The 72089-nt window shown below is 35.9% G+C and overlaps 3 protein-coding genes across 3 annotated transcripts in view; 1 reads left to right on the top strand and 2 right to left on the bottom strand.

Moving 5' to 3' along the window:
* LOC129272751 (sideroflexin-5-like) overlaps positions 1-5596 on the bottom strand; it is a 21963-nt gene extending 16367 nt beyond the window's left edge. The window contains exons 1-3 of the mRNA XM_064107482.1: positions 5442-5596; positions 2092-2160; positions 455-559 (exon numbers count right to left, since the gene is read on the bottom strand). Coding sequence (XP_063963552.1) covers positions 455-559; positions 2092-2160; positions 5442-5516 — 249 coding nt within the window. The 5' untranslated portion in view covers positions 5517-5596. The remainder of the gene's footprint in view (positions 1-454; positions 560-2091; positions 2161-5441) is intronic.
* Positions 5597-21233: 15637 nt separating this feature from the next.
* Positions 21234-54240, bottom strand: LOC129272807 (uncharacterized). The gene is made up of 11 exons (XM_054909910.2): positions 54084-54240; positions 44747-44837; positions 42818-42974; positions 41055-41174; positions 37895-37948; positions 36361-36514; positions 35319-35377; positions 33708-33767; positions 31399-31453; positions 29353-30564; positions 21234-23059 (listed from the first exon to the last, which is right to left on the bottom strand). The coding sequence occupies exons 1-10, from the start codon at positions 54124-54126 to the stop codon at positions 30479-30481; spliced, it is 879 nt and encodes a 292-aa protein (XP_054765885.2). The 5' UTR covers positions 54127-54240; the 3' UTR covers positions 21234-23059; positions 29353-30478.
* A 16387-nt stretch (positions 54241-70627) lies between these two features.
* The window catches only part of LOC129272806 (isocitrate dehydrogenase [NAD] subunit beta, mitochondrial-like), a 23283-nt gene continuing 21821 nt past the window's right edge, over positions 70628-72089 (top strand). Inside the window, exon 1 of the mRNA XM_054909909.2 lies at positions 70628-70724. Coding sequence (XP_054765884.2) covers positions 70680-70724 — 45 coding nt within the window. The 5' untranslated portion in view covers positions 70628-70679. The remainder of the gene's footprint in view (positions 70725-72089) is intronic.

The following is a 72089-nucleotide window of genomic DNA, read 5'->3' as shown; positions in this document are numbered from 1 at the left end:
ACATAACATGTACAACTTTTAGTGATTATGTGTACAATTGCAAATGAGTTTGTTTATTCATAAATTGTGTTTGATGGAAGTTTGTATATCATTATACATCTATAGTCATTTTTCTCTCCCCTCCAGCTAAGTTTTTCCCTCTTTCATATTCTGAACAAGCCTTAAAATTTTGTGAGTTATCATTTTGTAACACATGTTCTTTAATGAAGACCAGATTTTGGTTGATGACTAAAGTTAATATTTTTGCTGTGGTACAAACAATTCATTTCAAACACAAACTTATAAATACATGTAAGTAAACAGCAAGTGTACTAAAAGGCTTGGAATTTTGAATGTTATAAAGCAGCCTATGGGACAAGGTTCTCCCCCATGTTGTCTACAATAATAAATCATAAAAAGAAAGAAAGGAAGATCTATTAAAATCTAAAAGCCTTTCAGAAAATAAGACTTTTACCTGTTTAATTTTCTGTGCCTCCCAGAGCTGTTTATTGGTAACCCCATCAGGCAGACTTCCTTTCTTATATGCGGCAAGGAGCTCAATGGAATCATTCAGCTTTTTCTACAAAAAGATTTCAATTCATTTTATTATTCTCAGCAACAATGATACTGTACAAACATGATACATATCAATACAAACACATTAAATATATGCATGTATACTGAAAGGGCATCAGCCATACAAAGGAAATATACCTTTTTTACGGCCAATCCAAATGAATTCATCACGTTAATATCCATTTATGAAACAAAAAATTGAAATAGAATTATGAAAATATATAATATATATAATACATATGTATAGGATGACAAAAGCAATTTTTTCATTTTATACTTAAAGCTAGTTGTTGATAGAGATTTTTGTTTATGTGATCTGGAATTTAGTTCCATATTTTGGGGCCAGTATAATGAATGTTGTGTTGGAAGATTATTTTTTGGTTTGGGAATGAATATTTGATTATTTGAGTGGGTATCAAAATGGTGTATGTTGGAAACATGCGTAAATGAATCACAAAATTTTTGTGGAATTTTAGAATTTAAACACCTGTAGAGAAAATTACATTGTTGAAGTTTGTTGATGTCATCTAATTTCAATAATTTCAGGGAATGAAAGCTAATTTTAGTATTTGCTAGTGGTATCTTGTCGTCTGGAGAAATAGAGAGATGAGTTTGGTATGTGTTAGCCCAGAACAGATTACAGTAATAACAATATGGCAAGATTAAAGAACAATATAATGTATGCAATACAGTTTTAGGCAAGTAAAAACTTTGGCGATATATTATTCCAATATTTGTTACAACTTTGTTCTCAATTTCATTTATGTGATGTATCCATGTAAACTTACTATCAATGATAACGCCAAGAAACCTAGTATTTTCAACTCTGGGAATAATTTGGTTGTTAAGCTTCACCACTACATGATTATAAGCCTTGTGGAGTTACGGAATATAATGTAATTGTATTTTTCATAGTTAACAGTAAGCTTGTTTGCACAAAACCATTTATACAAACATTAGTTCAGTATTTACAGTTTCACACAAGTGATAAAGATTTTTATTAGAATAAACAATATTTGTAACGTCTGCCTACATGATAAAGGAAAGGAGATTTGACGAACGATAAATGTCATTAATAAAAAATCAAATAAACAAAAGTGGGCCAATATATATCAGTGGAAAATACATGTATCTTTGACACAGCAATGTTTAGTTCACAATAGGGTAGAAGCATCTTGAAAAAAAATAATGAAAATGTGTGTACAAAATATACTGAGAGTTATACTGTATGTCTGTCATTTTGATTAACCAACATTGCCATTTTACATGTAGATCCCATAAAAAATTTAACTGAGTCTTTTTAACTATAATTTTCTTTTAAATCATTGCCTTGTAATTAACCTTTTCCATGAAAATTGTTCTTTCTTGTCTCTCTTTTCATAATATCTTGCCACTTCTTCCTTGTTGTTTATTACTCCTACAATTTTTTTGTTGTAAAGTACTGTATTTGGATATGATTGGAAGAAAATAAACTGTTATTTTGAATAGAATTGAATTACTTTTCTATAGCCCACCATTACTTTACATCAAATTCACCTTGGAAACAAATAGAGTCCTTGGGTCAATAATATCCAAGAAGTGACGATATCGTCCAAGAAATGTGCTCTGTCAAAGAAAATAACAAAAACATACATTGGTATTATAAATCCAGTATTTTACAAGGCAAGGTGGATTTCTGATACACAATAAAGGGTTTTGATACTACTTGTATGACAATGCCCTTGTCAAATGTATGGTAAGGTGCCCCAAATCTGCACACGCGTATCTGCGCGATTCTAATACATGTAAAAGAAGATATGCAACGACAACAGACTTTACATCTCAAATACAGGGGATGGAGGGGCTTCAGCCCCCCCCCCCCCCACTTTTTTCCAAAACCGTATACAAAATCGTAAAAATTACCATATCATTGTGATTTTTTGCATGGTAAACCCCCCCCCCCCCCCCCCCCCCACTTTGAAAACCATTTGCGGCCCCTGAAATACATAGACAGATATTCATTAAAAAATCTGACTCAAAATGGTGAAAAAATATAATGAATTTCGGGAAATTGATGCGACGGCCTCAAAATGCAGCCTTTTCTCTCTCTAAATTCATATAAAAAAGTTGCTTCCGCGCTTTGCAAGGGAAATAATATTGTTTTTCTCCTTTGTTTCCCTTATCCTTTCTATACTATCTCATTTTCCCACCTCGATTTATGTGTTTCGTGGCAGCAAGTTAAAAAAATACATATTCGGGAACGAAATTAGTAAAAAGATTAGGCCAAAGTATATGAAGACATATTTTTTTAAATAATTGATTACACAACGTTCCCGATACTTAGCTCATGCAGGGTGGGGAAACTCTGCCGTCACTTCCCTCATAGGCTACATATTCCGCTTCTCAACTGGTCAATCATGATTTATTTAGGGGCCCCGGCCCGCCGATTCCTCAATTAAAAAGACGTAGTCATGAAATTCGTGCCAAGGTTATGCACAAGAAGATATATTTTCCCCCGTTATAACTGTTTTATCCTCTGTTTTGCGATTGGAACGTTTAATGTGACTAAATTGTTTGAAATCAAATTTGATCTTACCAAGGGAGGCATTTAATTATGACTCAAAGAATGCCATTTTCTTTTCACTATGATAAAAACTGTTCAGCTTCCGTGCGGATTACTTTTTAGCGTTCATATTAGGTCTACTTTCGAAAACAATTAAGGTTCAAAATCACAATAAAGTCAATTGGATTGGAACTGATGAAATTACTGGAGACGATTTAAATGTGAATCAAAGTGTTGACTTTTATGCAGATTTATATTCTTATCTATCTCTTCTTATACTAGGACCGTAGATTGAGAATGGCCAGCCCCTCCTCACCGAGTGGTATCCCTGTCCTAGGCTCAAGGGAGAGTTCATCTCCCAAACCTAGACCAGACTTGAATAGCAGGTCCAAGAAAGTCGATGCTCCAGTTATCAAGGCTGTAAGTTTTGATATAGATGTTACACATTCACTGAATTATTCTTACTTTTTATACTATGATCTTTTTGCAACATCCCTAGTCTATTGCCATGACAGCTAAAAATCATAGAACTAAGACTGTTTCTGAAAAAATACATGTATTTGTCAGTGTAGCATATTACCACTTAAACTTGTCAAATTTGTATGTACAGTGCGTCCCACAAAAAACGAAACCGAGATTTATCGATGATTTATCATAACTTAATCGCAAATACAATAGACAAATGACCTACCATTTTAAAGCTTAGAATCTCCTCTTTCATCTGAAATTACTTAGATTATTTCTCATTGACGCATGAGTGAGCAAAAACAATTTGAAAAGGGGATACCAAAAAGTCACTTGGCGGGCCGTATCTGGGTTTTAAAAAGAAAACCACATTTTCAAAAAGTTCGATATCTGCTCTTTAATTTGATACCTCAATTACAGAAAATGGTCAAGAAATAACAAAGTTCTGGTTATTTGAAATAAGGCTTGAATTTCAATAATTTCATGAAATGAAGAGGTTTTACAGGCTAGCGTTCAAACTCACTCCACACTCCGTTTTGTTGGCGATCAGCCATGCATTAAGTCTTTTGTTACCGTGCGATAGCTTCAGTGGGAAACCGGTGAAAACACGTTTATTTAATGAAATTATGGAAATACAAGCATTGTTTCGAGGGATCATGACTTTTTTACTTCTTATCCATTTTCTGTGATTTAGGTATCAAAGAAAAGAGAAGATATTGAACTTTTAAGACATGTGATTTTCTTTTTGAAATTCAGATACCCCCCGCCAAATGAGTTTTTGGTATCCTTTCTTCGAATTGTTTTTGCTCAATCATGCGTGAATGAGGTATAATCTAAGTAATACCAGATGAAAGAGGAGATTCTAAGCTTTACATTGGTAGGTCATTTGTCTATTTTATTTATGATTAAGTTATGATAAATCATCGCTAAATCTCGGTTTCGTTTTTTCTGGGACGCACTGTACATTGCAGATTTTAAGATAGAGATACACGTAAATGGTCGAATAGTCAGCAATATATATTTTCCATATGAATTCTGAAATTGTTATAAGTCATTATTTTAAGCAGATTGTATTGACCTGTCTTCTGGTCCAGTGTCTTTGCAAAAGACTATTAAGAAATGGAATTCATATGAATGGATAGTAAATCTTTTTAAGGGCATTTCTTTCTTAAAATGAGGACTATGAATCATTTTAGATTATAATTAATGAACTTTTGGTATCTACAATTTATATTGGTTAACCAATTCATTGGATCTTAATACAGAAAAGTCCTGTATCAAGAATCTCCACTGTCATCAAATCAAAATGGAAGAAGGAATCACCAAGTCATCAAATCTTTACGTGCGACACCATACAATGCAATGAGACTGTGAGAAACATAAAAAGATGAATATTTAATCCTGATTTTTTTAATGAAAAGTACTAGTTTACAAAATAAAGCAATAGAGATTGAAAAGAAGTAGATGCAATTCTGAGCCAATAAAGTGGAGACTGAAGAGACACGTGACATAAAACTGCGAGGTTGGTAGACAGGTAGGACATGTTTTACGTTGTGAAAATTGTCCGTGGATCTGAGTCACTGGGGACTTGGGATAACGAAAATGCCAATTTTTTCCCACCTTTGCCACTTGGAGTATCAGACTCAAACTCCCTACGCCATGCCCATGGGCCATGGCATGACAGTCCACCACAACACAAGCAGCCCCGCCCCGCCCCGCGCCCACCGCCTGACCTGCATGCGCGTATGCGGCAACCACTCGGCGGCAAACATGCATACGGTACGGTACCCAATACATTACAGGCACGGTATGGTATCACTCGCAATATTTTTGCGGTTAACGCAACATTTCCCATCATTCTCTCAACGCATAAAGCTACCTGATCGAATCTTGGCTTGCTCAAATGGAATGCAGGATAGCCATCTTGGTCCATTTTTGCCTCGACTTGGTCCATGCTCTTGACAGATACAGAATCTGGAGCAGAATCATATGAATCATGCAGCCCAGTCGTACAGCTGCGATATGACCCTGCTAGTAGTCGGGGGCCGATTGCACGATAGGGTCTTTCCAAGGACCGTCTTTCGTGTCGCCCATCTCTTATGATGCGCTATAAGCGGGGTGTTTCTGAAATTTATGATAAACAAATAAAATTCGTAAGCTTGCTTTTAAATCAAATTTTATACAATTTCATAAGATATCACATCATTCTATAATCACATCATTTTATAAACAAATATTTTGTTTATTTTAACGGACAAATAAAATATATTTGCAGATAATTTATTTGAAATGCGTTTCACATGGCGTATCATAAAAGATGGGCGACACGAAAGACGGTCCTTGGAAAGACCACTGAACTAGAAATACGTGGAAGTCGTGTTCACCCAAGCAAAACATCGCCGGCGAACTCGATAAGTCACGTGACCGCCGCCATTTTGCTAGGTCAATTGTTCGAGAACGCGCAATTGAAAGTATGTGCAAGATGCAATATGTTTTCTCTATAAATATAAAATTAATACTGATGTACTTAGTGTGGCAAAGTGTATTTTAATGTCAGTAAGCCAATCATGTACAAACATATTTCTATATGCACAATGTACTGGGACCTGGTAATTCATGTAGTTTAAAAAAAGGGCTTAAAGGGGAATCCAACCCAAATAAAAACTTGTTTCTATAAGAAAGAGAAAAATCAGACAAGTTGATAGGTGAAAGTTTGAACAATATTGGACAAACAACAAGAAAGTTGTGAATTTTTAAAAGTTGTAAATATTGGTAATCACTATACCCATGGAGACTTCAAATTGGCCGCATATGGGATGTCATAGTGATGTAAGGCAAGGACTACTCTTCTATGTACTCCAATACATATTATGGCTAAAATTTCATTTTTCCCTAAAGTTTTTTTTCAAATTATATTTTTCTTTCATGAGGACATAAAACAATATACTACCTGGGTTATATTTAGATTACTGCCCCAGGGGAATGGGTACTTAAGAGAAAACCACATATCCCTAATAATAAAGTACATGGCCTATGGGAAAGTTGTCCTTGCCCCTTGTCATAATTTACTTACCCAGTTGCCAATTTGAAATCTACATACTATTAGTGATCTCAATTTTAAAGCAGCTATAACTTTCTTATTGCTTGTCCGATTTCTTTCAAACTTTCACCATTCTGTTTAATTTATTTTTCTCCTTCCCAACACAACATTTTATGGCCAAGGCTGGATTCCCCTTTAAATCAGGGTGACCAGATTTCAAAAAATGAAATACTGGACAATCGATAAAAAGATCATCAAAGAAGGCTACACAGTATTATACTTGTGAAAAAAATATAAAGAATTGGAAGGGAGGGTGAACAAAAGAATGAAGGAGAGAAAGAAAAGAAATGAAATAAGAAAGAAGAAAGAAAAAAACGAAGGGGAAAATGAAGGGGGAAATGAAAGAAAGTAAGATTAATTTAAAAGACGATGAAAGAAAGAATAAAAGAGAAAAAAAGGTTTCCGTCATTCTTTGAATTCATCGAATATAGAAAGAAAGAAAAAGAAAGAAAGGGAAGATGTGTGACAGACAAAATAAAGGTGAGAAAGAAAAAGTAAGAAAAAGAAGGGAAACAAAGAATGAAGGAAAGAAAAATGTTTTCATTCTCTGAAAGAAAGAAACGAAGAAAGAAGAAAACAGGAAGGGTGAAGGAAGGAAGGGAGGGAGGGAAAGAAAGAATTAGAAGGAAAAATAGAATAAAGAATGAAAGAAAGAATGAAAGAGAGGGAGGAAAGATTTGAGGGAGGAGAGAATGAGAAAAAAATAATGGAAGGAGAGAAAAAACAAACAGAAATTAAAGGTGAGGAAGGGAGAAGGAAGTAAATAAAAAGGGCAGATAAGAGAAAGAAGGAAAGAAAGAAAATTAACACACAGACTGGATCAGGAAAGAAAGGTAGGAAATATTAAAAGATAGATGGAACAAAAAAAGCAAGCAGGAAGGATAGAAGGATGAAGAATAAAAATGAAAGAGGAAAAAGTTCAAACTTCAAACAAAAGCAATCCAATCATCTAACAGAAATGATAATGATATATTTGGTGTTTTTTAGATATATATCTTTAAAATTTTGAAAAACTAAGTGGTTTAGAAATGAATAAAATTTCAAAGTGAAACATTGTCAACTTACAAATTAGAGGAAACAGCGCCGGCATCCTACACAACAAGACTCAAAACGAAAGCTTAAATAACTACATGTAGATCCAGTTATGAAAACTAAAAAAACTTGTTCCTCCTATTAAATCAGTAATCTGAGAATCTATAATATATGATCATAAAAACTTCCCGCCAAAAATAATCTGCTCCGATCGATCCTACATGCATAGAGCCTGCCACACACAGGCAGGAAGCCAGCTCGTTTGCAATGTAGGCCTATTGGGTTAGGATAAAAATCACCCGCAAAACTTTGCAAAAGTTTAGTTATCGATTTATTGTTGTCTCTGCTTCGTCATCTGTTATTTGATGAAAATTCGTCATTTTTAAATGTATCAACTACATTTTGTTCAATATTCTAAAAATACGGGACAGATAGGTGTCCCGGGAAGGGTTTGTCGGGACGCCGGGACAAAGGAGCAAAATACGGGACGATCCCGGGAAATACGGGACGTCTGGTCACCCTGGCAAATATTTGACAAGAGGTAGTGGTCTTTTTGTGCAATTTTTGACATGTGGAATATTTCATATATACTGACCAGGATATGCATATAATTATCTGGTATGTGAAAGTAAGCGAAATTTAGTGCCACAACTTTTTAAATGGAATTACCATTGCTATGCTTTTCTGATCTGTGCTCTAATTAGTAAACTTGTTAGAGTTGAATTTGTTTATCCATCACCCCTTCCTTTATGTAAAGGTGTATTGATGTATAAGCACATGTCGTGCAACATCCATGCTCTTCCAAATTAAATTTCATAAGAATTCAAATTATATTGTGCCCATTTTTATATACACTGTACTTAGTAGATATTTCATGGCTCAGCACACGAAGGTCCAACTTTGAAGGCTCATTAAAAGTAACAACCTTCTTGTCCTCAAACTTCTATCCAATTTTTCACCCTGAATGTGTGATTGAACAGTATGAGAGGGAGTGAAGGGAATATTTACTAAAAATTTATATAGAGAAAGTTGAAATGAGAAAGGCAAAATGGTAAAGATGCAGCCGGAGAGAAAACAAGAAACAGACGATCAACGAGAAGAGATGGAAAGAAGAGGAAGATCAAAGAGAGAGAGAGAGAGAAAGAGAAAGGGGGAAATGACGAGGAATGAGAAAAAGGTGAGGAGAGAAAGGCGAGACGAGAGGGAGATAAGAGGGCTTGATATAAGGGAGATGGGGAAATAAAAGAGAGATATAAGGGGATATATAGAAAGGGAAGGTAAGAGAGAGAGAGATGAGAAAGAAGAGGAAAATCAGAGAGAAAGAAGCCAAAGAGAAAGGAAAAATAATAAAGAGGGAGATCGAGATGATATAAAGGGGAGAAATAAGAGAGAGAGGGGCATGAAAGTAGAAATGGAAGAAATAGAAGGGGATGGAGAAAAGGGAGGATAAGAGAGATGGACAGAAGAGGAAAATCAGAGAAAATGAGATGAGATGAATAGTTGAATGAGAAGGGAGGTTTTTAAAAAAAGCTAGAGAAAAGGGACATGATTTCTAATCGTTAAAAGATTTTTTTTAAATGCAACCAGCTTGTAGGCCTTTATTGTTCAGACAAATTGTAGGCCTACTCAGAAAGCAAATTTGTTGTTGGGCCTTTCTTTGTCATATAGTGTGCGCGTGAAAAAATGAAGGTCGAGTTTTTATGATTTCATGTCTGTATGTTTATTCCCCTTTAATACAAAAATGTGACTTAATCAACATTTTCAGTTATGAAAGTATTCAATAACATATAGTTCATGATGTAACAAAGCAAACTAAAACTTTAAACAGCACAAGGAACACTTTCTTTGCGTTCCTTTCTCCCATCTGCCTTCACGCAGCATTTGTCGACTAGCCAGTATTGACCTAGCAAAATGGCGGCGCGCTCAGTCGAGCGTGAAGTCCGATGCTCTTCGTTGCCGCACTGCTTTGTGTACGTTGGGAATAGGGACACGTATTCCACGTATCTCTAGTTCAGTGGGAAAGACCCTCTCGTGCAATCGGCCCCCGAACGCCAGACGCTAGTCTCCGAGCTTCACGTCACACGTACCCGGTATAGCTCTATGCTTCACAGTACCTAGGATTTTCCACAGGGGGTCAAAATCGTCCGCCCAAAAATTTGTCAAGCAAAAAAAAAAAAAAAAAAAAAAAAAAGGTCTTTAACCACAAATAAAGGGTTTTGTACAAAAAAAAATTGACAAGTAAAAAAAAAAAAAAAAAAAGAAGGTCTTCAACTTCATCAGGGGGGGGGGGTCAGGGGTACGTCCCTTGCATGGGTTGTGACTTGTCATGCAGGGGGGGCAGTCTGCCCCCCCCCCCCCATAGGTACGCTAGTGGAGCTTCAGCTGCAATATTTCCTGCAATATATATATTTTTACTAAATAATCTTTCTTACTACCTCCACTCCATGCACGTATGCTTAACCTTCAACCCAGGGGCCGCGGAACGGTTTTCAAAGTGGGGGGGGGGGGCTGAGCCAAATGTGGGGGGCTGACAATGCAAAAAAATCACAATCGTATGGTCATTTTACGTTTTTGTACATGATTTTGGAAAAAAGTGCCCCCCCCCCGCTTTCACGGCCCCTGCAACCCATGAATTAAAAATTGATTTTGGTTCATAACTTAAGTAACTTTTAGCTTTGTAACTTTTGAAACAAGCTGTATCAGTTGCAAATTCAGCTGGGATATATCATAGACATTGGAGCTGCCATAAATCATGATGCAAACAAATGGTACGTACATGTATATAACTCTCTTATCCCATATGTTTGATTGTATTGCAACTACATATAACAAAAGAAAAAAGAGAAAGTATATATAGTTGGTCATATATGAAATCATCAGAGATTTAAATAGAGATAATTATACATCATCAAAACCAGCTAGCCACTTGAATCTAATTTACACTTTTTATGGATGGATGGAGCTTTTCTTTAAACTAATATATTATGCACAGGTCAACATGAGGGAATGGCCGGGGTCCATACTCTATCTTCTCAAAGTGTGGTAGGTTCATAAACTTTTGGTGTAGTAGGCCTATATGGTGTGGCGACATTAATGAGGGGCGTGACCAATGGAATTTCAATAGATGGCTAGAAGTTCAGTATTGCTGTTTCAGTCAAAAGTACCATATATGGATAACATGACAAATTCCGCCCCATAGTCTTCTTCCCTGAATTCCTTACTTTGTCAGTCTTCTTAAAGGGGTACGTACTCCGGCCAGGCTGAAAGTATTTATATCTGAATAAATAAGACTAAAATTAAAGGAGCAAATTACTGAAAATTTCATCAAAATCTGATTACAAATAACAAAGCTATTAAATTTTAAAGTTTAGCAATATTCCGGGGCAATATTTTGTGAAAACAGTTTAATTGTGCACGTTGATATATTTGTTAGGTGGGCTGATAATGTCACTATTGTTTAATTTTTTTCATTCATGTGTGAATGTTGTCTCCCTCATAATAAAATAAGTTACAGCAGTGAATATCTTTTGCTATTCCTTGTCCAATATTGATCAAATTTTCATTGTTTTGTTTGTCTGATTTTTCATTATCTGTTCAAATCAAATTATTTTAAGCCTAGAGTGCCACTTTAATTTTCTTGATCATCTGAAAAGTCATGGAGGGGGGTAATAATCCCCAAGCAGTGCCCCTGGAGTCAGTAATAACAATGTTAAGTTGAGTGATGAGTAGAACTGCTGAGATCCCTTTTATACTAAAACAAGTGGAACGCCTCTAGTCTCGCCTGCATTACGCAATTCGATATAGCAGCAGTGCTGACATTGAAAACAGCTATTAAATAATTATTCACAAAAGAAAACACTCATATGATTATAAAATACTATGTCCATTGACCCAGCATGAACTTTGACCATGATCATGTGACCTAAGACATGTGCAAAACAATCAATCATACTTCAAGTTGATTTCCCTTATGTCTATGTTTCATGAACTACATGTGTAGATCCATAAACTTTCTAAGTTATGATGCCAATTCAACAAATACCCCCGACACGGCCAAAGTTCATTGACCCTAAATGACCTAGGTCATGTGACCTGAAACTTGCACAGGATTTTCAGGGATACTTAATTACCCTTATGTCCAAGTTTCATGAATGAGGTCCATATACTTTCTAAGTTATGATGACATTTCAAAAAACCTAACCTTGGCTAAGATTTCAATGTTGACGATGCCGCCGCCGCCATAGTCGGAAAAGCAGCGCCTAAAAATTACCCGAGGTAAGTGTTGGCTTAAGTGCAAGTACCTTAGGGTGTATGATTCAAGTGTAGTGACAAAAGGCCATATCATTTTCTTTCTTCTCTATTACCTTACTTTTTCTTATAATCTTTTTTCATCATTGTTTAAAACAAATCATAGGGGGACAATTCCCCTGTAGCTTTGCCACTGGAGTCGATGATAATGGAGGTAAGTTGGATGATGCAGCAGGACTGATGAGATTCCTTTCACTTTCTTTAAAAGTCATACTAAAAACCCTCTTATCATCACTAAGTAATCAATCATTGAAGATGAGTGCTCTTGAAAGGACAAGTTTCCATTTTCCCATTACATCACAATAGTGAATTATTACTCTTTTCTTTTGTTGTTCTTTACATGAAATAAATGATCATGCACAATCAATTTGTCTTCATTACTTATATATTTACTTTTGTTACTATATTTGTCTTGATAACAAAAGTGACACCTTAATGTTGCATTGTGGTAGCACAGGTTAGTTTGTTAGAGGGCTGAAATTCATTGACGAATTTGTGCTATATCATTTTATGAAATCCCTGACAGACTAACACTAGGGCTGGAGAAATAATATCTTTATATATCATCATGGCTGAAGAAGTTATAAGTAATTGCAGTCGATACAGCAGTGCACTAGTCCTTTGCTTTACTTCAAGCATTGGTTTCTGCCTTGCCTTTTTGCCAATCATGCCAAGAAACATTGCCTTCCAGTCATCTTTCATCTCATCAGATGATTTTGTGCTTGGTATTTTGATCGTAGCCATGATTTTCTGCTCATTGATCTCACTGTGGTTTCTCTTTCGCAGACGGGTGTACCACCGAAATCAAGTTTTATTCTGGCCAAAACAATGTCGTCACTGTGCCAGGGCATTTGGAATTTTAAATTCTACCCCGGATGCACCCATTTCAGACACAGTACCTTTAGAGAGATCTCCAACGCAAGATGACCCTAGACCCACTGCAGACACAGTATCTTTAGAGAGATCTTCAACGCAAGATGACCCGAGACCCACTCCAGACACAGTATCTTTAGAGAGATCTTCAACGCAAGATGACCTGGGACCCACTTCAGACACAGTATCTTTAGAGAGATCTTCAACGCAAGATGACCTGGGACCCACTTCAGACACAGTACCTTTAGAGAGATCTCCAACGCAAGATGACCCTAGACCCACTGCAGACACAGTATCTTTAGAGAGATCTTCAACGCAAGATGACCCGAGACCCACTCCAGACACAGTATCTTTAGAGAGATCTTCAACGCAAGATGACCTGGGACCCACTTCAGACACAGTATCTTTAGAGAGATCTTCAACGCAAGATGACCTGGGACCCACTTCAGACACAGTATCTTTAGAGAGATCTTCAACGCAAGATGACCTGGGACCCACTTCAGACACAGTATCTTTAGAGAGATCTTCAACGCAAGATGACCTGGGACCCACTTCAGACACAGTATCTTTAGAGAGATCTTCAATGCAAGATGACCTGGGACCCACTTCAGACACAGTATATTTAGAGAGATCTTCAACGCAAGATGACCTGGGACAGATGTCTGATCATAGTAACATCCACACATCACAGTTTCCACAAGGCAGAATCCAAACTTATCCCCTACGAGGTGAAAGTTTTCAGGGACTTACTCTTGTGCACATGTCGTTGGGAGTGTCCAGTACCTCATCCAGGGTTACAAAGAGTGACCCATTGAGAACAGATGAAACGATCTTTGGAGAAGAAAATAATTGTGAGCATGTATCTGTTTGTTCACCATTAGGTTTGCAGAGAACTTCAACGCAGGATGACCAAAGTAACAGCCTTCAAGGACATTCTTCTCAAGGTAAGGTCCAAAAGGGCCATTCACTCAGTGAAAGTTTTCAAGGATTTAATTCTGTACATGGGTCTTCAGGAGTGACCTCATTCAAGTTCACAAAGACAGTCCTATCAAAACCAGGTGAAAAGTTCTGTAAAGAAGAGAATCATTGTGAGCTTGTATCTGTTTGTCCACCAGTGGGTTTATCATATCATGAGCCACTGGGAGATTGGGTTGTATCTGAAGAGATGTCCTTACATTCAGAAAGTGATGAGACACAAAGCGATGAACAGGAATCAAGGATCCAAGGGAACACTCGTGCAACTCCATCTAGTGGAACGTCTGTGGAAAGTGAAGTAAGCAATCTGCAATCAAGTCACTACAGAAATCTCTGGCATAAAAGAAGTACTGACGACACCCAAGGATCAATGTATGCAACTCCACATAAATCCATGATTAACATATTCCAACTATTTTCTGCTTTAATCATGCTCTGTTTGTTCGTGGATACTATTCTGTTTTTACGATGTCTTTTGAAAGACGACCAAAACACAGGCTCAACTACAAACCACATATTTGGAAATGTCATGTTTGCGATTGGAAGCCTCATAGCGATCATTTATTTTAGAACTTTCTATGGTGCAGTGTTTGTTGATGAGACATTTTTTTCTTATGCCTTAGCGTTTCTATTTGGGATCTTTTTCTCTGTGACTATCAAGGAAATCACTCAACCCATGAATGAGCTTTCGCATTCCATGAACAACCAAACAGCAAATGCCACCTGTATGGATAGTGGCAGCATTTTCTGGGGCACTTTGGTAGAGCCATTTTATGAGGAATGTGCCATCACTGGTGCTGCAATAGTGTTATACATGTGGACTTCTATCCTCCCGCAGTCAACCATCAATATTAGGGACCAGACAGCAGATTATGAAGAAGTCAAAGTGACAATTTCATCAGGGTCATATCGTGACAATCCTGGAATGACCCTTCTTAAACGCTCCACCTTTATACTATCATTTGCAGTTTCACTTGCCTACCTCACAGGCTGTAGACTCCTTATCTATGGGAACCAGGATGGTTTCTTGAAGTACAAACATGCCTATTTGAATGGCGTCTTCAGGATTTCTTTCTTTGCACCGTCGCTGATCATGTGTTTCGGATACCTCTGTATCACTCACAGCTACCCAAGCTTCAGGACGACCAATATACCGAATGTTCGCACACTCATCGGTGCGCACGATGTCATGCTTTTGCTTGGTGGAAGTGGAGTTTACACACTCCATATCTTCAGGATCATTTCTGCAGCCATAGCGTTGTCTCTGGAGCCTCCTGCAGATCATCAAAAGCACTTCTCTGACAAAGAAATCCTTCTCTGGATGACCTTCTTCACCTCCTGCTATGACATCCTCAGGGTGGTCCTGACAACCCTTGTTCTTCTTGTAGCACAACGTCAGCAACTAAGGGGAACCAGAGAAAGGAAGTGGTCAGCTGTATGCCTGATCTTTATGGTTACTACCAACATCATGCAATGGCTAGAGGAAAGTACCAAGCCACATTCATGGCTTGTACTCTCATCAGGGTTCGGATCTTTCAAAGGGAAGATTATTGGACTCTTGCTCAACCCTTTTATGACAATATACAGTTTGCATTCTGGAACGATGGCATATGAGATCTTGAAGTCAGTTTAAACTACAACATATTGCCACTTCTCATAATGAAAACTCTCATTGGAAAAATCCGTGTTGGTTTCTGTGATTTTTAGTGTAATAACTCCAAGGAACTTTGTATTTTTGATCAGTCCATATTCGTAAAACCTAAGCTGTTTGTCAATTAATTGCAATGGCCTCAGTACACAGGCTATAATTAGGTTTCCGATGTAAAATTCATCTTTACTTTGAAACATTGGAAACGGTATCATGTGAAAATATGTTTGGTACATTCCTATGATGGCCAGTAACTTGTCACTTAACCTACACTCACTTTGTCTACTTGCCATATAGTCTCGTTTCACATAGTCTAACATTAGTTCATCTACTAATTATTTGGTTTAATTGCCAATTGGCTTATTTACAGTTTTGAGCCAAATTTTCATTTGACAAAGTGCTAAAAGGTGAGTAGACGTAGAGGAAATGATTCCATCTGGGCATTAGAATAAATGACAGTTAGCCCAATAGACCAAGTGGGTAGGTCTACTTAGACTGAATTGACAGTGGACCAAGAAGGTTCAGCCACGATGGTGTTAGACAATCTGATTAGACCATCTTGGCCCTGTTGCATAAATGGTAACTACCATGGTAACGATGATCACCAACCTATCAAAATCAAGGATTTCAGACAAGTTACCACTGGATGGCAAGGTTACCATAATGGTAACTTTTATGCAATGGGGCCCTGGTAGCAGACAAAGCGAATATATAAACATAGCCACAATGATACAGGTTAAATCAAAAATTTTAGTTTGCATTTTCACACTGACATTCCAAGGGTGTACTTCTCATTCGTTTAAGATTGTTGTAAAATTTTTAGTTGCATTGAATAATCAATTCTCCACATATAACTTATTAGGGTGCTGCCACTTCACTCACATATCATTCAATGATTTCAATATGCTAAATTTCAAATCGACTCAAAGAATAAGCTAAATATCTTCCTGAATTTCATGCAAAAGATATCTTTATTAAGAAAAGAATTAATGTCAGTCATGGTTATTTCATTATTCTTTTTTTTTTTACAAAAATTACACAAGGTGTATTGAATTACATGAACACTACCTGTATGAATTAACCCACAAACAACTGATTTTTGTGATTCCCAATGGCCTTGTACTGGGAATACCTGGTTCCAGTTCTATTAGGGTTAACAAAGAAACAAACAGATCAAAGAACAATAATATTTGTACAGCACCAAATCGTATCGAAAATGTTTGCAGAAAATAGGATATTCTTAGTTTCCAAGAAAAGATAAAGGTAATCATTAATTCTTGCTTTTCAAATTTCATCAGAGTTGTAAAATTTTCTATCAATAACATTACTGAACACAAATTTTGTAACACATCCCTCATGTTACCTGGTGAATGCAAATTAACTGCACTCCTTTGAGATGTAAACATGTGCACTTGCAGTATTGCTCTGAATTCTAGGCTTATTCAAATTATCAGCAATCACCGTTATCCTTGACTGATCCTTCTCTATAATATTCAAATTTATTTTTTTGTCGGGGTGTACTTGAGATAATAACAATATAGCACTTGCCCAATAGGCATTTTACTTTGATAATAAACAGTGCGTCCCACAAAAAAAGAAAACCAGTTTTTCGAGATAGATTTCACAATTATTAAATTTGTTTTTACTATAAATTTGATACTCATGGCAAGAGTGGAATCTCATCTCTAATTTCAAACCAACAGCTTAGCAAATCGTTCAGCATGGCAGATTACAAATAATAAATACTGAGGTATATCAGAAACTATTTTCGCATAAACTCACATGTGATTTTGAATCCTTTCTCATTTGAGGGATCAGTGAGAGAATCTTTGCAAAGAATACAAAAGAAATGCTAATGAACTAATCGTCGAAAAAGCATGTTCATCGTATCACGAACCAATCTTGTCCAATTTTTCTGCGGAACCTGGTTTTGACATTTAAATTTCAAACTCGTTTTGCTCATTAATACATGAAGTGTTCATCTCATATTAGGTATCAAGATAAAGAGGAATAACTGAATTTTATATATATATCTGTATATATATATATATATATAATGAGATGAGGCCAACTCAAAAGATGATGCAGGACACCATTCTTACCATTAGCTTTCGTCTTTATTAATACTTCGTTAGAAGGGTCTGTAATTACAGCCTATTGTGGTAGGCATCCTACTTTACTACCACAATAGTCTGTAATTACAGACGCTTCTGACAAAGTCTTAATAAAGACTAGCCTTTTGTCAAGGCCCTCGAGACTTGGCTCTATCCTAGTCAGGTAGTGGCTAAAACGAGACTAGCGGCCTACGAAGATAACTGGCGATACCCGAGTGAACGCGCGAGCCGAACGACTTGTCGTGAGTTCGGCTCGTGCGTTCACTCGGGTATCGCCAGTAGGCCACTAGTCTCGTTTCAGCCACTACCTGACTAGGATAGAGCCAAGTCGCGAGGGCCTTGACAAAGGCTAAATATAGACGAAAGCTAAAGCTAAGAATGGTGTCCTGCATCATATTTCATTCTCACACCTCAAGAGCGTTTGGTACAAGTAAACTTGTCATCACATTATATATATTTACATGTGGGACGCACTGTATACCGGTAATGCACTGCACATTTTCATATAATCAGCCGGTCTAATGAAATATCAGTTGATAGTAAAAATGGAACACAGGTTGAGTTCATGAAGTTAAATAAATATACATTGCTTATCAGGGATATACACACCGGTACCTACAAGGGCACTGCAGAAAACTTTCTACTTTTGACTTTGAACATGTGATTCGGGCCCAGACTGAGGCCAAGGTCAGCAAAATCTGGCCTTGAGGCCAGCCACAACATACAGTTTAAATGTTAATCCAAACAGTTCAAGACTACATATATATATACAGAAAACAAGACAAAACAATCTTTATATATAAAATCCTGAGATTGTGATAATTAGAAATTTGCATTGATTTGTTCGTCTTAGTTCAGACTATACATTAAAATACAAAATGGGACACTGAGAGTTTTACCAAGATTACTAATCTCTCTTAAAATCTGCTTTCATTACATAGAACAATACATAATTGAATTCACAAAAGTTTAAACATTAACATTCTTTACGTTTCTTTTCTGCGAAATGCATGCCGTTACAGTATGTTGTAGACGACGTTTCCTATTACCATTTTTAATAAAAATTATTAGCCAGGCCATGCATTCAAATCAAAATGTTTAATATTTCAGCTGTCATGTAAAAAAATAACTGTATGGCACACAAAAATAAAAGGAATAATGACCCCCCCCCCCTCCCTGCCCTCTTCCCATCCCTGCATGCCACTTTCTCAGACATAATTACTTCTTATAAAACTCTTTGCTAAACATAATCTCTTGGTCATTTTATCAGCTTTGATGCTTCTCTCCCCCCCCCCAAAAAAAAAATAATAATTTACACTTCTAAGATAATTACTTTTTATTCTTAGCTTCCTGAATTGTCAGAAAGTATTGGCCATACAGACCATAAACATATATGTAGATATCTTCAGTGTAGAAAGTAGTATTTAACATTAACAATGCAATCACTTGTAAGTTAATATCAATCAGAGGTCATTGGCAAACAAATATGATACTGAGCACTTTGTAACAGTCAACTTAAAATTTGTAAATTGTATGAAATTTTACATTATTTACATTCACAAGCATTCATAAAAATAAACAATACTAAAAATACTGGCAAATACAAAGGAATGCATTATGATATTTGTATTAAAAGTGGATGGATTTTCATATCAACTTCCTCTGATTTGAAGGCCCAGGGCCCTGTTGCATAAAGTTACTATTATGGTAGCATCCAATGTTAACTACCATGGTAACCAGACTTAACAACCAATCAAACTCAATAATTCTATGGAACTTAAATACTAATGAATGTCAAAGTTAAAATAATACTTACTTTTGAGCAACAGGGCCCGTTACATACATTTTTACGAGGAGTGGGAATGTTTGTATTTTAGACTCTTATGTACATGTACATGCATAGGCACTTTCATACGCCATAAAAACAATAACAAAACTTGGCAAATGACAGTATAAATTGGTTTCCTTGTCCATTATCCCTTATTTCAACATAGTCATATATTATAATGTACATGTAAGAGGTCTCTACATTATCTATTGTACAACGCCTACTTAGCTTGTTGTACGCGAGCAAATGGGAGGCTGAATGTCAAACATTCGTACCGTTGCACAAAAGACGTACCATCCAAAAGGTACCGTCCAAAATGTACCGTTGCACGGCTTTAGGAGGTGACGTCAACAATACGCGTATAAGCCAGCTGGCTAAATGCGCAAGGCTGCCCAAGGTCATATGCGCTTGTGGGATTTTGCTTTCTGCTTTCGGTATTTTTGCTCCCTTTTCATAGATTACTATAGGGATAAACTCTTTGTTTTTTCATATTTTCGCTAAATTCCGAGGCGTTGTACAACACAAATAGCGAATATTCTTATTCGTGCAATGGTGCGAGATTTCGCATTCGGTGAAAGAAAGAAACGCTCTATTCAACTCGGCTCACGCCTCGTTGAATAGAGCATCTTTCTTTCACCTCATGCGAAATCTCGCACCATCGCACTCATGCCTATTCGCTATTTGTATACCATTTCTTTCTTTACCATTTGTGATTTCACTTTTTATCATGATCCAATAAGAACAAAATATATCATTAGTATCATTCTGGGTTGCCTTTTTGACGTGTATTCTGTACTTTGGATTCTTTAAACTCTGGTCTAAAATTACAGTTAGGTCTCCATATTTCCTAAGTTACATATATGATGACATTTCAAAAACTTAACCACGGTTAAGATTTCAATGTTGACGGCCCTGACGCCGCCTCGGAAAAGTAGCGCTTATAGTCTCATTCTACTACGCAGTCAATGCAGACAAGAAAAAAAAGGTTAATATTCTAGCTCAATCAACATTAAAATCATTCACAACTGTCTGTGAATAGTAACTAGAAACAGAAAAGAGCACAGTAAAGATCAATTGTAAACAAAACGTTTGCTTCCCATAATTTGATCAGAGTTAGACCATGGCAAAGTTAAACATGACTTCAGAATACAGACCTTCCCGTAAACAATTTCAAACACAACCAACCTCTTCTACGATCAATCAATTCTTGCAAATGGGAGGAATCAAATCAATATATATTTTCTTTCTAACTACTGATTCTGAATGATATTTACAGCATAACTTCCTAAAAATGTACAAAAATAGTTCACATATCGTTACATACCTTAGACTAGACATGTTTGAGGGCTCCATGCCAGCAGAGGATGATTCTTTGAATACATGCAATATAATCAATTATTTACATATCATCTCCAAAATTATCATAGCCTTCTTTTTAATTATATTATTTTCTTTTTAGTTCTATATATTAATAAAATTTAATGGTAAATCATTTCTGTTACTTCTTTCGGTAATTCAAACGTGCAATGTAACTCCAAACACTGGTTAAGTTTTGGAGATTTTATATTTAAGCATTCTTTCATACATGTTCCCCAGGGAGTGGAGATGTTCAAATAGAAATTGCACTCATTAATTGTGCAATACAAATTTAACTGTTTTTTTTTCTTCATCCTCACATCTTTTTCAATGTATTATAATTATTATTATCGTTTTTTTTAATTATTATTATTATTTTTATAATTATAATTATTTTCATTATTATTATTTATTTATTTATTTCTATCATTATCATCATCATAATCATTATCATAATCATTACCATTATATGTCTAATTACATTAGTCACCTTAAACATTTCTTTCTTTTTTCATGACTTAACAATTCTCTTTATTTAACAAACTTCTACACTTTAAAAAATCTTACATTAACATAATGAAACAAAACCATTTGCAGCTTTCATCTGTTTTTCATGGCAAGAAAATAGCAATTGGAAGGGATACTTCATTATTCATAAAAGGAAGGGATATTTCATTATTCATAAAAGGAAGGTTGCGAGTGTGATCCCAGTTGAGTCATACCAAAGAAATTTGTTAATGGGACCTTCTGGTTTAAGAATAATAATCATTTTAGTCTTTTGATTTACAGAAATCACTCAAGATACTCCTAAATATAAAAGTGTTAGAGAAAATCATTTATTTTAGAGGAATTGCTCTCTTTGCAGCATTTAAATGAGGAACATGTAATTAAAACTAGTATCCATGGAATGGGCTTACATGCTTCTCATAAAAGAAGGATATAATGTAGAGTATCTCTTTACAGAAAGCAAACATATTTGGTGTCATTTAAGTTTGTGTAATGCTTATAAACATGCCAATCAAGAATTTGTTTCTGAATTGGAAAAATATAATAATCTCATTGCTTATCAATTACGCTAATTTATGTGTAAAATCATTGCTTATCAATTACGCTAATTTATGTGTAAAATCAATTTTGCTCAAATTAACTAAATAATGCCCCTAAATTGCAAATTTTTGGTTTACAGACTCTTTATAGGAATCTTATCAAATGTACTTTGAAAATTTCAACATCACATTTATTTTCTTATGTATTTTATTGTTTTCTATATTTCTTATGTATTTCTCTGTTTTTCAACTTTTGTTAAAATTGTTTTTTCAATGGAAATTATTGGGGACTTGACCATAAACAAGATCAAATCAATTGATTTTAATCAGTACAAGGAATAAAAATGATGCATTTATGAATTTTGGCTAAAAACACCATTTGCATTGAATTTGTACACAAATTCATGTTTTTGAGCAAGTTTGGGTCTGCATGCACTTACAAAATGTTGCGTAAATTCTTAGCCACGTACCAGGGGATCGCAATTTTGGTCTCAAAAGTGAGCGACGCAGTAAAAAAAATTTGCGCAGTGAATTTATCGCCAAAAATGTTGAGGGGGGCTGAATCAGCTCCCCCCTCCCAGTCTTATTAGGGTTAAAAGCAAGAATCTGTATTTTTCTTGCAAACAAAAAGTTAGATGGGGGTCCATGTTCACCAGTGCCATTTTTTAAATGCACTGGTGTCTGGCGTGTGGCTGTCCTTTAAAATGCACCACACGCCCTCTTTATCTAATAAAATCAAAATAAAATCATGGGTGCGTCGTGGTCTAGTGGTTCTGACTCTCGCCTTTGAAACAGAGGGTCGTGGGTTCAAATCGTAGCCATAGCATATTTTCCTTCAGCAAGAAATTTATCCACACTGTGCTGCACTCGACCCAGGTGAGGTGAATGGGTACCCGGTAGGAGTAATTCCTTGCATGCATTGAGCGCCGGTGATGGTAGCTCGAGCTAACGCCGGGGTAATAATAGCAGCGCTTTGTATCCTCTGGCAAAAAGCGCTTTATAAATCCAGTTAGTATTATTAAAAAGATTGTATCCATCCTATTTTAAGAAATAAATGTAACAAAAATAAAGAAAAGGCAATTATAAATTTTTAATCATCATCCATCCATGTTACATGTATGTGTGTTCAAAATTTTGTCCTACTCCTCAATTGCGCAGAGTCAGACCCAAATACGCTAGCTGTACCCGACAGCTAGTCACCAATATTACATTCAAATGTTTATCATACATGTAAGTGGTTGAAAACTAGCTACCATCATTTTGAGTCTACATTTTCCTTGTTGACAGTATTGAATGAAGAAGATTTTACTTTGTTTTTAAATAATGCCATATAATGTCATCCGTAGATTAAAATTGAATCCTCTACTTTCTGCTTTTATTTTTTCAATGTTCTATAATAATCACTTCATTGGCCGTTGATGACAATTAAAAACTTGAAAAATAGTGATGATTCCTGAAATTATTTTGTTTAGAACTTTATACTAGAAAAGTACAGGAAGGCTACCAAACCAATAAAGGGATGCTCCGAGCTGAAGATATTTACATCTCAATAAATAGAGAAAAATTCACAGAGCAAAATGCTGAAAATTTGATCAAAATTGGATAACAAAGTTATTGAACTTTAAAGATTTGCATTATTCTGGTGAAACAGTTATAGGCATGTCTTCATGAATATTCACTAGATGGGCTGATGATGTCATATCCCCACTTGTTCTTTTGTATTTTATTATATTAAATTAGGTTTATGAAAGTTGTTCTACCAAGAACTATTTAACAATTGGATTGACAATTGATTAAGTGCATTAGTTATATTATCTTGCTGCAACTTATTTCATCATAATGGAGACACATCATTCACACATTTATGAAAAAATGAAACAATTATGATTTCATGTAATAACATAAGAAAAGGGAAAGTGAAGATGTGATACATCAGCCCACCTAATGAATATCCATGTCACTGCAGCAGTGTGCAGTGAAATTAATGTAAGTTTTTTGCTGTGTATATGTTCAAAGACACTGATGCATGCATGCAAACATTTTAGCAGAGCTGCCAACCTGAAAAGGAACATTTCAGTATTTTTAAAGCTGCAAATCAGTATTTCGGTGAAGAACTCAGTATTTTCAAAAAAATACCATAGGACCACACATACAACTGAAACTTTAGAGATCAGTATTTTACATGAAACTATCAGTATTCTTCTCATTTTTTCAGTACTAAATACTGAAAATAAATCACTACTACTTGGCAGCTCTGTTTTAGATCAGTCAGTTTTCTGGCCCTTCATAGTTGTAATAGATTTGATCAATCATAATTGTTTGTATAACATGAAACTCGTCTTAAAAAGATAGTTATTCTACTAATAAAAGGTTCAACTATGACAGATTCATTTACATCTTGTGAGTTTTTTTTATAAATAATAATTGAGATATATTTATTTCATTCTTTGTGCGTTACACCAGGTTCAAGGAAGGAAGGGTATTGTACCATTAGAGATCTCAAAGGGAGAGGTAAGAAAAAAGGTAAGCATATCTTTCTAAATATATTACCTGTGAGAAAGCAGATATAGAGAAGACAGGTTTATGACTGAACACAATAACTTGCATTGTACAAAGTGTAATGAATTATATTCAAAACTCTGTCCTGTAATTTCACCTTGAGACATAGAATTGTGTTGTATTCTTTTTTGTTCATATGGATTTTAAAAAATATGGAGACTTTGTTCAACGAGTGATCACTGAGGCACTCGGGATTGAAAATGTGAATGTTCAAAGAGCCATAAGACTTGGATATAAACAGCAGGACAAAACTAAACCTCGAGGGCTGCTTGTGGAATTAGATGTTCAAAGGTCAGTAATACTATCTAAGACAAGGAAACTTAGAAGACATGCAGACTATAAGACAGTATATGTTGACCCAGATCGTACCCCTGCAGAGAGAGAGAGGCTCATCAAAATTTGCGTAAGGAGTTGAAACACAGAAAGGATATGGGGGAAGACTGTGTTATCAGAAAAGGGAAAATAACTAAATGTTCCTACAGTATGCATATGATAAGAAAGAGAGGTCACAGCAACAACAAATGATACCCCCTTTACAATGCACCTGCTGGAAATTCAAAAAGAGAGGAAGAGAAACCAAGTCTCCCAAGAGAGTCTGATAGTTCAATGATGTCGACTGAAAAAGTAGAAATTACAGGATAGATAAACCAGTATGACAAACTTCAAGATCTGAGGCAAAACATTGAACATTTGCAGAAGGCAGAAGTACAGCAAACTGCAGAAAACAATGACAAAGTCCATGTATATGTCCAGTGCAGGAAAGACTCAAGGTGATGGAATGACAAATTATGATGATGGAACAAATCAAAGTGGACAGTGAACAGATCAAGGTTCCTTCTTTTGTTTTTGTACACATGTCATTAAGAGGTTGCGAAATTCCAGCATTTGTATTACATAGTGCTCTAACCAAGTGATATACAGACAAACCTTTGTTGGTGGCCACCTGTCTATAGCAGCCACCTGCCTTTAGTACTTCCTACCACTTTGGATCCCAAGTATTATACTTCATTCATTACAGGGGAAATTCACACTGACATAAAGATTATTGTAGAAATAGCAGAAAATAATTAAAATGATACTGGTGGGGATTTGAGGGAATCCATCGAAGATTTAAAAAGCTGTTAGAATTTTACATTTTAACGATGACGTCATTTGCGAGCAGTTTTTCCCGCATATGGTGTAATAAAAAAAAAATGAAAATGGCTTTTATTGTAACATACGAAACATTTCACATCCGCACCTGAAAGATTTTTTTTACATGTAGCAATCATGAACCACTGATTCAAATATTGAAAAGTATACATTTTGGTGCATTAAATACGGGGCAGCTGCTAGTATATGACGTCAAAGATCTTAAAAACTCAAACTTCTAATAACTATCTTAATCTTTGATGGGCTTTCCGCAAACTTTCACCAATATATTTTTCTGCTAATTTTACAGTAAACCATTTGTCAGGGTGAATTTTCCCTTCAAAACAGGTCGATAGAATATAACTTCTGAAGGTTTCCATGGCGAAGAAGAATAGTGTAGTAGGTTTCACGGTACACCATGTATCTTTCTTGGGCATATGTTGGTCCTGAAACGGACCACCTTGATTGGGTGGTCCTTTTCAGGACCAACATATGCCCAAGAAAGATACATGGTGTACCGTGAAACCTACTACACTAGGTCGATAGAATGGTACATAAGAAACACCTAAAACTTCAAATCCCTGATTCGCTACACATTTCAAAATTAATGCTGTAACCGTTACCATAGAAACTAGGTTAGGAAACTGACATTCACTTGGACTAGGTGCAATGAGGTATTGCTCTGAAAAACTGAACACTAGTTGCTATTATTATATCATTTACATTAAACTATATAGTATTATATCAATATCTATTTGGATCCATTATGATGTTGAAATATAAAAAATTGCATTTATTACAGATCGTTTTGTTATTTTTCTGTTATCCAAGTTATGCCAGTGGTTCAAAGAAATCCCGAACTTGTCTATTTCAGTGTGTTAATGGTAGCGCACATTGGTCTTTACATTAAAATTTGTTGGTTATGTATGGGATGAAGTGCTGTTCTACTATACGAACTGGCCAAGATAAATACTTTCATCAATCACTAATTGAAATTATTTTGGCATCAAATAGTTTGAGTTTGATCATATCAACGATAAAGTATAGACCTAAAATTATGACAGAAAAATCTAATCAGTTCATAATACTCCTTTCGTCGAGAGGAGTCCATTCAAGTTCAATATCTATGACTGATATTAACCGAAAAGGTTCTGTTTTTTTCCTTGTTGATGTAGCATATCATGATCTTTACCTCTGCCATTTTTACCTCTGCCATTTTTACCTCAGCCATTTTTACCTCTGCCATTTTTACCTCTACCATTTTTACCTCTGCCATTTCTACCTCTGCCATTTTTACCTCTGCCATTTCTACCTCTGCCATTTTTACCTCTGCCATTTTTACCTCTGCCATTTTTACCTCTGCCATTATTACCTCTGCCATTATTACCTCTGCCATTTTTACCTCTGCCATTTTTACCCGGCACCCTTCCGCCGCCTATGACTAAAATCAATTCCCATGGAGGCACATGAGTTTATCAAAACCTGTCAATCGCAGTCAAAGTCTTCAAAGTCCACACTTTGTGTAGGATAGTCTCTATAGACAAGTGTCACTATACATTTAAATGTGAATCAGAATGTTTACTTTTATGTAGTTTTATATTCTTATCTATCTCTTCTTATACTAGGACCGTAGATTGAGAATGGCCAGCCCCTCCTCACCGAGTGGTATCCCTGTCCTAGGCTCAAGGGAGAGTTCATCTTTCAAACCTAGACCAGACTTAAATAGCAGGTCCAAGAAAGTCGATGCTCCAGTTATCAAGGCTGTAAATTTTGATATAGATGTTACACATTCACTGAATTATTCTTACTTTTATAATAATAATAATATAGGATTTGTATAGCGCACGTATCCACCTTGCTAGGTGCTCAAGGCGCTTTTATATTACCCCGGCTAAGCTAGTCTTCCGATTCTGGTGGGCACAGCTTTTTGAGGAATTACTTCCTGCCGGTACCCATTTACCTCACCTGGGTCGAGTGCAGCACAGTGTGGGTAAATCTCTTGCTGAAGGAAAACACGCCATGGCTAGGAATCGAACCCACGACCCTCTGAAAGGTGAGAGTCAGAACGACTAGACCACGACACACCCACATGCATCGTGGGTATGATCTTTTTACAACATCCCTAGTCTATTGCCATGACAGCTAAAAATCATACAACTAAGACTGTTTCTGAAAAAATACATGTATTTGTCAGTGTAGCATATTACCACTTAAACTTGTCAAATTTGTATGTACATTGCAGATTTTAAGAGATTTACATGTAAATGGTCGAATAGTCAGCAATATATCTTTTCCATATGAATTCTGAAATTGTTTAAAGTCATTATTTTAAGCAGATTATATTGATCTGTCTTCTGGTTCAGTGTCTTTGCAAAAGACTATTAAGAAATGGAATTCATATGAATGGATAGTAAATATTTTTAAGGGCATTTCTTTCTTAAAATGAGGACTATGAATCATTTGAGATTATGATTTATGAACTTTTGGTATCTACAATTTATATTGGCTAGTCACCAATATTACATTGAAATGTATATCATAATTGGTTTTCAATGCAACAAACCAAGGGGTTAGCTATTCACCAAGTTTGTAAAACTAATAACAAATGATCAATTTTTTTATTGATATTGGAACAAATTTTTATGACCTTTATGTCAAACAAGAAAATTTGAAGTCAGTGATATCTGATTATCTGACATCTGACTAACAAAAGACAATATTTTTAAATTTGCATAAATTGGAAAACCTCCCAAATCAAAGTAATTATATTGTTAGTAGCAGACTAATAGTTAGATGACACAACATTTGCTCCTGCGACAATTACTCTGGGCTTTATTTTGTCTAAGATGTAGGGTTAGGAATAGGGTTTATGTCACTTGATTAGTGTGTAGAATTTATAACGGAGACATGTTGCCGGAGCAAATGTCATGGAATCGTTATTAAAGGACAAGTCCACACCAACAAAAAGTTGATTTGAAAAAAGGAGAAAAAAATCCAACAAGCAAAACACTGAAAATTTCATCAAAATCGGATGTGAAATAACAAAGTTATGACATTTTAAAGTTTTGCTTAAATTCACAAAACAGTTATATGCACATCCTGATCGGTATGCAAATTGGCAGACTGATGACGTCACCCACTCACTATTTCTTTTGCATTTTATTATATGAAAAATGAAATATGCTGCTTTTCTCCTCCTTGTCAAGTGAAACAAAGTTTTATATCTCCCTGAACATGTGGAATTACTATTATTTCAACAGTTTATGGTTAAGTTAAGTTGGTCCTTATTGTAAAATTTGTAAAAATTGAAATATTGTATTATTCAAACAATAAAAAACAAAAGAAATAGTGAGTGATGGACATCATCGACTCTCTCATTTGCATATCGCTGAGTTGTGCATTTAACTGTTTTGTGAAATATAAGTGAAACTTAAAAATGTCATAACTTTCTTATTTTACATCCGATTCAATGAAATTTGCAGCGTTGTGTTCGTTTGACTTTTCTCTATCGATTCAAATCAACAATTTTCTGGGGTGGACTTGACCTTTAAATCTATGTGCATGGTCCCAAGGGATCTGACTGATGAAAAGTGACATGAAAATCAAAACATAATTCTAAAGAGGACTGACTAATACTGAATCATGATATAATAAAACGTGATATGTTAGCTTACACTTCTTAATAATAAATACTTGTTAATTCCATTCTCCCCCCCCCCCCTCTCTCTCTCTCTCTCTCACTCCTTCTTCCAGATTCACATTCTTTGGTCCTTATTTACAATTTACAAGCCCTCTTTGGCAATGGAGCCCTGAAAATTATCTTAAAGTCCCAAAATATATACAGAATTTCCTATGTAAAAGGATATACTGATTCTGGTGATAGATCTATTTGGTCAGTGATATATCTATATGAAGTCGAGGTTGTTTCTACTGTGGTAGACCTGGGGCCCGTTGCAGAAAGAGTTGCGTTTAAACGCAAGCCAAAAAATCAATCGCAAGTCCAAAATGCGCGCTGTTGATTGGTTGAAAATCAAGTTGCGCATGATTTTTAGAGTTGCGATTGATTGCAACTCTTTCTGCAACGGGCCCCTGGTCATATCCAGACACAGGGTTGGGAGTTATGAAAACAATCACAGAACAAGAATTATGAGTATCAGAATTCAGGTGATTTAAACGCCAAACCCCCTCTCTGGTACGGGACCGAAATGTTGAATCAAACTACTATCCGTGTGTATTTTACTAGTACTAGCCACCCCTTCAAGACAATCATCAACTGACACCTCATATACCGATCCACAATTATCGTAGAATTCCCCCCACATTGTGTCAAAGAAGTGAAGGACACTTTAAGGCAATTGTTAGATCAAGGGATAATAGAGCCAAGCAATAGTCCTTATGCAAACCCTGTAGTTCTTGTTAAGAAAGCACAATTCCATCAAATAAACAACCCTTTAGTACCGACCGATTCCCAACTCTCAGGTCAGATCGCGAAGCCCGGCGTACCATTGTTGATTCGTTCTCGGATGCGTCCGATTTGTAGTGTGTAGTGTAGTGTACATTTGACCCCTATTTTCTCCCTTTTTACTTCATTTTTATCAACAGTTCAAGCTACATTTGATAACATTACAACCTTTCATATGAACTAGAAAATAGACACAGATCATTTCAGGGAGACACCACAAAAAGAAAGATGTGAACATAAAGGTCCCATTTTGCCTGAAAAAAAAATCTTAACTATTCAAAGTGTGCCACAGAAAGACAATATATTTAAAAGTAAAATGAAACGTGGCATCATCACAGTGATTTTTTAAATGAAAAATTGGACTGTTCACCACTAACACATATACTTTTCGGCATTTCTCAGGAGTTGAGATTTACCGCAAACCATTTAGCTCCATCATCAGTTCTGACATATCCCTTTAAAGGTAGAAAGGCAAGATGAAAAGCTATACAGGTATGGTAAGATTCCTTGGGTCTTTGATGTGTCCTTTCAGGTATTTCATCATACTGAACGTCCGAATTCTTCTCCGACCTGAATGTAAAAATAAAAGGAAAAAAAGGGAAAACAAAGGTAAAATTTTGTATGAATCATACAGTAATTTTTATTTTTTTCTTCAATGTGTAAAGAAATATTTTTCTCTCGCCATTTCTGCAGTTTCATACTTTGGCATACATGTATTTTTATACATTTCAACTCATGATTATGGTAAATGTGCAGCAAAGGTGAAACATGATATACAGGGGAGTGTTTCATCAACATTTTCATCCGACAAGTTGTCAGATCTGACATCTTTCCCTGCATGTTGATTGGCTGAAAGGCACTGTTCCTATGGTAACTGTCGGATAAAATGGGACTTGTCGGATAAAACGTCCGACAAGTCCTTTCATGAAACGCTCCCCTGGTGTAGAATTTGATGATATTGGACACAAGAACACAGTTTCGCTTGCATTACACAATTCAATTCAGTAGCTGACATTGAAAACAACTAATTATCATGAGATTTTCCAAATTTAACATTGGTTAAGATTTCAATTTGACACCACAACATGGTCAAATTTCACTGACACTCTGACTTTTGACCTTGACTCATTTAAGATGAGAAGTTATACTTGATTACCATGATGTCCAAGTTTAAAGAAACGGATCCATAGATATTACAAGTTATGATGACATTTCAAAAACTTAACCTTGGTTAAGATTTCACTGTTAAGACGAACCCATGGCAGTCTGGAAAAAAAAAACGCCTGTAGTCTTGCTTTGCCAAGCAGGCATCACAAAAAATTGCTCCCCTACAATACAATTATCTGGATTATAAATTCAACATTAATGTGGAAGGGTTACGTGTAGGGTAAAAATTTCACTCACGGAATACTTTGAATAGTTCATCATCACATATGTGAAACTGCTTATTCTTTGGATCCTGCATAAAAAGAGGAAGAGGATAATGATAATAACTACCTGCTTGTCGGATTTGTCTTTTTTCCTCTAAACAATTTACTACTGAGTAATTTTAGATTCCCTTCTATTTTTCATACATGTACATAGGACATGAAAGTAAAATTCTGATGTTTATATGCTGATTATAATTAATTACTTCATAAGCTCTTTGTACCCCCCAAAAAAGCTCACAGTTTCGGTAGTCCAAGATATATTTTGGTATAATGTGTTTATCAACCAAATTCAACATAGAATAGAGAGCCCTTCACACAAATGTAAACTGATAAAAATCAAGTAGTTATGCATCATAAAGAGTTCAAAATATAAGAATAAATCAAACTGCTTTATGATCTAAAAATGAAACTGTGAAACATAATCAAGGATGAAACATGACAGGATTATGATTAATCAACTCATTATGATATAGACTTGTGTTAGATAGATCCCATTTCTTAACAATATCAGCTTTAATAATAATAGGCATTTATATAGCGCCATCTTTCTAGAAATATTCTATTCTGAGGTGTGATGTTTTTAAATGAAAAGTAGGATAGGGGGACATGTGATAGTTTTATTGGCAAAGCGAGAGAAAATTAAAGATGGATAAATTTTAAAAAGAAATCTGCTCATGTTCCCAAGATGAATTGATCCTGATATTGTATTCTAACTGGTAAGAAGCCAACAGAATATGTAAAGAAAAACAAGAGGAGTGCCTCTGGCAGTCTCATCTGCATCGCGCGATTCAATATAGCAGCAGTGCTGACTTTGAAAACTACTATAACTACGTTCATTGACAATAAATGACATTTGACCTTGATCATGCGACCTAAGACTTGTCATTGATACTTGATTACCCCTATATCCACATCTTATAAACTATATCTATAAACTTTGAAAGTTACGTATGAAAGCAATCTAATAATTACCTCCAAAATGGTCAAAGTTCAATGAACTTAAATGACCTTTGACTTTGGTCATGTGACCTGAAACTCGCATAAGATGTTCAGTGATACGTGATTACTCTTATGTCCAAGTTTAATGAACTAGATCCATACACTTTCAGAGTTATGATGGTTATTCAACAAGTATCCACAGCATGGCCAAAGTTCATTGACCTTTGACCTTGGTCATGTGACCTGAAATTTGCACAGGATGTTCAGTGATACATGATTACTCGTATGTCCAAGTTTCATGAATCAGATCCACAAACTTTCAAAGTTATGATGGTAATACAACAAATACCCCCAACTTGGCAAAAGTTTGTTGACCTTTGACCTTGATCATGTGACCTGAAATTCGCACAGGATGTTTAGTGATACTTGATTACTCTTATATCAAAGTTTTATGAACTAGACCAATAAACTTTCAGTTATGATAGTAATTCAACAAATTTAAACCCCCAACTTGGCCAAAGTTCAATGACCTTAAATGACCTTGACCTTACCTGAAACTCGCACAGGATGTTCAGTGATACTTGATTACTCTTATGTCGAAGTTTCATGAATCAGATCCATAAGCTTTCAAAGTTATGATGGTAATTCAACAGATACCCCCAACTTGGCCAAAGTTCATTGACCCTAAATGACCTTTGACCTTGGTCATGTGACTTGAAACTCAGGCAGGATGTTCAGTAATACTTCATTAACCTTATGTCAAAGTTTCATGAACTAGGTCCATATATTTTTTAAGTTATGATAACATTTCAAAAACTTAACCTTAAGTTAAGATTTTGATGTTGATTCCCCCAACATGGTCTAAGTTAATTGACCCTAAATGACCTTTGACCTTGGTCATGTGACCTGAAACTCAGGCAGGATGTTCAAGAATACTTGATTAACCTTATCGGCAAGTTTCATGAACTAGATCCACATGCTTTCTAAGTTATGCTGTCATTTCAAAAACTTAACCTTTGGTTAAGATTTGGTGTTGACGCCGCCGCAGTAGGAAAAGCGGCGCCTATAGTCTCACTCTGCTTCGCAGGTGAGACAAAAATCATGATGAAGTTCTACTGGCTACATACATGTATGAAACATCCATTGAGGAATCTCCTAGCTGAATTTACAGCAACAAGAATCTTCATGGCACAATATTATGTCCTATGAACTTCCTACCCATGCATCATTCAATGAAATTTCTTAACACATTCTGAAGTCACTATTAGTATTATTCCAACAGTAAGTTTTACTATCAAGTCTTTTACTATTAATAATATTTCTAAGTATACAAAAAAGACATACCACAAGATCTCTTTCTTTGACAATTGCCCACATCTTTTTTACAACTTCATGTCTTGACAGCTGCAGAAAAAAAAACATCCAAATTGAAATGTAGTAAAAGAATAATTCCAGGGAGATGTTTCGCAAAGAGTTTGAATTAAAATCGCACTTGAATTGGAGTGCAGTACATAAGATATCACTGCATTGGTCAGATCATGTTCAGGTGCCATGCACTAAATAATTTATAGTGAGATGAATATGTGTTAGATACAGCATGGGCATTTAAAGGGAATTACGGGCTGAAAATAATTATATCTTAATAAATAGAGTAAAATTCAACAAACATCATCAAAACCTGATAATCAATAATGAAGTCATTAAAGTTTAAAGTTAAGCAAGACTTTGTGAAAACAGCTATATGTATGCCATTATGATGGCTGGGCTGACGATGTCACATCCCCACTTTCCTTTTTCTTACGTTATTACCTGAAATCATCATTATTTCATATTTTTTAAGCATGTGTGTACGATACGTCTCTTATGATTAATAAAATAAACTACAACAATGCTCTACATCAGTTGTCAATCCAATTTTTGATGGACAAAATTTTAATAAACATAATTTCACATAAAAATTACCAAAGAACAAGTGGGGATATGACATCATCAGTTTCCTCACTGAATAATGAGTAAATACACAGAACTCTTTCATCAAAATAATGTAAAACTTTAATCCTAATTCAACTAGGCTATGGCAGGCCAGGATATGTAGGGGGGGGGGTCAAATTGAACCGAACCCCCTTCAGATCTCTGCTGCTGATTGTACGATTGCCGCAAAATTTGCATGCACATAGATCCAAATGTAAACTACAATTTTTGCATTGTAAGAGCATGCACATAGAGCCGAATGTAAACTCCAATTCTGTATTGTAAAATTTGCCTGCACATAGAGCCGAATGTAAACTCCAATTCTGTATTGTAAAATTTGCCTGCACATAGAACCAAATGTAAACTACAATTCTGTATTGTAAAGATTTTCAAAACTTTATTAATTATGCATATTAGTGTATGAAATATTGTTTTTGCCATTACCTCACATAAATACCTAGCAGAATGCTAATTTTTGGTGAAAATATCAATTTTGACATTTCTGACAAAAATCTACTAAAGAAAATTGCCAAAACATTAATTTCTAATGTATTTTACTGTTTTGTGGATTTCTTATGTATTTCTTTGTTTTCTACCATTTGTTTTCCATTGACTTTTCCTATGAACTTTGTCAGGGACTCTTTCGCAATCAAAATAGGTCCATAAACTTTCTAAGTAATGCTGTCATTTCAAAAACTTAACCTTCGGTTAAGATTTGATGTTGACATCGCCGCCGTCGGAAAAGCGGCGCCTATAGTCTCACTCTGCTATGCAGGCTATGCAGGCGGGTGTTTCATAAAGCTGTTCGTAAGTTAAGAGCAACTTTAAGAACGACTGGTGATCCTTTCTTTTGGTAAATGGTATAATAAATGGGCGATGGTTTAGTGCATAAGAAAGGATCACCAGTCGTTCTTAAAGTCGCTCTTAACTTTCGAACAGCTTTATGAAACGGCCCCCAGGTGAGACAAAAATATAGCAACTTACCCTGTCTGTTCCAATGATTTTGGCAAGTTCTGGAGATAATATCATATCTGCACTGTATCCTGAGAGAGAGAGAGAGAGAGAGCGCAAAATGCCTATATTTTAAGATTGTCCCTCGGGTAAATACCTGGACTCCTGGATAGTTCTAAAACAACTTGAAAGGAGCAATATATTATCATGCAGAAAAAATTAAATACTTCATATCTCCTAATAAAATACTTGAGTACAAAACTAAAATAATGTGTGGTTGACATCACTGGTTCCTCATTTGCATATTGCCAGTATTGTACAACTGTTAAAGCAAACTCATTATTACTTTTGAATAATAGTAAGCATTAAGCACTATTTAAATATTGCATGCATGTATTATTATTACTAATTTGACAATCCCATTTTGTCAAAATTTTGAGTATTATACCTATTTAATTTTTCAAATTATCATTGGGATGGACTTTGGGATGGATTTTGACTTTAAACAGGCTTTTTTTTACCCAATGCCCAATTCACCACCCCCCCCCCCCCCTCAACTCTGAGACTACCTACCTTTCATAGTAATTGATTCCGGTTTGAAAAATTATTCAAAAGAAATCAAAATTCAAATCTTCATGGAACGATTGTCCCTGTGTAAGTTGCATTGGTGGAGATTTGACGATATTGCCCCCCCCCCCCATACTTCCTGTAACCACCTACCTGTTTTACCCTTATCCTTAGAGGCCCCATTCACTTTCATAGTAATTGATTCCGGTTTGAAAAATTATTCAAAAGAAATCAAAATTCAAATCTTCATGGAAAGATTGTCCCTGTGTAAGTTGCATTGGTGGAGATTTGACGATATTGCCCCCCCCCCATACTTCCTGTAACTACCTACCTGTTTTACCCTTATCCTTAGAGGCCCCATTCACTTTCATAGTAATTGATTCCGGTTTAAAAAATTATTCAAAAGAAATCAAAATTCAAATCTTCATGGAAAGATTGTCCCTGTGTAAGTTGCATTGGTGGAGATTTTACGATATTGCCCCCCCCCATACTTCCTGTAACTACCTACCTCTTTTACCCTTATCCTTAGAGGCCCCATTTACTTTCTTGGAAGTTGATTTGGATTTGACTGAAGTTATTCTCCTGGTGGTATGGTTTCTGGTTCTTGATCTTCTACTCTCTTCCTGATGTAGTTTCCATGCCAACTCCTCATCATTTATTGTCTAAAAAGAAATAGTAAAATTCATTTGAAAAGGAAATATGGCACAGTGACAAGGAGCAGCATCTGCTCAAGAGAACATTTCATGAAAGGACTTGTCAGATGTTTTATGTAAAAAAAAGTTTGCTTCAAACAGTTACCATAGTAAAAATAAGGCACTCATGCTTCTCAGCCAATCAAATCAAAGGAAACTTTTGAGATCTGACATTTATTCATTCATTATTTATTTATCTTTTTATTCATTTATTTATTTATCTATCTATTTATTCATTTATTCATTTATTTATATATTTATTCATATATTTATATATTTCTTTATTCATTTTTATTTTTATTTATTTATTTAAATTCTATCAAATAACAAATGTTGATGAAATGCTTTAACTACTCAAGCCATTACAGATTCTTTACCCAGAATGCAATATTTTGATGATGATGATGAAATCTTGTAATGTACAGACGCTAGAATTTACCACTTTCCATAACATCAATTCCACAGGGTTTGTGGTTTGCTTACCCCCACCCCCCCCCCCTTCCCTCCCCCAGATAAAAAAAAATGGTGGTTTACCATGACAGAGGCAAACAATTTCGGTTGGTGGCATTTTTGTCATTTCAGGAACAGCACGCTTTACTCTTAAAGGATCATATTTCTAAACCATGAGATTATAATCCTGAGAAAAAAAAACCTACTGACTATTAAAACATTGATAATAGGGTTTGTTATTAGTCTTCATTTACATTTCCATCTATATATTGAAGGAGAAGATGAGGAAGGAGAACAATGAGACACAGGAAGAGCAGACCTGCCAACCTCTGGGAATGAAAAATTGTATCCTGTGATAAAAAAACTGTATTTTTCCCCCCAAAAAAGTGTATTTTATAATACAACGCGTGGCGCACTCGCTCATCGCGGCGCTCAAGCTGCATGCAAGCTAAAATGTGCACTGATCTTGCAGATGAAAAAAAAAATTAAACATGTGTATATCTCACCCTGGTTTTAACAAAATGATTGAAAAAAAACAAGTTACCTGAAATTACCTGATATAACCATATTTGTGTAAGTTTAATGAAATACAGCCATATAGAGATTATTTTTCTCTATAAATTATGATTTTGTAAAAAAAAAAAAAAAAAAAAAAAAAAAACGTACTGCTGTAATTTAGTTGCAAAAACATACTAAATACGCCAAAAACATACTGGTTGGCAGGTCTGGAAAAGAAGAATGAGGAATAAAAAGAGGAAAAAAAGGAGAAGAAAAAAGGAGAATGACAACAAGAACATGGAGATGAAGGAGGAGAAGGAGAAACTAGAGAATGAGAAGAGGAAAAGAATAAATAAAAGAGGAGGAGGAAAAAGGAAGGAGAATATCAATTAAGCTCCTCACCTGTTCATCATCTGAATCCTCCACATTAGCTTTGCTCTTGGGTGCCTCCCTCTTCTGTTTAAAGGAAAATGAAAGGATAGATTTGTTATTTGGTCATAAGCCGATTACATTTCACCAATCAAAATAAAATTAAAATGAGGCAGAACGGTTTCCTATTTCCCATGATATGCCAAGTCAAAGTTATCAATATTTTGATATTCGAAAGACCCGTGGAGGTCGCCATTTTGCTTATACTCCCCATATCTCCGTGGGGGGTTGTGACGTCAGCGACGGACAACTCGGTGGCCGACCCCGGCACGCGCCTGTGATTGCTAGCGTAAAACACACGGACCAATGCTTATCAGGATGGTATACTGCCATGCGTATGGCTGCCAAAATTGGTCAGAAAAGGGGACAAAATGCAGCTAGCTTTTACCGAATTCACGATCCGCAGAAGAGGCCAGAAATCTCTCTCTAAAAAAATGGGTGGCTGCTGCTGACCATGCGCCAACGTGCCTCTAAGTACGTTAGCTCTGCTCGTTGAGCGATTTCTTCGGCCGAGTATTGTGGCTCAAAGTCGTTGGCTCTCGGGCGTTCCATTTCAATACAAACGCCCGTGATAAGTTTTATTTAAAATCGACGGTAACAAATAATAAGCAACGCTAGATATGTAGAAATATAGCACAATCAACAATTTCACGATATTCAATCGGGATAAATAACCAAACTTCCAACATAACACGATCACTCTGTTCAGGGTATATGCCTGTCCGTATAGTATGTACATATTTAGCTTTGTCAAATTTGCCAATTTGGATATCGTAAATAAATGTGTAAAATTTTTCATCAAAACTCAACCATTTTTGTTTTTAAACCATAAAATAATTTAAATAGCTTTTTAATAATATTTTCAAGTGTTTTATGTGTATATTTTATTCATTTTTGGTAAAAAAGGTATCTATCTTATGCAAACTTGGGGGCGGTTTCAGCCTGTATAGCTAGCTATGCATTATGCACATGAAAGTACCGGTACTACCGAGAGCAGTTGTTCGTCGCTGATGTCACAATTTTGAACGAACCCCACAACAATGGCGATCTCCATTCAGAGACTTCGAACCTGAAGAAGCCCAACTTTGATGAGGTGGTACTCGATACTGGGAAATCAGATTGGGGTATACATGTTAGTGGATTCATTTTGATTGTCATGTACTTATCAATGATTCTATGTGGTATTAAATTTTGGGTTTCATTCTCCTTTAAGCACAAGGTCAAAGAAATTTCCCTCAAATTGTAGACACAATATAATGTCATTGACCCACAATAAATGCAGACGTAATGCCGTCGACCGCGCAATCGCGCCGAAAATTGGCATTCAGCTTGTCTGGGATAGTAATTTATTTCATGCGAATTTTTATCAACTAATTATACTAATTTATGCGTAATTAGTATGCAAAATCATACTTTATCCTCTAACTTCATTAGGGACAGTGATTTTCCGCGATCGCGGAAAACGGACGGAATTCACGGAAAGGGCCTTTTGAAACGGAAAATGGCATTTCAAACGGAAAATCACGGAAAACGTATTTTCCCTCAAAATACACAGAATAGCAACAGAAATTACTCCAAAATCACAACAAAATGAGAATATTAAATGGCCCAAAAAACCCAGAAAACACGATCTCACTTCGCTACTATCATGACAATTCACACATCGTGACTGCACTCGACATCAGCACACTCGATTGTACCCCGCACCGTACCCGTACCCGGCCGGCCGGGTTGGGCTTCACATGCACACATGTATCGTTCAACTAGCTCCATGTACACAGTTGTGTGTTGCTGCCCTCTACGTTTGAAGATGTAACAGCACGATATCGTGGTCTTAAAATCCAAGATGGCGGATTGGGAAAAGACGTTGACTGATGATAACGATGTCCAAAAACCCCCAAAATTATCGATGAAATATCATTTCACCGTGAAATAATGCTAATAATATGAAAGGTGAGGATGTATGCATGCAAAATGGGTGTGTTAAAATATTTTATTCACCCGCATAGATCCGATTAGAACGGATTTTATTGTGTTGTTGGTACAGTAGCAGATACAAATTTTGACCAGTGCGAGTGTGCATGTAAATGTGTAAACGGAATTGTCACTTTTCCGTGTGTACAAAGTCTATGGGGAAACGGAATTTCCGTTTTCTGACATGCTGAAACGGAATTTGAGATTTTCTGAAACGGAAAAGGCAATTTTTTGAAACGGAAAATCACTGTCCCTACTTCATAAATAAAGCTCCAAATGTTCTAATTTTTGGCATAGAAACTCTTTGTGGTGTTCTTAGCAAGTTTACATGAAAAAAATTGTGATATCAGATCAATTTCTTATGTATTATATTGTCTTTTGCAATTTCTTATGTATTTCATTGTCTTTTGGACCCTTTGTTTTTCATTGTTTTTTCAATGAAATTCGTTGGGAACTCTTCTAAGATCATAAACAGCATAAAATACATAGATTTAAACCAGCAAAACTAAAAATAATGATACATTTATGAGTTTGGGTTGAAAACACAAATTACATTGACTTTGTACACGAAATCACGTTTTTGAGCAATTTTTGGTCTGACATGCACTTACATAACGTTGCGTAATTTCGGAACCGCGTACCCGCGTGACACAAAATTGGTCACAAAAGCTGCGCAAGACTTGAAAGTACAAAGTTAGCGAGCAGCGCGGCCAAAAAAATTTGCGCGGTGAAAATATTGCGCGACTCGTTGAGGGGGGGCCTCGGAGGCCCCCCCCCCAGCCTAGATAGGGTTAAAGCACAACTTTTTTTGTGCAACAAGCAATCATGTGGTAAATACAATATCATCACGCTGTCACACATAGAATATTCATTTTCTTCATGACCATGAATGTTGTTTGTGGCATATCTTGGGGTGACTGAAGAAAACATAGTCACCAAAAGGCATTCTATTTGGGTTGATTGACAAGAGTGAAATCACCTGTAACCCTTATGTATTTCCAAAGCTGCAATGATATTCCTCAAATGGTTAACATATGAGCACCTTGAACACCTAATAAGATGGATATGTGCGCTATACAAATCATATATTATTATTCATTCATTTATTTATTTATTTATTCATCATAAATATACATGCCAAATTTAATTGATGACTAACCTTTCCTGATTTTGTTTCTTTTTTATAAGTCTTCTCCTTCTTTTTCGTCTTGGTAGCTGGTTTTGAGCCTTCTTTCTTCTTCTTTTTCTTTCTCTTAACAGGTGGGCTTCCATCTCTTAGCTGTTTAGAAACAATTGAACAACAATAATCACATTATATTGAACTACACAGAGTGGGATATCAGAAATATGAGTTAAGGAATTTTGCAAAAATCGAAGGGCCAGTGGAATATTTCTGGTATCTCATTAAGTAAAGGCATCTAATATCTTTAATATTATTCATTAGACTGTGAAATACAACACAATATTTCACAGAGCATTTTGTAGATAAGCCTAGGGGGAGGTCATCAGATTTTGGTGCATCGTGATATGCTCTAATATTGAACAGTCAAATAATGCAGACCATAATACAGGTACGGTTATCATCAGTATGTGTTTTTAATGCCAACTAAAATGCCCTGTATTGTTTATAACTTTTATTTTCCATTATCAACATCCATTACAAAGAAAAAATATTTCTGTATTCTAAAATAACAGCTAAATACCTTAAATTGATAAAGAAATTTAAGCCAGAGTCATATAACTTGTTTTTGTAAACTGAGCAAATTTTAATGCACCAATGAATTGATGGGAGAGGGAGTAAAAGACAATTTTTGTGTTCTTGCATTAACAGTGTGTCATGCAAAATATGAAAAATATAGTAAAAACAATTTAAAAAGTTGGATATCAATTCTTTTCGCTATATCTTTTTGAAGGGGAAGGCCAGTCATTAAACAACATTAATGGTCCATTTTTCTTCAGTTTTGAATTTGAACGTCTCAAATAGCTCCCCAGAGCAGACTGCCCTGACAGTGTAAACTGAACTGGAATAGTACGCTTCTTGTCAATTCCCACTCCTTCATTCCTAGATTCAATTTATATATAAATCCAATATTATAATTCTGTATAGGCCTACTCTACTTTTCCTTTTTTTTTAATCATTCACTTTGTAATCATTTTGTACTTAGAACTTGTTTGTAACTTGAGCCCATCAGACAGTGATGTCACTAACTTTTTATAAACTGCGTAATCAGGTAATTTGATTGATGTTCCCGGTAGTGTGAACGTGTAATAATAGTAATAAACAGTTCTTGTATAGCGCATATCACAATTATGAATAATGTCTCTATGCGCTTACAAAAAACTTGGATATTATTACTCCAGCTGTAGCTTGGCAGCCGTGTAAAACGTGTAAATTGCACGAAGCACGCACTAGCTGTATTTTTCGTTGTAGTTGGATCAGAGCAACAAGCATTGAGTTCATCATATAGCCAATGTAGATTCTGATCTACATAGACTAAACAGATATTGCCTGGTATTTAGTCTACCAGGGGAGCAGTTCATTAAAGGACATGTTGGACGTTTTATCTGACAGGTCCTGTTTTATCCTACAGTTACTATAGTAACAGTTCATCTCTGCCAATCAAAATCTAGGAAAGATGTCAGATCTCACAACTTATCCGACAAAATGTTGATGAAATGCCCCCCTGTTCTATATATAAATCCTCAACTCCCCTCTGATGCTACATGCACATTTTCTCATTGGGAGAATGCTTTCCTTCAGCACCATATACTTAAGGCAAAACAAATCCCTTGGAAAGAATACAACTCCGTCTGGGAAGGTAGGAAATATTAGAATATACCAACAAATTAATAAAGATCATGAATATTTAGAAATTAGATAATGAATATTTCGAAATTAGATAATGAATATTTAGAAATTACTTCATCAGAGGAGGAATCAGAGTGACGAGTGTCTCCTTTCTTTCTGCTGTGTTCTCCACTGGTTTGAGGGACATCCTTGGATTCTTTCTCCTTAGCTGATGAAGTAGCTTGGCCATCCGCTATAAGAGCCATCAAAAGCTGATCAATCTCTTTCTTCCTGAAATAGGAAAAAAATAGCCTTTACCTTATGGGTAATTCCATAAAATGATCAACCTTTTTGTGTGTCCAACCTGCATTTTTCTCAAGTCTTACTTCACTTCATAAACTGACCAAATCATGGTCATTTGAGAGCATTTCAGGCTGCCAAAAGAACCAGAAATCACAGAGAGAAAATTTCATGAAGGTCCCACATACAGGTGGTGGTATTTTATGGGATCGCCCTCATGTCAATATTCTTTATTTGTGCCTTTCATAATACATGCTGCGCCCAAATTGTGTTGTCACTCCTTCACATTAATCCCGAGAAATTGATCAACCATGTTTCTCTTTATGATTAAAACTCCATTCAAACACTAGTTTTCCCCAAGCTGATTAACCCTTATTCTTTCTTGCGATCGGGATTTCATCTTTCAATGAACTATTTCTCTTAACTTTTGATTCTCACTCACAGCTACATGTATTGCTCTCTTTTATGTCGCGAGTAAAATGGTCAACCCATAATGACCATCATGATAATGAACGTTGGTCAGTGGCACATGTAATAATAATAATGAACCATTCTTTTATAGCGCATATCACAAAAAGTGAATTTAAGTCCCTATGCGCTTGATTATGAAATGCACAAAATTTTGGCATCTAACAGAACGTTATATCTTCCTGTTTGGTGCAGGCCTCTATATTTATCTACAACTTCGCCCCCTTGCCCAGAACTAGTGAAAAAAAATTCATATGAATAGTAAAATATCTTGGATCGATCTAGATTATTCACTCAAAGGTTGGTTCACTTACTAGTAATGTATAAGCTGTTATTTTCGTGGGGGGTTTATTTTCGCAGATTGCCGATCGGCCCCAAATTTAACAACTAGCAAAAATATTGACACATTTATTTATAGTCAGTGCCAATATCCCCAACAACAAAGCCTTGCTATTGAAAACATTCTGTGTAGTGAAGAAAAATTGAGATATACACCTCTATACGTGCAAAAAATAAGGTTTAGAAAGTACAGTTAGTGATTCATAAAGTTAGCTAGAATTTCACTTTTTTTTTTTTCTCAAACGAAATCAGAGCCTAAACTATTTTCTCACATAATTCTATTGATATTTATTCACTCACTGTAATATTAAAATGTATTTTCCATGAAATAATTTGATCTTATTGTCATCTGACTCACTATATATATATATATACACGTATTGGCAGCTATTTGCATACTCATTAATATTCATAAGTCACATGACCAGAGCTTTTACAGGTGTAAGATTCTGTTCACAAAATTTAACATTTTTGCACTGAAACCAACTTTTTAAAAAGTGAATCTAACAAAACACAACCTCAAAAGATTGCTCTTACAGATCAAACTGTGACATGATGAATTTTCAGATCTAAAGGTACAAAAAAGTGAAATCTAAGCCACTTTTTACCACATTTCGTAACTGTTTTTACAGGGACATATTTACATGTATGTACAAAAGACACATCAGCAACAGGACTTTGAGGAGTATAGTTTTGCATGTGATTTGCACTAGTTTAGCTTCTTTGAAATGCTGTGGAAGTGTTTCGTAAATCTTCCGATCGCAAATTTAACAACCCGCGAAACAGTCGGGAGCCATGATTCGCGAAAAATTCTTTACGCAAAAATAACAGCTTGTACAGTATGCTACATTTGCTTGTGTACATGAAATAATTTAATAATAAATAATATTCCGCATTTATATAGCACTTAACACATCAGAGCAAAGTCTCTAAGCGCTTTACAGATATAAACTCACCTATCAGAAAGGTCTACTTTGAAAAAATCCTGAAGTTTCAGTCTCACTTTCTTGGATGACAATGCTGACAAATCAGCTCCTTCAAGTATTTCTGAAAAAGGAGGATGAGAAAAAGAGGGAAAACTGCTTTTTGTATTGTAAACTTCTCATGTAAGAAATTTATTAAGAAAAAAAAATATGCATTAAACTTTATCCGAACATTGAATTCAAAGCAATATCGGATAATTTGACAAGCAGTACTGCTCAGATGAGAGAGAAAAAATTGCCCAAATCTGAAAGAATGTTCCACTCTTGCAAGAGTGAGCTCTACACAAAGTGAATAGGAGATTAATTATCACCATCACTGATAAAATAAATGGTATAAATCAATACATGGACTTGTGACTGACAGGTAAAATTTTTTCTTTCAGTCTTTAATATCTAGACTGAAAATTCCGCTGTTACAGAGGAGCCCAAGAAGCGTCAAAGTACTATGTTATAAATCTCTCCTCAGACCTATCCTGGAATATGGATGTGAAGTGTGGGACCCCTTCACCAAAGACAACACCCGGAAGCTGGAGATGGCACAGGGACAATATGCTAGATTCACCATGGGAGACCATCATCGCACTAGTAGTGTCACCGATATGCTACGACAGCTACAGTGGCCCACCCTTGAAGAGAGAAGAGCCCAGTTCAAAGTGGTCATGGTTTATCACTTGGTATTTGTTGATGTACCAGTACAGTGCTTCCACCAGGCTGCTACATCCAAGTCGCTTCATGGTCAACAGATGAGGTTACAGGTCCCACATGCTCGCCCTAGTACTCATCAGAAAACGTTTATTCCTGATATTGTACAATGCCTACTTAGCTTGTACGTGAGCAAATGAGAGGCCGAATGTCCAACATTCGTGCCGTTGCAAACAAGACGTACCATCCAAAATATACTGTTGCACGGCTTTAGGAGGTGACGTCACAATACGATTTAATTCATTGCGCTCAGTAAAATGAAGGTGCAATACGCGTATAAGCCTGCTGGCTAAATGCGCAATGCTGCCCAAGGTCATGTGTGCTTGTGGGATTTTGCTTTTTGCTTTCAATTTTTTGCTCCCTTTTCATAGATTACTGCTGGGAAAAACTCGTTTTTTTTATAGTTTCGCTAAATTTTGAGGCGTTGTACAACACAAATAGCGAATATTCTTATTCGTGCAATGGTGCGAGATTTAGCATTCGGTGAAAGAGACGCTCTATTCAACTCCGCTAACGCCTCGTTGAATAGAGCATCTTTCTTTCACCTCATGCGAAATCTCGCACCATCGCACTCATGCATATTTGCTATTTGTATACCATTAGACCGTGGAATATTCTCCCTGCCACTACAGTTAACTGCAGTAGCCAGCTTCAAGTCTGAGGTGCAGAAAATCAAACTGTGCTAAGGCTGCACTGATTCTTTTTAACCGCACATAGAATAAATCTTCCACAGCACTGTACTCTGCACAATTCTACAATTTAAATAAATAACAAAATTTGTAAATATTCATTATTTTATAATAAATATTTACAGGCGATATTCAAATTTTATCATTTAATAGTTAATAATTTTAATCTATGAATTGTTCTTAAAAACGGCACTATGTAACATGGCTCATCAAAGCTACGACATTTCGAAGCGGTTCAAGCCTAATGTATTTGTGGTGTTTACGAATGGATCGAGGGATCTACACGAGATCGGTCTGGTAAGAAACCTCTCATTTTTCATATTTATACTAACATATTTTTTACCCCTTCATACGCATTGATCAATTGATCATATCATGTTTATTGGCCCATTTGATAGTATTTCTTTATTCATGATCTGGTGAGAAAAAGTTGTAAATTGTAATATTAGTTTTGATACATTTTGTTGTGCAAAGTATTTCTATTTCCTTTATACTTAATTTTCCTTTCTCTTAACCGCTTAGAGGCTATTTGCGATTTTGCAGTATATAAAATTGTTATTATATTATTATTAGGCGATTTTATTTATCTATGAACCTTCATACGCCTATGTCACATTGTGTTTGATGTGAACTTGACTTATTAGTCTAAACAGGTTGTTTGACCACCCAAGAATTAAACTATAAGATAAAATTGTACCTTTCAATCAAAATGAATTTATTATATATATCAATATTGCCATTATCGAGGCTCACAAGCTGTCAAAACATAAAGTTCAGTAAACCAGTATCAATAAGTTTTGGAACAATCTGTCTCAATTCAAATTAGTATAATGTAAATAAACTAAGTATTGTGACCTGCTATTCCTATTCAAAGGAAAGAGCATAAACTCTGTGTGTGTTTATGAAAACAATGTATATACTATATATATACCAACTTTATATTATGGGGAAAGTTCAGTTTCTCAAGTCTTCACTCATCACCCGATGTCAGACGCAAATGGATGAGCAGTGCCAAACGGAAGACGATATGAGGATGAACTCGCGAATGCGATGAACTTGCCAAACTAGAAGAAACCGGATAACCTAGATCTCGGGACTTTCCCGTGGATAACGTAGCAATCGTAGAACGTCGTAAGACGTCGAAGAGGCCGTGAACGTCACAAGACGTAGGACGTAGCTAAACGAGGAGAACTTTGGCGATACATGGAGACACGGAACGTCAAAAGACGTGGATAAACCATGGAGAAAAACGGCCGTCTGGAAGAGAATACGCAATGATTAACAGCCTACAGTCCATATCATTTCTGTTGTTCAAATGGCTTATAATAAAGTAAATGCAGAGTACATTCAAGCAGGTCACTGAACTTTCTATACTTGCTTTCGAGTACCTAATAGCAGTGTCCTAACTCTGAACAAGTGAAACATTAATCCTAACAAAGCGTCATATAAAAATCTCCACTCTCCTTAGTTGACAAGTGTTTAACATTTGTAGTAAATAGACTAATTGTCTTGATAAATGACAAAATAGCTTTCAAGTTAAAATTATTGGACAGTTAAGTCACTTCCTAAAACAATTATTTCATGACGTGTGTAAGGCATAAAATGTATCATAAAGTGTATGACATAAATATAATATCCGATATCTTTACATGTATGTCTTATATCTTAGTCTTTAAATAGCATAATTATCCTTCGTCATGTTCAATTGTAATACAAATTAACATAACAGTTTCTAAATGTTATCAAAGCCTTCCATAATTATATGGTAAAATAAAACATCAACTTACAGTCTGGACCTTGAATTCCAACCAGTGAACCAACCACTGCTGGCTTACATGCCACTCCAAATATCAAAGGCGTGGCACCAAAGTGCTGGCTTTCCCAGCCAAGGAGCTGCTGAAAGGTGCTGCTGCACCCTATGCTTGCTTATCTGCAGTCTGCTGAGCATTTGCTTGCATTGCCCTATGCAGTGCACACACACAATAGCTATCAAACACAGTGAGGGGTTGCCTACTCTAGCAGTCAGGTTTGGTCTATTCATAAACAAATTAAGGAGTTACTCAACCAAGTAGGCTCTTCCACTGGCTAGTAAAGGGGAGTTTGAATAAGCTTCTGACAGCCTAATGCGCATGAAGGTTCATAGATAAATAAAATAAAGAGAAACAAACTGATTTCACCCTCTAAATATGAATTTCCTAGGAAAATCCATCCGTGTTTACAAGTCTCGCTTAGGCATGTATGGCAACCATATTCAAGGCTCCGTGAGGTAAAAGTATAAGTAAAAACATTTTAAAATATCATCACAGAGTCCTCAAGGCTAGCCACGACCATGAGCAGAGTGACCAGACATCCCCTTTTTCCCGGGATCGTCCCGTATTTTGCTCCTTTGTCCCGGCGTCCCGACAGACCCTTCCCGGGACACCTATTTGTCCCATATTTCAGAACATTGAACAAAATGTAGTTAATACATTTAAAAGTGACGAATTTTCATCAAATAACCAACAGATGACAAAGCAGAGACAATAAAATCGATATCTGTAAACTTTTGCAAGTTCAGGGGTGATTTTCTTGCTAACCCAATACATTGCAAACGAACTGGCCTCCTGCCTGTGTGTGGCAGGCAATATACTAGCTAGGCATGTAGGATCGGAGCAGATTCTCAATGGTGCAAACAATCTCACATGATAAACAGTTTTTCCAGCAAAATAATCACATGATCGGCGGGAATTTTTTATAATTATATTATGGATTCTCAGGTTACTGATTTGGAGATGTCAGTTATCGGAGGAACAAGTTATTGAGTTTTCATAACTATAGATCTCGTTGTGTCATCTTTCGTTTTGAGTCTTGTTGTGTATGATGCCGGGATATTTCATCTAATTTTTAAGTTTGACAATGTTTCAATTTAATTTTTTTTATTCATTTCTAAAACATTTAAGTTTTTTAAAATTCTTAAAATATATTAAAAACAAACCAAATATGATTTTTGTTAGCTGATTGGATTTTTTTTGTTCGCTTGAACTTTTTCCTCTTCATTTCTTTTCTATCCTTTCTTCATCCTATCCTTCCTGCTTGCCTTTTTTTGTTCCATCTATCTTTATTTCTTATCTTTTTTTCCTGAACCTTTCTCTTCATTTTTCTTTCTTTCCTTCTCTCTCTTACTTTCCTTCTTGATAAAATTTCTTTTTTTTATTTCCTTCATCCTTTCTTTCCTTAAACTTTTCTTTAATAATAATAATAATAGTCAGTTCTTAGTAATAATAATAATAGTCAGTATAGTGCACAACAAATTATAAATAATGTCTCTATGCGCTTCCAAAGGACTTGGATATTATTACCCTGACTTTAGCCCGCAGCCTTTTACAGCGCTGTGGCATTTCAAGGAATAAATTCCTGCCAGGTACCCATTCACCTCACCTGGGTTGAGTGCAGCACAATGTGGATAAATTTCTTGCTGAAGGAAACTACGCCATGGCTGGGATTTGAACCCACGACCCTCTGTTTCAAAGTCCGGAGAATAATCCACTGGGCCACAACGCTCTTTGCTTCCTTCTCCCTTCCTATCCTTTTTTCATTCTTTCTCTCCTTCCATTATTTTCTCTTTTTTCATTCTCTCGATCCTCCCTTCATTCTTTCCTCCCTCCCTCTCTTTCCTTTATTCTTTATTTATTTTTTTCTTCTAATTCTTTTCCCTTCCTTCCTCCCTCCCTTCATACTCTTCTTCTTTCTTTGTTTCTTTCTTTCAAAGAATGAAGGAAACATTATCTTAAACTATGATAACTTTATTATACTCTAGTTAATCAATCAACTTGGATCTATTCGACTTTGCAAGCTCGAGTAGATTCAGGTCAAAGTAAAAATTACCCTAGCAAGCAAATAACAATTAATGTCTAATTCGTCTACTTGGATCTACTCACTTCCCAAGCTCCAGTAGATTCAAGTCAAAGCCAAATTTGCAATTCATAGTGAGCGCAGGTAACTAACAATTAACACTCAATTCATCAATTTGGATCTACTCACTTCCCAAGCTCCAGTAGATTCAAGTCGAAGAACATACTCATCCTTAACTTCAAGTAACTGACAATTAAATTGGCTAACACTGATATCATTTTCATTCCTAACAATTACAGTTTATTTCTCAGTTTTAAGTATTATATTCTACAAAGAAAACCTGGTAAAGAGCCAAGAAAATCTGGAAACTGAACCTCAATATATAACAGAATGTGTCAGTGTATGGTTAAGTAGAGCCTTGGAGACCAAAAAGTCATTCATAAATGAGCCAAAAAAATCGGCTTCAAAAGTTAAAGTACAATAATGAAAGTGACTAACAAAATCGAAAAAGAACCTTCTAAAAAAAAATTATGGTAAAGGGTTCAAAAATATAAGCTGAAATTCATTTTTTTTCAACTCATTCATTTATTGATTCCACTTTTAAAACAAATAACACAATATACATAACAAATGTATTCGTAAACATAGTGTATCAAAGATCAAACAAATCTAACATAAGTATTTAAACATAAGGTACACTACAAAATGTAAAAAAAAAGTGAGGAGCCTAAATAAAAAGCAGAGCTTGTAGAAAATTAGGCTCCCATTGGGAGAAAATACAAGTTGTTACTTTGGGCGAACAAATCGCATGCGATCGCGATCGATCAGCGACTGATCGCATGCGATGTTTTGAAATCAGCCGTGAATAATACGTGTGAGGAAAAAGATACTGGCCCAAAATCACCAATTTTGAGGATAACCGGAGGATGGACACGGAGTGAAATACGGGTGTAGAGTAAGATATTAAGTCATTCATATCCCTCGTTATATTTTTTTTCTTTAATTTTTATAACCATGATTGCCATCCCACCTTTGTGACTCGGAATAACCGATCGAGATCACTGTCCCGATGTTCGGGTAGGTGGAGCATGGTGTAGCGGTAGTGAACTGGAGTGGAGCCTGCACGAACATCGGCTGAGGTACCCATAATACTGTTGGGGACTGTGTTCTGGAGAAAGGAAGTGATTTTCATGCGTTCTGGTACTAGTGGTACCGGTAGGTGTGATTCTAATAATCCCCATTTTTGGATTTGGGGACTATATCACGATTATGCCCTTAGATCTATATCTAGATCCAATTTTTAAACACTTATCAAATTGCCATTGATGACAAGATTCTGATTCGGACCGGCAGAGTTGGAGCGACCAGCGGGATTGACATGAAGCTAACCAGAGCTAGGGGCGCGGAACGCCAAGCAATCCGGCGTGATCATCAAGTAAAACTCTGCCGCAGTGCAGTTCCATCCCAACAAGCGTAGCCTGGAGGCGTCTGGGGAGTAAAAGTCATATACTCTACGTATGGTTACTCCACTGACGCCTGGGATCCCAAGCTATATTCACACACGTACGGGTACAAAACCTGAAACTTTCACCCCCGAGATTTCTACTTTCCCTCTTAAAGATCTAGCCCTAAAACATGTACATGGGGTTCAACTTCATTTCCAACATTTCTGCGATATTGATTACATTTTCAAAGAATTCATTAAAAAAACGAGAAAAATGTTATGAAAAGATGGGAAGAGCTTACGGCCGTGTTTATGTCGCCTTCTTGATTTCTTTGTCTTCCGCTTGGCGACAGCACGCAATCGCGCGGGCCGGAGCCCAGGGGCTTACCATGTAATTCACCTTACCCATGGTAGTAGCGTGAAGTATGGTCTAAATAATTATCCGAATAAATAGTTAAAACAGAAATTAAGCACTTACCACGATTAAATGGATGAAGGTCTAACGAGTGGCAGCTTCCTGACATCGAGGCACAGACTGGAACCTCAAAAAACTAAAAGTTCTGTCGCGGTAGCTCTCCTTCTTTCAAAATTCAAAACGAAATGGCCGATCGAGGCTGTTGGGCGCATGCGCGAATTTGGCCAAGCTATGAATATTCATCGATAAGTAATGCCGGTCTATGTTTACAAACAAATACACGTGCCGAAATCCCTACACGTGAGCAAGATGGATACAATAATTCATGAAATTGAAAACGAGTTGCTGCCCTTCCGATTAAAAGAAGAGCAAAAGAGGATACTTTCTCTCAGTTGCAAACAAGGGAAGACAAAACACATTTTGGGCATTCTCCCCACTGGATATGGGGAGAGCGAATGTTTCGCACTTCATCATGTGATGAGAAGAAAGGTAAACAGTTTAAGCTTATATTGATTTCATTTATAGGGGGGGCACAGTGCCTCATAAATGTTTGTCAGATGAACAGTGATACATGCCCTTTCAAAGTTAGGAGACGTCCATTAATGTTTTTTCTTTGTCTCTTGGTTAAAAAAATCGTAAAAAAAGAGAAAAATAACTAAAAGCATCCCCTACTTATTATTATTAGTAATTATATCTCCATCTTTAAATATTTTATTTGATTTCAATTTATTTGATTGTTTTTTCTTCATTCACAACATTCGCATAAATTACATTTTTCATCAAATAGTAAACATAATAAAATGGTAATTGATTTTTGGAATGAATCATAAAAAAGTGAAATAAAAGTAAGTCTAAACTATTATTATTATTATAATAATTACTTATAACATTAACAGTTTGCATGAGGATTGTCATTAAAAGCAAATTGCTTGAAATAATGACATCTCCAGAATAATTAATTAATATAAGTAATAAATGTATAAATTAGAATGGTAGACTTATTTTATTTATAATTTTACCATGATGAAGATGGAGATTATAAGAATGAGGATAATGGTGAAAACGAAGGCCATGGAGATGATGGTGGTGGTCATGGGAGAGTATTTAGTGATGATTAAATCAACGGAAGAGTGATTTAATGTTGCCTGAAATATTGACACATAAAACTTACTTCAAATATGACAGATTAAACATTTGCATTGAGTAAGTAAAGAGATAAGCATTTCTTGATAGACTCTGGTAGAGAGTTGCAGAAATCGGGACCATGGTATCTGACATCATCGCCATCTTTGAAACTCTCATCATTATCATCATCATCGTCATCTTTATCAAAGTTGCCATCATCATCCTTTTGAACTTCTTCCTTCCCTGGTGTTGCAAACGTCGCAGCTCTCTTTGCCGGTGGAGTTACATTAGGGGAAGCATAGGTTCTTTTCTTTCGCTCATAAGTCATATTTTTTGGAAGATGTCTTGTTTCTTTTTGTTTATTTTACTAATTTAGCTTTGAACGACCCACAGATAAAGCAATTCATTATATTTTCCCTCTTAAAAACTTTCAACACAGTTCTAGGACTTGTGAGTGAAGAGAATCTGAACTTAGTAGTGTGCACAAAATGCTGATGATAAATGACACATTTATTCTGGCTTTCCGCCATTCTTTCTGCCTAGATCTATCGAGGCATGGACCTTGATCTGAGCAATATTGCACTTGCAGCAGATCTCATAAGACCCGCAACAGAAGGGAATTCCCCTATCTGTACGTCATGAATATTCATTTATTTTGCGCACGCGCCCTAGAGCTCGATCGGCCATTTTGTTTTGAATTTTGAAAGAAGGAGAGCTACCGCGACAAAACTTTTTGTTTTTTGAAAATTTGAGGTTCCAGTCTGTGCCTCGATGTCAGGAAGCTGCCACTCGTTAGACCTTCATTCATATAATTGTGGTAAGTGCTTAATTTCTGTTTTAACTATTTATTCGGATAATTATTTAGACCATACTTCACGCTACTACCGTGGGTATGGTGAATTACACGGTAAGCCCCTGGGCTCCGGCCCGCTGCGCGGGCCGGAGCTCCCTGGCCCTGGGTTTGTAGAGTACGGTAGGCCTATGACTTTTACTCCCCAGACGCCTCCACTCCAGGCTAAACAAGCGCCAATGAACGTGACGAAAATAACATGTCAAAGCTGATACTCTCACTTTCACTCTACCTAAGAAGGAACAAAAACTTACGTGAAATTTCTTGCCTCAATTCTTCTTTAGTTGGATGGGCCATTTTTAAGGAGATTATCAAGATTTCAGCATGAAAATTGTATGGAAACAAAGAAAGGCAAAATCGAATCGATGCATCAAAACCTAGACGGTAACAATTATGGTATCTTGAAACAAACAAACGAGGTCGCGTTGTTGATTGATAGATGGATTAGTCAGTGATATAAATTCATTCGTCAATCTTCGAACATTTAAATGACTGAACCTTGAACAATGAACAGACAAATACAAAAGAAATAATTTGACATCAAACACGTTTTTTCTTATTCAACTCATATGTCCCCAATAAGGAGCACCCCCCTCAAATTCTTTATCCTTTATTAGAAAGGAAGCGGGACCAGGGGAATCCCCCCCCCAAAAAAAAAAAGGAATAACACAAATTCTGATTGACTATTGAAGTTTTCTGGTTGTTTTGATTGATTGATTGATTGATTGATTGATTGATTGATTGATTGATTGATTGATTGATTGATTGATTGATTGATTGATTGATTGATTGATTGATTAATTGATTGATTGATTGATTGATTGATTGATTGATTGATTGATTGATGACCTTCATTATTTGGGGGGTGGCAAGACGACCAACCTTTTTTTTCTCAATTGACTGACAAGGTTACAAGTTAAAGTTGCACGACCTATACTACTCTGTTTGATGATCTTCTTTCTTTTGTCTTCTTCCCCGTTTTTCACATCTCGAAAAATCATAGCTAGGGCGACCACTGCCCCCTCATGATCGCAAGTTGTTCCATGAAAGTATTGAAAGCATATTTCCATTAACAGAGTTCTTACCGTTATCGGTCCTATATGTAGCTCATATATATAGACCTAACTTCAAGGGTATAGTTTCGGATAATTGGGGATACAAACCTATACCGTCTTCAAATCCCAGTGCTCTCCCCCCCCCCCCCCCCCCCCCCATTCCCTGAACGAGTTTTAGAACAAATCATCACCAGGGGCCGATTGCACGAAAGGGTCTTTCCAAGGACCGTCTTTCGTGTCGCCCATCTTTTATGATGCGCTATAAGCGGGGTGTTTCTGAAATTTATGATAAACAAATAAAATTCGTAAGCTTGCTTTTAAATCAAATTTTATACAATTTCATGAGATATCACATCATTTTATAAACAAATATTTTGTTTATTTTAACGGACAAATAAAATATATTTGCAGATAATTTATTTGAAATGCGTTTCACATGGCGTATCATAAAATATGGGCGACACGAAAGACGGTCCTTGGAAAGACCCTTTCGTGCAATCGGCCCCTGGAGGACTCCGTAACAGGCAACGGTGTTCGCAGTGGCGTACCTAGGATTTTCCACAGGGGGGGGGGGGGGCAAAACCGTCGGCCAAAAAATTTGACAAGCAAAAAAAAAAAAAAAGGTCTTCAATCACAAATGAAGGATTTCGTACTAGAAAAAAATTGACAAGCAAAAAAAAATAAAAAATTTAAGCTCGTCAGGGGGGGGGGGCAATAAATGTCTTCAAGCTCGTCAGGGGGGGCCAAAAAAGGTCTTTCAAGCTCGTCAGGGGGGCAGGGATACGTCCTTTGCATGGGTTGTGGCTCGTCAGGGGGGGGGCAGACTGCCCCCTCTGCCCCCCCCCCCCCCCCCCCCCCCCCCGTAGCTACGCTAGTGGGCGTTCGGTGTTGCATGGATTCCTAACCATGGACATCGACTAAGACAAGAAAAAAAATGCTACAAGTAAAGACATATCAAATGGCAGACTGATCAAACGACTGATATGATAAGTTGCCATCATGGTCATGGGCAAGCATATATGCGTTATCAAATTCAAGGATTCAACCATAAAATATAGAAACCATTTTAAATGTTAAAACATTTTACACTCTTCGCATACGATATGGAATGGCTGTTTGAAATTCTTCAAAGTTTCAATTTTTTAAGGAGTGTAAATAAGGCATCTGGGGGAAAACTCCACAAAAAGGAAAGACCTGTCTTGTTCCAAATGCATGATATATAAGAAAGACGAACATAATATTTGCATCAGTATATGCACAACAAAATCTTACAACACAAGAGGCATGATTAACATGATCTAAATTTTCAAATAGCTATACCAGTAAGAAACAGACTAGAAAATACTTACTAAGTCCAAATAGCTTACTATCTGGTAAACCAGATGATCACCGCAGTATAACAACTCTCATTCATGTCGCTTAACAAATTATGACCTAACACGTGGTCATTGCAAAGTACCGTCTGACTCGGATTGAACCAACCAACAGAATTGTACATGTTACTGGACACGTAATAGTCTGGTGAAAAAAAAATATGGGAGAATTGCATACAGCGACGATCATTAACAAAGATTACTCATTTTCATTTTTACAAAAGAGGGCACCTGAATTTCTTTAGAAATCACATGTATTGTGATGATGGAGTGCAGAGAAAGAGTCAGGGTGCTGGAAGAACAGTACTATACTCTAAAGAACACTATTCACTTGTAGGGTGTTATCACTTTATTGATAAAAGTTGACAAAAGGTCGATTTCTATGGAAGAAAAAAAAATGAACTGAACAGCATGCACGAAAACCCCCTTGGGAAACAATTTATTAAAGAAATAACCGCCGTTTTATAAAGTTCCGTTTGGGTGATTTATTTTGATTTAGGGTGCATGGGTGGTTTTCGAATTATCGATATTTTTTTTTTAGTTGATTGTAAATTTGCCATAATGAGAAATACAAGTCATCATGAATGAATAACTTGTATTGAAATGATACTTTAGTGTAATCTAAACGTTAACTGGGATGTATATTACGATGTTATTTGACATCAAACATGTTTTTTCTTAGTCAACTCATATGTCCCCAATAAGGAGCACCCCCCTCAAATTCTTTATCCTTTAGAAAGGAAGCGGGACCAGGGGAGCCCCCCCCCCAAAAAAAAAAAAAAAAAAAAAAAAAAAAATGAATAACACAAATTCTGATTGATTATTGAAGTTTTCTGGTTGTTTTGATTGATTGATTGATTGAATGATTGATTGATTGATTGATTGATTGATTGATTGATTGATTGATTGATTGATTGATTGATTGATTGATTGATTGATTGATTGATTAATTGATTGATTGATTGATTGATTGATTGATTGATTGATTGATTGATTGATTGATGACCTTCATTATTTGGGGGGAGGCAAGACGACCAACCTTTTTTTTCTCAATTGACTGACAAGGTTACAAGTTAAAGTTGCACGACCTATACTACTCTGTTTGATGATCTTCTTTCTTTTGTCTTCTTCCCCGTTTTTCACATCGCGAAAAATCGCTAGGGCTACCGCTGCCCCCTGATGATCGCAAGTTGTTCCATGAAAGTATTGAAAATGAAAGCACTGATTTCCATTAACATCCCCATTCAGAGTTCTTAACCGTTATCGGTCCTATGTAGCTCAAATAGACCTAACTTCAAGGGTTTCGGATATTTGGGGATACAAACCTACCGTCTTCAAATCCTAGTGCTCCCCCCCCCCCCCCATTAACGAGTTTTAGGAACAAATCATCACCTGGGGGGCTCCGTTACAGGCAACGGTGTTCGGCGTTGCATGGATTCCTATAACCATGGACATGATAGACTAAGACAAGAAAAAATGCCACAAGTAAAGACATATCAAATGGCAGACTGATCAAACGACTGATATGATAAGTTGTCATCATTTTGGTCATGGGCAAGCATATATGCGTTATCAAATTCAAGGATTCAACCATAAAATATAGAAACCATTTTAAATGTTAAAACATTTTACCCTCTTCGCATACGATATGGAATGGCTGTTTGAAATTCTTCAAAGTTTCAATTTTTTAACGAGTGTAAATAAGGCATCTGGGGGAAAACTCCACAAAAAGGAAAGACCTGGCTTGTTCCAAATGCATGATATAAGAAAGACGAACATAATATTTGCATCAGTATTATGCACAGCAAAATCTTACAACACAAGAGGCATGATTAACATGATCTAAATTTTCAAATAGCTATACCAGTAAGAAACATACTAGAAAATACTTACAAAGTCCAAATAGCTTACTATCTGGTAAACCAGATGATCACCGCAGTATAACAACTCTCATTCATGTCGCTTAACAAATTATGACCTAACACGTGGTCATTGCAAAGTACCGTCTGACTCGGATTGAACCAACCAACAGAATTGTACATGTTACTGGACACGTAATAGTCGGGTGAAAAAAAAATATGGGAGAATTGCATACAGCGACGATCATTAACAAAGATTACTCATTTTCATTTTTACAAAAGAGGGCACCTGAATTTCTTTAGAAATCACATGTATTGTGATGATGGAGTGCAGAGAAAGAGTCAGGGTGCTGGAAGAACAGTACTCTAAAGAACACTATTCACTTGTAGGGTGTTATCACTTTATTGATAAAAGTTGACAAAAGGTCGATTTCTATATATGGAAGAAAAAAATGAACTGAATAGCATGCACGAAAACCCCCTTGGGAAACAATTTATTACAGAAATAACCGCCGTTTTTATAAAGTTCCGTTTGGGTGTTTTAATTTGATTTAGGGTGGGTGGTTGTCAAATTTTCGATATTTTTTTTGAGTTGATTGTAAATTTGCCATAATGAGAAATACAAGTCATCATGAATGAATAACTTGTATTGAAATGATACTTTAGTGTAATCTAAACGTTAACTAGGATGTATATTACGATGTATACTTCAGTATGTCCGTTTCAATTCTATTTTTTCAAACTTGAACATTACTTGGGATATATATTTTGAAAGAACTAAACTGTGCCATACATTACTCATGCAGAGCTGATCCAGAGGCACCCTGGCCCACCCTCGACCCATTTTTGTTTTGTTTTTGTTTGTTTGCCTGTATTGTTTTGCTTGCTTGGTAGAAAAGGTTTGAAGCAACACTTGCACCGCCCGGCCTTCCCCTTCTTGAACAGTCATAGATGCGCCTCTAACTCATGCAATATGAAATTTGTATACAGTAGTATTGGCCTGCACATTTTATTTTTGAGGGGGCGGGGTGGGAAGGCGTTATTGTTTAGATTCTCTTCTGCAAAATACACGATCGATCAAGTTGGTTAATGTGGGTGGACATTAATTTTGTTTCATCGAAAAATTTGACAATTAAACTGAAACAAAAAAGATTACAACTAAAAAAAAAAAATTTCGATATTTTATCATCATATCACCATCAACAAGAACCAATAATTCCCATCAACATCACTATTATCACCATCAACATCACCGTCATCATCATCACCATCATCATCACCATCATCATCATCACCATCATCATTATTATCATCATCACCACCACCATCATCATTATCATCATCAACATCATCATCATTACCATCATCATCATCATCACCATCAGTATCATCACCGGGTATCATCATCATCACCACCATCATCCTCATTATCATCATCATCACCATCAACATCATCATCATCATCACCATCATCATCATCATCATCACCATCATCATCAATATCATCATCACCACCATCATCATCACCATCATCATCATCATCACCATCATCATCATTATCATCATCATCATCATCACCATCATCATCATCATCACCATCATCATCATTATCATCATCATCATCATCATCACCATCATCATCATTATCATCATCATCATCATCAACATCATCATCATCATCATTATCATCACCATCTTCAAGTTATCATCCTCATCGTTATCATCATTTTCATCACCATCACCATGAACATCATGCTCGACCATTCACCATCATCATTACCATCATCATCATCATCATCATCATTACCATCATCATCATCATCATCATCATAATCTCATCACCACCATCATCACTAGTATGGCAGCATCATCATCATAATCACGATCATAATCATCATCCCTCACATCCACATCATTGTCATTTTGTCTTTGAATCCTTAACCTATTATCTTGTGGTTTCATACAAATTATAATAAAAGGAATGTAACAGACAAAAAGAGAATACCAACAAATCTATTTTTATCTAAAAAATAAATATTATTTTATTTACAATGTTTAAAGCTATTTTGAACCCAAATCCTCCCATTTTCGTTTTCGTGTAGCATGAGATTAAAACAAGATTTGGAAATTCAAGCAAGTGAATTAAGTAATGTTATTTACAGGAATAAATTCACGCCTCCCTTTCTCGGAATGTCTCAGTGCAACTTTGCCTGCTGATACTGGCTCCTATTGCATAAAATCAATTAACATACACTATCAGAATATTTTAACCAACTCAAAGGTTCGTTAAAATATGAACAGTTCCCTTTGTGGTATACAGTGCGTATCAAAAAAACGGGACAGTTTTGAAAAGTCTATAAAAAATTGTTTTAAATTATGACATCTATATTTTGATGTTAATAAATGCTCTGAAATCTAATCTTTGAAATGGCATTTAAAAAAATAAATTTTGTTCATGCTTGAGCGAACAAGGGACGTTTTTGTCGAGGGATCAAAACGATGCTTGCGCCAAAATGGCAGAAATGAAAAATTTGATGATCAGACTTCTTGCTAATCAGCAGACTTCCTCTTATCCTTTTCATTATCTTTGCCACGATTTTTTAATTATGCTGTCAAATTTCATTTACAAATTCATTTATTTACTTGAATTATTATTTTTTTCCTTTAAACTTCTTTTACTTTTGAATTTTCCTTCATACATGTCATAAGTACGCAAAAAAAGACTTTTTGTCAACCGAAGGAAGAAGATTTGCATTATTGATAAGGTAAACTCGTAATTATTCAAATCCTTTTATTATGTGAAACAAATTATGTTATGGTACCTTTAAAACATGAACCCGATCATCATATTTATCATTTTATGCCATTTTGGCGCAAGCCTCTTTTTTAACCCCAGACAAAAACATTCCGTGTTCGCTCAAGCATGAACGAAACTATTTTTTTATGGCATTTGAAAGATAAGACTTCAGAGCACTTATTAACACTAAAATAAAGACATCATAATTTGAAACAAAAATTTTATAGACTTTTCAAATCTGTCCCGTTTTTTTTTTATACGCACTGTAGAGTATGAAGCATGGTAAAGTTTATAACGGCACAATGAACTTTTCATGCAGGGCCCTGATGGTCCAATGCACTTTATTTGAGGAATGTATTTTTGCGTCCATTAATGCATGAGACATTATTTCTAATGAACTCATTGACAATGACTGACTTTTAGGCCCATATTCTGAAGTCGAGTTTAATTTAAACGCTAGTTTAAAGTTGTGGTTATATGGATAGCCAATATTGGCATAAATCTTTAACAATAGAGGTTCAATGTATCAGGTCATTTTTCTCCATATCATTTTCAACTGTTTTGGAAGGATAGATAAGTTAACTTTTTTTCACCAGAAACATACAATGTAAGGAATATTTTGACGTATTTGGCTTTCCATATAATTTTAGTTCAGAGTTAGACCCGAAAACATGATTTAAGTTAGACCCGACTTCAGAATACGGGCTTTAATATTTACATGTTTGATTGGCATTTATTATTCTGGGTTATATCCAAATTTGGTAAAGAAAGAGTCTGTTGGGCAAAAAAATCCATCTCAATCATGACAATGTTTCTGTTTTATAGACATATCAACTTTTTTGTTTTGCATAATTGATTAAAAAAAATTAATAGTCGGCAAATTATTCATTTTTAACATTGCAAATTTTTTCTTTTCACATATCAATAATAATTTTGGTGATCTACATGGTAAGAAAAGACAACTAGCTTCGTCTTCCAAACCACTTCCTCATCTTATTTGCCAGCTTTTGTGGCAGAAGTCTAAAACGAGCAAGGTTGGCAAGAGAGCTAGCTTCAATGTCTTTGGCCAACTTAGACATGACATCAGTACTCGGTAGTCTCGATGGCAATTCCATCATTGCCTTCATCCAGGGCCTCTTTGTCTGCAAAAGATGCGACAGAAAAATCATGGATGACTTGCTTAATTTCTGCGGCATGATCAGACGATGGTCCCAGGTTAAGACGCTGACGTCTTGTGGCCATTCTTTGTGTCCGTCTCTGCCTCGATCTGAGCTGATAATTCTGAGATTGTATCAGCTGGAATAGAAGCACTGCTCGACGGGGAGAGTTGGGTCATGTCGAGAGCCTTACAGATTTCAGCTCCATCGACTATACCGACCCGAGAGCAAGTCGTTGACGGCGTGACCGTTCACTGGGCCGTTCATACCCCTTGCCCGGTGGAGCCTCTGACCAGACAGTTCGATGTCTGTTGGAGTAGTGATGATCACCATGCTAAAGAAAAGTGTAAAGAAAGGGAAAACTGTATTCCAGATGATAATTTGGGAGAATTTGATTATTGATTTTGTAATGACAATCTATTTCAGTTTTAATACCATCCCCATATCCAGATATTTCGAGCAGCCAATTAAGATATTGATTCATAGATCACCCTTTAAACGTGATCCTGAATTGCCCTTTATGTACATTGTAAAAAAAAACACGTGATTTTACAGAAAAAAAGAAGATTTTGCAGAAAGCAATAACAGAATCATTCTGTAAATTCACAAAACATGAATTTTTCTGCAATTTAACAGAACAGGTCTGTTTAAAAAGGGGAAAAGGGTGTTTTATTTAAGGAAATTTGTAAGATTCCATACACCAAATACCAATTTCCTGTAAGATTACGCAATCTGGTAAGATTACAGGTGTTCTCGTGACTCTGCTGCAGGACCTTCTTTTATTTTAAGAATACATTTTCTAACAGTGTATTTTTAACTGCCAATGTGAGTAAGCATAATTTAATTATGTCTAGAATGTTTTGAGAATTGAGACTGAAAAAAAAAAAACAATAAAGTCATCTTTGATCTCCATCTCGGGTGGCGGGCGAGGGGTTTCTTCTTTCCTCCCTCTCTCTCTCTCTCCCTCGAAATAAAAAATACAGCTTTGATTTTCCAATTGCTCTTTAATGAAAAAAAAAAAAAAAAAAAAAAAAAAAAAAAAAAATCGATTTTTTTTTTTTTTTTTTTTTTTTTTTTTTTTTTTTTCATTTTCACTTTTATTCTAATAAAATGGATTTTCCAATTGCTCTTTAATGAAAAAAAAAAAAAAAAAAAAAAAAAAAAAAAAAAAATCGATTTTTTTTTTTTTTTTTTTTTTTTTTTTTTTTTTTCATTTTCACTTTTATTCTAATAAAATGGAAATTTCAGGAAAATGCAAACAATCTGATATTGTAAAGCTATAAGTGCCGGGAAATAAATATAATAGCATTGATTTTCTGTGTGTATTCACTCGTAGGCATAAGTACTTTATCCTCTTCTTCTCTCTCTTTTTATTATAAACCAGGCGCGGATCCAGGAGGGGGCCGAGCCGGCCCCGCCCCCCCCCCTATTTTTTGACAACCTGCAGAAAAAATTGTACTCTTTAACTTGATAGAAACTACGAAAAACAGAAAGAAAAGTAAGAAAGAGGTATTATACCCACGATGTGGAATTTACAGCCTCGTAACGGCCGGCCCGACCCCGAAAGGAAACAAGAAAAAGGTGAGGGGAAGAATTGGAAAATGTCTTTATAATTTTATATAAAAATTTTCGCTTGCGCTTCGCGCTCGCATTCCCTGTGTAATGAATCCCATTCAAGAGGATTAAAGGACACTTAATATATCCAGTTCTGAAATCAATTTGCACACAATATTTTAGCTCGCACATCAAGCTTTCATTATTTTGTTTGATTTACACAAATTATTGTTATATCAAAATTTTCAGCTCGCGCTGCGCGCTCGCATTGTTTGATTTGAGAGATACCTATCCTCTGAAAATTCTTTCCAAAATTTGTCAAAATGCTCCTTTTTCATGTCAGTATATCAACAAATGAAGCTCGTGCTTCGCGCTCGCATTTATTGTTTAAGACACACAGCTTGTTCTTTATTTAAATAAAAACGCGCTTAGACTGTCCAGTTTTCAGGTCGGAATATCAAAAATTTTGAGCTCGCGCTTCGCACTCTTTTTAATTGGTGATACTTATATCCTCTTCATTAATCACTAAAAACAGTCCTAATTGAGTCCCTTATAACGTTACTATAATAACATTTCGGCTCGCGCTTCGCGTTCGCATTGTTTAGTTGGATACTTATCTTTGTTCATGATTATAAAAACTGCTCAGAATCTTCAGTTCTAAGGACATAAAATATCAAAGAATTTTAAGACCACATGAGATACCTTATCTTGTTTATAACAATCAAAACTAACATATACTTAAAACTTCAGTTTTTAGTTAGGACTATACCCCCTGAAAAACCAACAACAAAAAAATCAGATTATAGCGGCCAATAGAAAAATGTTGATGAAAATATTTTCCGCCCCCCTATTGGCGAAAGCTGAATCCGCCCCTGTAAACTAACCTTAAATGATAAGCACTTTGTATACAAGCTCACTTCAAGTATGAGAGCTAAGAATTTCAGCAATTTATTGCTGCAAAATTGCTTTCGGAAACTCGAAAGAAGAGACACTACGTGCTCTCGACTGCACGATAAATCAGAAAGTGTATAGGTCTGTACGGATTTGTTGTGGTTGCAATCTTGACAACGAGCGTGGATTCTAAGGGAAGCAACGTGACGTAAATAAACTTACGGCCAATCAGCAGTGACAAATTCGATCACATGACTATGACGAAACGATGCCTTCGCGTTGTTAATTTTGTTTGATGTTACATCGTGTAATGACAGTAATGACAGTAATATTTATTCTCAGATCACCCCAACGGGTATTGGAGAACACAACAACATTTGAAACATTTACATTTGAATTTTAAACATATTTACAAAAAAAATATATATGAACAAAAAATACAAACAAGAAACCCACATATTTCACTGAAATATTATGGTAACATAATAAGATACAAATAAATTATTTCTTGAATTACTAAATTTTAGAACTAACAGAAAAAAAAAGTAAAACATGATGCGTACAAAGGCACCAGCAGCAAACTAAATACAAAAATTAAACAGTTTATCAAATAATACATATGTGATATCTATATCTATATAGTAATCAAGATAAATTAACAAAAGACAAATAAAACGAAATAAATGAATACTTCTATTCTTTGATTACTCTATCAGGAGCGAAGCATAATTATTTTACAAAATTTAGCCAGATTTAGAAGTGTCTTTAATTTAGCTGTGTTGAATAATTTTTCCATTTTGTAAGTGTTAGGCCTCTTTGTGAAGTAATTGTCTAAATATAATTTTCTCTCAGCTGAAAAAGCCGGACAAACAAACAAATAATGGTATCCATCGCCTACAAGTTGTAATTGACACAGATTGCAAATTCTATTATTTCTTTCAACATTTTCATACCACCCTGTAACTATTGGTAGACGATGGTTTTCACAGCGAAATTTAGAAAAGCATATACGATATTTTTTAGGAAAAACAATCATGTATTTTTCTAATTCAAGAGACTTTTTATAGATCCGATAATTAATACATTGAGGATTATCATACATTTCCGAGTACCAATTTTGAAAGAGGCAATCTTTTAAACGTTGATCAATTGTACGTTTGATCCAAGTACTGTTTGTGGTTTCACATGTATACCATAAATCAGGCATTCCTAGCATATCGATAGTAGTTTTACTTTTTTTAATCCATGAAGATTTATATACGTTCTCATTATACAAAACCTTCAAAATTCTATATATCATTCCCGATAATTTGTTTTCCTCAGCATGTTCTAAACTACACCAGAAATTAATCATTCTATTAGAGATATATTTTTCAAGACCATATCTATACCTAGTTCGCCTAACACCATACAATTAGCTGTTGATTTTTTCAACTTTAACATTTGCTTACAAAACTTCATGTGAAATATATCAAGATCTCGTATAACTTCGAATCCCCAGATTTCACTGCCATACAGAAGAACTGGAATAACAAGTTCGTCAAATAATTCTAACATTATATCAATAGGCAAGTCCAATGAATAAGACTTTGTTAACAAACTATATACATAGCTCTTCTGGCTTGGTTCAATTGTTTCGTCTGCGCTTTTTTTAAATCTGTTATTATAATTGAAGGTTATTCCTAAATATACGTACTCATCAACTACTGATAGTTCACGATTGTTGAAATGAAAGGACGGTAATTTCCGCACTTTACCCCTAGAGAAAACAACAACCTAGCTTTGTCTTATCTGAATTGACATGTAAAGACCAAATATTACAATATTCATATAACGCATTTAAGGCAGTTTGTAAATCATCAGGAGATTCAGCTAAAATCAAAGTATCATCGGCATAAAGCAATGTGAACAACTTAATGTACACTTGTATCTCATTTTGTCGAGCATGTGTATTAATTTTTTTTGGTAAAACATTCAAGCCATGACATTATCCTGGAGAAAACAACTGAAGTCATTTAGAAAGAGAGCAAAGAGCATATAGGTGATAGGTTTTCTCCTTGTCTAACTCCAATATTACATTCAAATAGGGAAGATATTTCGTTATCTTTTATTACACACGATTTTGCCTGACTATACATATTATATATCATTTTGAAAAACTTTCCATTAACATTGCTATTCATTAATTTCAACCAAAGAGCCGATCTATCTATATACTAGATCAAATGCCTTTTTGTAATCGATGAATGCACAATATACCCTTTCGCTCTCAGATAAGTACAAATCAATTATTGAATGCAGTACAAAAATATGATCAAGAGTCGAATGACCATTTCTGAAACCAGCCTGTTCTTCACCAAGTATATCATTGCCTTCAAGATAAGTTGTTAACCTTTTATTCAGAATACTTGTGAATAATTTACCTAGACAACTAAGCAAAGCAATGCCTCGAAAATTATTCGGGTCTTTTGGATCTCCTTTCTTTTTATACAGAGGTCTAATTAGTCCAATTGTCCAATCAGTGGGAACTACACCGGTGTCAAACACAATGTTAAATAAAAGAACAATACAAGATAACAAACGGCCACTAGAGTTTTTCAAAAATTCATTAACGGAATTTGATCAACACCATATGCTTTACCATTCTTTAAACGTGTGACGTTGAATGAGCATCATGCGTATATTATGCACGTCACGTGGTGCATGATGTCACCATTGAGAGGATGGTGGAGGGGAGGCTGAGGATTCGTATGCAACTGTGATCACCGAAATAATAGTTTCATACCAGTCTAAAGCGGCGCACCTAATTAAAAAGCCTTTTATAAACTAGAGGCCTACACCGAGAGGATGGGGTGGATGTTATGTTATAGCTCGTGATTGTTGCAGATTTATGCAGATTCTGAAAACAAGCTTCTTGTTAGGGGGTGATCTTTGCGAAAACGGTACCAGGTAAAAATGACAGAAATGGCAGAAGGTAATAATGGCAGAGGTAAAAATGGCAGAGATAAAAATGGCAGAGGTAAAAATGGCAGAGATAAAAACGGCAGAGGTAAAAATGGCAGAGGTAAAAACGGCAGAGGTAAAAATGGCAGAGGTAAATGGCAGAGGTCAAAATGGCAGAGATAAAAATGGCAGAGATAAAAATGAGTTAAAAACGGCAGAGGTAATAATGGCAGAGGTAAAAATTGCAGAGGTACTTTATGGCAGAGGTAATAATGGCAGAGGTAAAAATGGCAGAGATAAACTTTGAAACAAAAAGTACTTTCCCAGGACCAAAATCCAGTTAAAACCAATTAGGGCAAAACCAATTGAAACCAGTTGGCCAACTGGTTTCAATAGGGAAATTGGAACAACTGGTTCCAATTGAAAACCAGTTGCCAATTGGTTCCAGTTAAAACCAATTGGGCAACTGGAACCAGTTGGCAATTGGTGCAGTTGTTCCAATTTCCCTATTAAAACCAATTGAATCCAATTGGAGGCAACTGGTTTCAATTGGTTCCAGTTGAAACCAATTGGAGGCAACTGGTTTCAATTGGTTCCAGTTGAAACCAATTGGAGGCAACTGGTTTCAACTGGAACCAGTTGAAACCAATTGGTTTCCAACTGGATCCAATTGGAACTAATTGGAATGAACTTAATTAGTTACAAATTAATTAGCATTTGCACTAACTATTGCTCATTTGCCAACACAGAAGCAGTATTATATGTCTATTAATACCAATGTAAAGGGCATTGATAAAATACAGACTTTCATATGTATTTATTATATGGAAGATCTTCAAATATTTGTATTTTTATTTGATGTAATTTGGTAACAGTTAGAGGTGTACTAATTATCCTTTAATCTGTTTTAATTATAATCTATAACATTTATGAACATGGTTTTCACTGCTAAGTATTCTAAATACTTATCTTAAAAAAGTGTGGCACTTGAAATTGAAAAGAATTAAATAGATACATTGTTAATGATGATGGATCTCATAAAACATTAATCTGTGCACACTGGCAGATAATATGCAAATTAACTGGTTTCAATTGGATCCAGTTGGGTAACTGGAAAATTTCCAATTGGAAACCAATTGGAAATCATTTCCAGTTACCCAACTGGTTCCAGTTTTATTTCCAGTTACCCAACTGGTTCCAATTAGAATTCATTTCCAGTTAGAAGTCATCTCCAGTTACCCAATTGGTACCAGTTAGGATTTCCAGTTACACAACTGCATGGTTCAAGTTAGGATTTCCAGTTACCCAACTGGTTCCAGTTAGAAATCATTTCCAGTTGGAAGTCATTTCCAGTTACCCAACTGGTTCCAGTTAGGATTTCCAGTTGCCCAACTGGTTCCAGTTGGGATTTCCAGTTACTCAACTGGTTCCAGTTAGAAATCATTTCCAATTGGAAGTCATTTCCAGTTACCCAACTGGTTCCAGTTAGGATTTCCAGTTACCCAACTGGTTCCAGTTAGAAATCATTTCCAGTTGGAAGTCATTTCCAGTTACCCAACTGGTTCCAGTTAGGATTTCCAGTTGCCCAACTGGTTCCAGTTAGGATTTCCAGTTGCCCAACTGGTTCCAGTTGGGATTTCCAGTTACTCAACTGGTTCCAGTTAGAAATAATTTCCAGTTGGAAGTCATTTCCAGTTACCCAACTGGTTCCAGTTAGGATTTCCAGTTGCCCAACTGGTTCCAGTTAGGATTTCCAGTTGCCATGCAAACTGGTTCCAGTTGGGATTTCCAGTTACTCAACTGGTTCCAGTTAGAAATCATTTCCAATTGGAAGTCATTTCCAGTTACCCAACTGGTTCCAGTTAGGATTTCCAGTTGCCCAACTGGTTTCAATTGGTTTCAACTGGAAATTGTTAAATTCCAGTTAAAACCAATTGAAACCAGTTAAAACCAATTGAAACCAATTGAAACCAGTTGGAAATCCAACTGGTTTCAATTGGATTTTGGTCCTGGGAAATTAGGGGGGAAAATACAAATTTCAGCCAAAAAGGTAAAAAGGGTGTGAAATATATAAAGTGATTTTTACCTGCACACGTCTTTAAACATATTATAAAGAAATAAAAACAATATCGTTAGTCAAGGTATGGATTCTCATTGTCATAATCTTTTACATGATATGGATCGGGTTGTGAAAATATCGCAATTAGTTCGGACTGGGGTAATTTGAGCCAGCCAACATGGGGCAAGTTGAGCCATGGTAATTCGAATGGTATAATAATAATAATAAAAAACCTTAAAAAGCCATTGATATGCCGGCGGAAAGGAGCAAATTCCCCGGCAAATTCACATGACACTTCTTTTACTTTTAGAGGATGTTAGTATTTATAGAGAATTAGCAAGTGCAAGACTAATGAAAAAATTGACATGCTGGTTCTTCCCGTATACAATTTGTACATAGTTTTTGTGGCTCAACAATTACCCCAGAAGGTGGCACAATTTACCCCACAGATAGGGCAAGTTCAGCCATTTGACATCGGTTTTTTTCAAAGATCACAATGACTCAGTGTGGGGTAAAGCTATATAGACAGTTATATATATAGGTGAAAATCAAGAATCAAATTTAAAGGCTATATATAGGTAGGGCCTATATACTTATTTCTACTAGATTATTAATCATATCAATTCAAACATGCAAAATGCAAAAAGTGTCACAACTAATTACCCCGCCTTAATTCCCCTATTATTTCGATTGTGAATGATGTATTTTTCTCCATCATAAAAGACCAAAAATAGTAGGAGGGACATTTTATGTTGTGTCCCCCCTACTATTTTTGCCCTTATTTTTAGGGGACGCGGGTTTCCGCCCATGCATACCAGACATCAGGGGGGCGTTTCATGAAAGGACTTGTCGGACGTTTTATCCGACAAGTCCCATTTTATCCGACAGTTACAATGGGAACAGTGTCTCTCAGCCAATCAAAATCATGGAAAGATGTCAGGTCTGACAACTTGTCGGATGAAAATATTGATGAAACGCTCCCCAGGGGTGGATGGGGGGGGGGGTGGATCCTACATGTATTTTCCAAGGGGGGGGGGGGCGAATGTGCCTCATGGCCGGCCCCCCTCAATCGAGCGAGCTCGGCTAGCTGATACCGGTACCGGTACCGTCATATCGATCGATTGATTGATTGCACGGCCGGGTGATCAATTTACGAATCAAAATGGCGAGTTCTATGACGAAAATTTTCCGGGCTGCTGCCGTGCAGGTAACAAAATTTTATTTCCATTTGCATTGTGTCAAATTTCCTCAGGCTTTCTTGTTGTGATGTATATTTGAGTATTTATTGCAGGGTTCGGGGAAATATACATTTGCAAAGGTTTTATGTTTTGTTCCATCTTTTTACTGAGTTGCCTGGCCTGGGGCTGGGCCCTTGCTCAGCAGGCCGCGAGTTCCACGGTACCGTTACTTGCCCGTCCCCGGAGCTGCGGGCGTAGACGCAAAGTTCTTACCGCTCACCTGGCGTCTTCCGACGGGTGCCTAAGGCTAATATTAGCAGACAGACGGGTCGGGGTTAGCCAGGAGGCTTCTAGAGAGTAAAAATCATTTACTAACGTAGGCTTACTCTCAATGAAGCCAGGTCTTCCTTCTCATTCACCTACACGAAGGACCCCAAAACCTGAAACAGTTACACGTTGCTTGGCCTTGGCGAAGAACAATAAATAAAATAGTATCCTATAATCCAGTTGCAGTTGTTGTGTGTCCGGACAGGTTGTGTATTCGGACGATCAATTTTAGAAAGTCATTTGGAAAAAATTACAAGCGAAGTTACATCAATTTTTAGTACAAAATGTTAGAAAATATTATAGAGAACAAAATAGAGGATGATTACAACTATTGAATTCATATTTTTAGTGTAGGCCTAATCTTAAGACAAAAAAGAAGGCTTCAAAAATATAAAGTGTCCGGACACCCGACCCCCCATCCTAATAGGAAACAAGATGGCGGCGTAAACATCGGGAAAGTCTCTTCTGTCTTTTCACAATATTTTTCTCATTTTTTTGATGAATTCTTGTTTAAAAATAACAACGAGAGCGTAGAAATGTCGGAAATGAAGTATTTTATCCCATGTACATCAGTACATGATTTAGGGCTAGATCTTTTAGAAGGAAAGTAGAAATCTTGGGGGTGAAAATTTCGGGTTTTGGGGTCCTTTGTGTAGGTGAATGAGAAGGAAGACCTGGCTTCATTGAGAGTAAGCCTACGTTAGTAAATGATTTTTACTCTCTATAAGCCTCCTGGCTAGTCGGGGTGTCCAAACTTCGCGGACATTTATTCATTGTGTGGCAAAAAAAAAAAAATTCATATTTTGATTAAAATTCAATTCAAATAATACTAATAGCTATCAAATTGCCGGCAAGATTGTAAACTACAAAATTATTGACGAAAATGTGAAGTAGGTCAACATCATGGTCAAGCCAGGACTAGTCTCACTCATTCAATGAACAAGGTTATGATATAACCTTGTTCTCAGTTATAACTCTATGTGTGGCAAAATAAGGATGGCAATGTTTGGCTTATTTTCTCTTTTTCTTTGGGACAAATGCTTATTTTTTTTTACACTGACAGTTTC

The sequence above is a fragment of the Lytechinus pictus genome, chromosome 12 (genome assembly GCF_037042905.1).
Source record: "Lytechinus pictus isolate F3 Inbred chromosome 12, Lp3.0, whole genome shotgun sequence".
NCBI classification, from domain to species: domain Eukaryota; kingdom Metazoa; phylum Echinodermata; class Echinoidea; order Temnopleuroida; family Toxopneustidae; genus Lytechinus; species Lytechinus pictus.
Note: the sequence above shows the minus strand (reverse complement) of the source record. Positions and strands in the feature narration are given on the sequence as shown.

Excerpts from the sequence above, each read along its gene's own strand:
- LOC129272807 (XM_054909910.2), bottom strand. The coding sequence starts at position 54,126 with ATGGCCCATCCAACTAAAGAAGAATTGAGGCAAGAAATTTCAC. Across the intron at positions 41,175-42,817 it reads CTGATTCCTCCTCTGATGAA|CTAAGAGATGGAAGCCCACC; the intron begins GTAATTTCTAAA and ends GTTTCTAAACAG. Across the intron at positions 30,565-31,398 it reads TGAACTATTCAAAGTATTCC|GTCGGAGAAGAATTCGGACG; the intron begins GTGAGTGAAATT and ends TTTTACATTCAG.